This window comes from Pantherophis guttatus, chromosome 2, assembly GCF_059756535.1.
Source record: "Pantherophis guttatus breed Tessera chromosome 2, ASM5975653v1, whole genome shotgun sequence".
NCBI lineage: Eukaryota > Metazoa > Chordata > Lepidosauria > Squamata > Colubridae > Pantherophis > Pantherophis guttatus.
Genome location: NC_142064.1, coordinates 285946245 through 286018333, shown reverse-complemented (window position 1 = coordinate 286018333; position 72089 = coordinate 285946245).

Sequence of the window (72089 nt, the reverse complement as noted above, 5' to 3'; positions counted from 1 at the left end):
ACAAGAGGGGAAAATAATTTGGACTTTGGGGGCCGTGTCTGTTTCATCTTTGGATTTGGGTCTCTTAAAATAAGACGTAAGAGAGAATCCATTGAAATCTAAATGATTCAAGAAATTAAACAGGTCTTCCAATATAGGAGTAACTGAAAGAAAAGAAGAAGAGTGTTAGGACTGCAAATGGAATGATTGCAACTCCATCACACTGAATGACTTACGAGGGAGCTTGAGTATAAGGAGCTGTGTTGAAAGACAACATTATTTCGGATAGTATTGTGGCAATGGAGATTATACTAATAAGGTGGTCTCCTGGCCTGTAATAGCTCCGTAGTTTTCTTCCCTCATGTTCCTCCAAACTCAGCAGGCACTTCATTCTCGGCTTCCCAGAGACTGGCTGGGACATCAGCAGCAGCAGCAGAAGCAGAAGGAGGAGATCCATAATTCATGGGGCTGAATCAATCCCCTTCCTGTTTCTTAGGAAGAACAGGAGAGTTCAAAGAATTGAAAGCATCATTCAAAGATGGAAATGAGAGTGACTTTCTTGACCGAGAGAGAGATTAACAGAACTTCACCTGGAAAGGAGAGAAAGGAAAGGTACATTCAGGAAGCACAGTCCCTGAATGCTCTAAAATTTGTGCCACACAGAGTGTGACCTGAGACATTTATCCTTTTCTCAGGCAAGATCTCTTTCAAGTTGCTTCAGTCTGATGTTTACATTGAAGGCGATCACTGGAGAAATATCAGGAGAGATCTCACAGACCAGGATTTTAATAATTACCGTAAGAAGCAACATCTCCTCTGGGGATCCTGAACTACCTCTGGGCCTCCATGTGCAGAGGAGAAGCTGGAGAAAAGCATAGTGAAAAATCATAGATATACCCCTAGACGGCACTGGTTTGAAGTGGTTTTGGTCCTTCCTTTCTGAACATGTCTAGAAAGTGATGCTGAAGAAAGAAAGTTGACCCCCAGGAAATTGGGTGTTGTCCTTCAATGTACTCTATTGTCTCCAGAGACTCCTGGGGAAGGTCACCCAGAACTATAGAGTTTGGTTCCACTTTAGTGTCAGACATGGAAGCCATCTTTTACATTTGGGCCTTCAGGCCTGCCATATTTTTTACTATGGGAAAATGGGAGGGGGGACTACATAGAGTAGGGGTGATATGTAGTCAAAATAATATTCTTTTCTCATAGAGCCAATGGCCACTGTTGTAGCACGGGAATAATGAGAGGCACAAGCAAGCTAGTGACAACAGCTCTTTAATTCAGGGTGAGACTTCAGCAAAGGAACACAGGCAACAGCCCTCTTTATATACTTTTCAGAGGCAACCAAGAACCAATCAGAATTCACTGTACATTTGAATTTTCCGCACAAAATAGATACATACATAACAGCCACCTTGCCCTGAAGTGTGACGAGGTGACTGGGAGACGTCTCCAGTTTTGGATGGTGCCTGATTGGATCATGTGATGGAGATGTGGGTGCTGGGCAGGGACTTGAATTTTTTTGTGTGTGGGGAAAACCTGGGAACTTTCAGATTTGGGTTTTCCTAGATGTGCCATCTCCAATAAAATGGAACATTGAGGAAATTCAAACTTCAGACTCTTCTTTCGTAGGGGCTGTTACTTGGAACTCTGACACTTAGGTTGATGATGCTTAATTCTAATGCTGACTGTCTTTTAATGTTAAGGAAGAAATCTGTAACTGTGAACTCTGCCTAATGTTAAGAATAGGACCTGTTTGTAATTTACTTTTCTATTAGATCTCCATATATTAATCACAAATTGGAAGTGATTTTAAAATTTCTCATGCGATAGTGAAATTTCATTTGCCCTAGAAATATCAACTTTGGGGTGATATTTGAGACAAAGGGTCTGGAAATAGATAATTGGCCAACTGTATCATTGGATAAATATGGAATACGTTATGGGGATAGACTTTTTTTCTTTCTACTTGCCCTTCAGTATTCATGTAAGAAACCGAGAACATTTATAATTTGAAGTGTCTTTGTTTACTAAACAACCAGCAGGCAGTATGATGTCCCCCTTGGACCACACCCCAGATTCCTCCTCAGAAGTCAGCTCAAGGGAGGATGAGCTCATTCCTGGCACTTCAGGAACTGGGTTCATTAATGGCTCTGAACACCTGGCCAAAAGCGTTTTAGACTTTCCCCAGTTTCAGCTGGGGAACGTTTTCCAAAAGTGACTTTAAAATCATCTCTTTGCTGTACATTACAAAAGATTACAAAAAATAAAGATTTTGCAAAATGGGAAAGATGTTTTTTTTCTTTTTAAATGTACTGAAGAGGATCCCACCCACTGACTGGTAAATTGTTTCAAACATTTCTCTGTTTATTTATTCAGTCAGTCAGACGATAATAAAATCTCATTTCTTATCTTGTCCTTCACTAGTTTCATGACCATTTAAATTATTAATTAATTTATTTTACACTTTGATGATTATCTTAAGTTAGTCTTACATTCTTTGAATGTTTATTTCTTTTGATTTTAAATAATTTATTTATTTATTATTCAAATTTCTATACCGCCCTTCTCCTTTCGGACTCAGGGCGGTGAACAGCCAAAATAAAAACATTTATACATAAATACGATTAAAAATAGATTTAAAATAATTAAATTTGGCCCAAAGTTTAAAATTTATCAATTTAAAATCCATATCAAAATTTAAAACCAACCATAAAATCATAAAATCAAGAGAGACCGGCTAACTGAAAGAGATGAGTTTTTAGGGCCCCACGAAAGGTCCGGAGGTCGGAGATCACTCGTATCTCTGGGGGTAGATTGTTCCAAAGGGTAGGTGCCACCACAGAGAAGGCTCTCCTCCTGGGGGTCGCCAGCCGGCATTGTCTAGCCGACGGCACCCTGAGGAGGCCCTCTCTGTGTGAGCGAACTGGCCGGTGGGAGGCAATTGGTGGCAGAAGGCGGTCCCATAAGTACCCCGGCCCTAAGCCATGGAGCGCTTTAAAGGTGGTCACCAACACCTTGAAGCGCACCCGGAAGTCCACCGGAAGCCAATGCAGCTCGCGCAGGAGAGGAGTCACATGGGAGCGCCCAGTCGCTCCCATAATCCCCTGCACGGCCGCATTCTGCACCAGTTGGAGCCTCCGGGTGTACCCCAAGGGGAGCCCCATGTAGAGAGCATTACAATAGTCCAGACGAGAAGTGACGAGTGCTTGAGTGACTGTGCGTAGGGAGTCCCGATCCAGAAAGGGGCGCAACTGGCGTATCAGGCGAACCTGATAAAAAGCCCCCCTGGCCACGGCTGTCAGATGCCCTTCTAAGGACAGCCGTGCATCCAGGAGGACGCCCAAGTTGCGGACCCTTTCCGTGGGGGCCAATGATTCACCCGCAATAACCAGCGATGGCGTCAGCTGGCTAAACCGGGATGCCAGCAGCCACAGCCACTCGGTCTTGGAAGGGTTGAGTCGAAGCCTGTTTCTCCCCATCCAGACCCGCACGGCCTCCAGGCACTGGGACATCACTTCCAAGGCATCGTTGGGATGGTCTGGGGTGGAGATGTACAGCTGAGTATCATCAGCGTACTGATGGAACTCCACCCCAAAACCACGGATGATCTCACCATTATCACTTTTGATAATCTTAATTATCAAAAGAAACATACAAACTCAGTAATAACTGTAATAAATAATTAAGTGTTATGAGCCTAAGAAACTACTTCATGATCGGATACTGACTTTTATTATTAAATGTTCCTTAGTATTTAGATCTGGTCTCAGAATGATAATGTAGCACTTGGGGAAGAAGATGCAGCCCAGCAGGCCAGCCCCAGAAGCCAAGATGGAGAAAACCTGCACGGCCACCATGTATTTCCCTTTGGTGCTCAAGTAGGTGGGCAGGAAGGAGATCCAGACGTTGACTAGAGCTCTGGAATATGGAACTGGCCAGGCAGCTCATGGTGCGGCTGTAAATCTCCGTTGTAGATTTTGTAGCAACTTTGTAGCACAGCCCTTGCTGGCCGGAATGAGATAATGGTGCAAAGGGGGGGGGGGTTGGCCGTGCAGGTGGGCCGAAGCAATGGGTGGCGGGAACCCCGGACTGTTTCTTCCCCCTGCAGTAGCTTCCTGTCAGCTGAACCCACCAGTAGCTGTCCCCACCCCTCGCCCTCCCTTCCCAGTCACTCCTCGCCTGGTGAGGGAAGGGCAGCGGATGGAGATTTGCTCCATATTCCAGAGTAAGAGTGAAGTTTTGTCTCTTGTTGGATCTCACAGCCGTTTCTTCTGGCCCTTGTTGGTGCTCTGCGCACCTTGGTCTCTCGGGGAGATGCTTGACTTCCCCTCAGCCCCAAGACACTGGCTGGCCCATGAGATGAGAGAGAGAAAGAGAATCAGAGAGAGAGAGAATCAGAGAGAGAATGAAAGAGAAAGAATGAGAGAGAAAGAGAGAAAGAAAGAGACAGAGAAAATCAGAGAGAGAATGAAAGAGAGAGAGAATTAGAAAGAGTGGGAGAGAGAGAGAGAAAAAGAGGGAGAGAGGTAAGAGAGGTAAAGAGGGGGAAGAGAGATGAGACAGAGAGAAAGAGAGAGAAAGAGAGAGAGAGGCAGAATGAAAGAAAGAGAGAATGAGAGAGAGAGAAAGAAAGAGAGAGAATCAGAGAGAGAGAGAGAGAGAATGAAGGAGAGAATCAGAGAGAATCAGAATGAGACAGACAGAGACAGACAGAGAATGAAAGAGAAAGAGAGAGAGAAAGAGAGAGAATGAGAGAGAGAATGAGAGAGAGAGAAAAAAGCGACACAGAGAATAAGAGAGAAAGAGCGAAAAAGACAGAATGAAGGAAAGAGAGAATGAGAGAGAGACAGAAAGAGAGAGAATGAGAGCGAAAGAGAATGAGAGAGAGAGATAGAGACAGAATGAAAGAGAGAATGAGAGAGAGACAGACAGAGACAGAGAATGAAAGAGAGAGAAAGAGATGGAATGAAAGAGAGAGAGAATGAGAAAGAGAAAGAAAGAGACAGAGAGGGATTCAGAGAGAGAAAGAGAAGGGGAGAGGGAGAGAAAATGAGAGAATGAGAGAGAAAGAGTAGGAGAGAGAGAGAAAGAGAGAGGGGAGAGAGGGAGAAAGAGAAAGAGAGGAGGGAGAGTGCCTGAAGGACACCAAACCCTCACTGGGAGTCCAGGCGCTTCAGGAAGCGGCACACTGGATTCATATTAATGGTCTGCAGGATTTAAAATTATGAACGTGGTGGTCCTTGAGGTCCAAAAGGTTGGGGACCCCTGGCATAGAGTACATGTGATATGTAATCAAAATAACATTCTTTTCTCAGAGAGTCAAGGCCACCTTGCCCTGCAGCTTCAATGAGGTGACTGGGAGGCATCTCCAGTTTTGGATGGTGCCTGATTGGATCATGTGATGAACATGTGGGTGCAGGGGGAAAGGACTTGAACTTCTTTTTGGGTGGGGAAAACCGGGAAACTTTCAGATTTGGGCTTTCCCAGATGTGCCAATATGAGATCTCCAATAAAATGGAACTTTGAGGAAATTCAAGCTTTGGAGTCTTCTTTCTTTGGGGCTGTTACTTGGACACTTAGATTGATGACGCTTAAGTCTAATACTGCCTGTCTTCCAGTGGTGGGTTCCTCCCGGTTCGGCCCGGTTCTCCCGAGCCAGTAGCGGTGAAGATATGATGTCACTGAACCAGTTCTGGCCCTCCCCCCATGCCCCCCACGCACCCCCCACGCCCCCCGCATTATTCTTGCCTTTTATTTGGCCCCACCCCCAATCTATTGCTGCTTCCTGAGTCCCAGCTGATGGCTAGAGGAAAAAAAACTGTTTAAACTCTTGCCCCAGGGCTTCAAAGGGCCGCCCTACAGCTGATCAGTGTTAAAAGAAAACAAATGAGTAGTCCAGTGCCAGCAAAAAACCATGAGTAGATCAGTGCCTGCAAAAATAAATGGGTAGACCAGTGCCTGCAAAAAAATAAATGGGTAGTTAGGTACAGCTCTGCAAGCAGTTAAAAGCCTGGTAGACCAATAGCTCTGCTAAATCCTAAATAATTTTCACATGACCATCAAGCCACACCCACAAAATAAGCCACACCTACAGAACCGGTAGTAAAAAAATTTAGAACCCACACCTGCTGTCATCTAATGTTAAGGAAGAAATCTGTAACCGTGAACCCTGCCTAATGTTAAGAATAGGATCTCTTTGTAATTTACTTTTCTTTTAGATCTCCATGTATTAATCCCAAATTGGAAGTAATTTTAAAATTGCTCATGCGATAGTGAAATTTCATTTGCCCTAGAAATATTCTTTTAGATCTCCATGTATTAATCCCAAATTGGAAGTAATTTTAAAATTGCTCATGCGATAGTGAAATTTCATTTGCCCTAGAAATATCAACTTTGGGGTGATATTTGAGACAAAGGGTTTGGAAATAGATAATTGGCCAACTGTATCATTGGGTAAATATGGAATACATTATGGGGATAGATTTTTTTTTCTACTTGCTCTTCAGTATTCATGTAAGACAACGAGAACCTTTATACTTTGAAGTGTCTTTGTTTACTAAATAAACAGCAGGCAGTACGATGTCCCCCTTGGACAACTTGCCAGATTCCTCCTCAGAAGTCAGCTCAAGGGAGGATGAGTTCATTCCTGGCACGTCAGGAACTGGGTTCATTAATGGCTCTGAACACCTGGCCAAAAGAGTTTTAGACTTTCACAGTTTCAGCTGGGAAAAGTTTTCCAAAAACGACTCTAAAATCACCTCTTTGCTGTATATTACAAAAGATTGCAAAAAATAAAGATTTTACAAAGTTGAAAAGATGTAATGTTCTTTCTTTTTACCGTATTTTTCGGAGTATAAGACACACCTTAGTTTTTGGGGAGGAAAATAAGAAAAAAACTGATTGGCAGGTGGATCGGCCTACCAGAATACTCCCAATCAGCTGTTCCCAGAGGTGAATTTTAGCAACAGGTTCCTTGGTTGTGAGTTCTGTGCCTTGCTTTTTTTTCTGCTCTGAAAGCCTCTGAAACAGAGCTTCAGAATAAAAGCCTGAGAGAAGAAGAATTATTCCTGTAAAGAATATAGCCTAAGTGACTCCATATTTACCCTTTACATAACCTGAGCTAACCCTCAGCTATTAATCTGAGTAAGATATGTAGAAATGCCTGTTTTGAGGAAACAGATGTTTTGGTACATTCTAAGTTGGGTCAGGCTGACCCAAGCTCCATTGAAAAAGGAGGAAGAGACTAAGGGTCCAATTAATAAGAACAATAACAACCAATTATGAATACATATTTAGAGGGTATTTTTAGAGGGTAATATTGGAGTGGAACTCCAGGGCGGAACATGTGAAGAAAGCCAAAACATTATATAACAACTGAAAACAATATCTGGTGTTCTAATTGTTTTGCTGATTGTCTGAAACTGTATTTAAACCATGTAACCAAAGTGATAAGAGGTTCTCTCTCCTTCATGGGAGAATCCTTTCACAAAAGTTTATGGGATACATATATCCTTACAATAAATCTGCTTTTTACCTGTTCATGGTCTCTGTTTCACTTTTTATGAGGTTTGCTGTTTTTTTAAATCTCACAAAGCCTCTGAAGCTCTGTTTGGGGGCTTTTCTTTTCTGAAGCTTCTTTTCTGATTCTTTTTTCAGCCTCTGAAACCTCCATTTGAGAAGCTGGGCAGGGCTACATTCGGAGTATAAGATGCACCCAGATTTTCACCCTCTTTTTTTGGTGGGGAAAGGTGCATCTTATACTCCAAAAATGTGGTAAATGGACTGAAGGGGATTCCACCCACTGACTGGTAAACTTGTTTCAAATGTTAGTTAGTTAGTTAGTTAGTTAGTTAGTTAGTTAGTTAGTTAGTTTGTTTGTTCAGTTTATTTGCCACCCATCTTGTTTTGAATCAACTCTGGGAAACTTATACCATTAAAATCCTAAAAGAGAAATATTTCTAAAATAATTAAAATGGAAACTATAATCAAAATAGAATTATAGTTAAGCAATAGGGAGGGAAGGAGCTGGATATGTGGGGGGTGGGATTGCCTCTTAGTTCATCAACCATCTCCATTGTGACGCTCCATCATTGGGATCTGAAGCTATCTACAGAATCAGGACTTAAAGCTTAAGGAACAAAATATGGTATTTTATTTGATGCCCATTATATCCAAAATTTGAGGTAAAGTTCTGTCCCCAGTGAAATGGAAGTTCAACCCCTTGTAATGAAGGCCTCTCTACTCACCCTTTATTTTGTTTTCTTTTGTTCAATTTCACCATCATTTGAGACTACAGTTGAAGTGCAGTTTTCTAGTATGGTGATGTCCCAAAGGTGCTTTTTTCAAGAGGTAACTGGACTGTTTTGTTTTTCTTTGAAGACATTTCACTTCTCATCCAAGAAGCTTCTTCAGCTCTGACTGGATGGTGGGGAATGGAAGGATTTATACTCCTTGCAGACATCTGGTCATTTGCATCCTTTTAGAGCAGGGGTGTCAAACTCGTGTCAACACGGTGGCAACATGTGACGTATCAAGACTTTTTTCCCCTTCACTAAACCAGGTGGGAGCAAGACCAGCATTTGACGCATCTGACCCGCAGGCCACGAATTTGACACCCCTGTTTTGAGGCCACTTGGAGGTGTATCTGTGACCTCGGGGTCACTTAAGTAGGGCAAGAGGGTGTGTAGCCTTCTTGGAACTGCTGAGAGGACTGTGTTGAGGACTGGAGATAGATGGTGTCATATCCCTCCCCCTCACCCCAATCTGGGAAGTCTTGTCTCGTCTGCAGATGCATTATATTATCATAATTAACTCATTTGTTATCTTGTCCTTCCCTGGTTTCATGACAATTTAAATCATTAATTAATTCATTTTACACTTTAATAATTATCTTAATTTAGTTTTACATTCTTTGTATGTTTATTTCTTTTGATTTTAAATAACCTTAACTGTCAAAACAAGCATACAAACTCAATAATAACTGCAATAAATAATTAAGTGTTATGAGCTTAAGAAACTACTTAATGATCAGATACCGACTTTGATCATTAAATGTTCCTTAGTATTTAGATCTGGTCTCAGGATGATAATGTAGCACTTGGGGAAGAAGATGCAGCCCAGCAGGCCAGCACCAGAAGCCAAGATGGAGAAAACCTGCACGGCCACCATATATTTCCCTTTGGTGCTCAAGTAGGTGGGCAGGAAGGAGATCCAGACGCTGCAGAAGACCAGCATGCTGAAGGTGATCAGTTTGGCTTCGTTGAAGGCCCCAGGCAGGTTCCTGGCCAGGAAAGCCACTGTGAAGCAAATGGCAGCAAGGAAACTCATGTAGCAGAGAACCACATAAAACATGGTCACAGAGCCTTCATTGCACTGAAGGATGATCACTCCTGATTGGGAGTGCAGGTCAAAATCAGGAAACGGGGGAGAAACTCCCAGCCAGATTGCACAAATGACCATTTTTCCAGCAGAACCAGAAAGGATGATGGAGTTGGCCAAGCTCTTCCCCAACCATCTCCTCACCCTGTTCCCTGGTTTCGTGGCCAGGAAGGCCAGCACTACCATGATTGTTTTGGCTAACACACAAGACACAGCTACTGAGAAGATAATGCTGAACATTGTTTGTCGGAGAAGGCAGGTGGCTTTCCTTGGTCGGCCAATGAAGAAAAAGGAGGACAAGAAGCAAAGCAAGAGGGAAACCAGGAGGATGTAGGACAGGTCCCGGTTGTTAGCTTTGACAATGGGAGTTTCTAGGTATTTAACGAATATGACTAAAACAAGGCCTGTTGTTAGAAACAAGAGTACAGCAAAGGAAACCAGGATGATGCCCAGATGTTCTTCATAGGACAGGAAGGTTATTCTTTTGGGGATACATTGGATTCTATCATCAGTGGGATATTTATCATCTGGACACTTGGTGCATTTTTCAGTATCTGAGAAAACAGTAAGTATTATTATTATTTTAGTCTCTCCTTTCACATTCCAAGAAAGACCTTCTTTGGATGACAGCTGATACCGAGAGACAGGAAAGCCAGAGTTCCTGTGGTGTCACCCACCTTCCTGTGTGGAGATGGTCCCCTCCGGACAAGGAATACAATCATAGCAGCAAATTGGTTCTTCTTTCCGAGCCCATTTTACAAATCCAGCGTGACACTTCTCCACACATTTGGACTGAGGCAGAGACTAAGCAGAAAAACAACATTCATTCCAAAATATCTGCCAAATTTTTATTTATTAGATTGATTGATTAAAATAAAGTGAAACTGTGCTTAAGAATGACACTTCTGAGCAATAGATCAGGAAAAGGTAAAATATTGTAAAGCCCTTCCCCTTTGAAAATAATCCAAATCCATCTTAAGATATAAAGAATAAATTCCTCACAGACTAGGGCTGTCAACCTCAAATGAGGTATTATTTAGCTATATCTGTACACTTATATTTTAAATTCATACAGCTGCCACGCTGGTGAAATAAGACTAACAATTACTGCCTAGTTTCTAGAACTATAGTGAGGATGAGTGGAGATAAAATCATGAGAACATGTCACTTAAAAAGGGTAAGCCAGGCATGTTTTCCTGCAGCCCATGTGACATGAGTATGAACCCTGTGTGGGAAAGGGATATTTCTAAGGCCAAGTGAGGGATTTAAGACAAGGTCCTTTCCATTGAAGAATTACAGTTTTGTTGTTAGTTGCCACTTGTGTCCAACACTTTGAGCCCCCAAGAACCAAAGCACTCCAGGACTCCCTGTCCTCCACTGCCTCCCAAAATTAGAACTACAATTAGATGACATGGAAAGATAGATCCACATTTATTTACTATTTAAATTTGGAGAATTCTTTGTTTCAGTGGAAGACTTAAGGTAGCTGACAATCAAGATAAACAATTGCATTCAAGGGTTTTTAGATGGATTACAAGCCAAAGATCAAATCTAAGTAACATTTCATTACAAATTGATCCGCATTGTCTCATTATTTCAAGACTTAAGAAAGTTTTTCATTTTCAGTCCTTCATTATTCTTCTTTAAGGTATTACCTCATATCAGACCAGTCATAGTGGTTCCACATTGATTGAGCACCTTGGATGATCTTCCTAGCAGCAGGAGGTCTATCCCAGTGGGGTGAAACAGAGGCATGAATAACTGTGGTCAGATATGGGCTGTTAAAAAATATCTGAGCCTGCTCTTTCAGGGGACCCTAACACCAACCATATAGACAGAGAAAAATTGCCAATATTTTCAACCACCTTGTTGAGCAACTTTAGCCGTGAAAGAGCATCTTGGTTGATAATAAGCCTCTGTCTTTCAAAACTCCCCAGTTGCTCTTTGATGGCATCCTCCTTGGAGAAAAGTAACCAACTTATGATATTCAGATCTGCTGCTACATTTCCACTTTGGTCCAAGTATAGTTTCTCCCAAGAAAAATTGCAAAACTCATTCTTCTCCAGGAAGGGATGGAGCTAGAATTGAAACATCCAGGAATTTTCAAAGCAACTTGAAACATCCTAAAAGGAGGAGCAATTTTAAAGCTGAGCTTGTGAATAAGAGATGTTCAGTCCTCCAACTTCACTATTCGCCTAAATAGCAATAGCACTTGGACTAATATACCACTTCACAATGCTTTTACAGCCCTCTCTAAGTGGTTGATAGAATCAGTATATTGCCCCCAACAATGTGGGTACCCATTTTACCAACCTTGGAAGGATGGAAAGCTAAGTCAACCTTGATCTGGTCAGGATCGGACTCCTGGAAGTGAGTAGTGAGTTATGGGAAGAGTGAAGGTTAGGTTTAGGGTTAGGGTTAGGGTTAGGGTTAGGGTAAATGCCGCGGCTAAATGCCAAGACTGAGTAGCCATCAGACTGAAAAGCTTTAATTGGATTCCTGCAGTTAGGAGAGATTAGATTAAATGCTCCCAGGTTTAGCTGACAGTTATGAGTATAAAATTGTATCATACTAATTACAAACCCATAAGTACAGGAATCTATTTACAATGTATACATTTTAAATAATTTTATAATAACAGTGTTTAATATAAAAAAATAATTGTCACAGTGCCTGCTCTTTGGAACATAATCCTGTGAACTAAATCTGGCCTCCGCTTGGCCAAACCTTTTGGTTTTTTGGAGAACAATCATTCCCCTACATCAGCATTGGATTTTTTTCTAAATAGGAACTAAGTATGATGGATCCTTGTCATGACCCCATACCTGCCATGGCTCTAGCCTTGGAGCCCCCAATCTCTCGTTCTTCTCCGTTTTTCTCCTCCTAGATATTGAGGAATATGCAACATTCAAGACATGGGCGAGAGTCTTAGCAACAGTATAAAAACGGTGCTCATTTCTTATCTGAATTCTATTCTTTTTCTCTTGCATGTCCAGTGGTGCTATCTGGGTGCATCGTCTCCGGCCCTTGACAGAAAGGACGTGCTTTGAAAAAGAACAGCGAAAAGACTGGTCTTCAAATTCGGAATCTTTAAAAAGACTGGGTTGAAAGGCATCATCATTTGGCCATTTTCTTTCCTGAAATGCAAAGTTCCAAATGCTATGGATATGTTTGAAACGTGTATCCCTTCTCATTGTCATTTTCTGCACAATTGTGGCAATCCAGACTTTCCCTTCAATGGGTCCTGGCAAACCTTCAATTGCTAAATTGATGTGGTTTATTCTATCCACAAAGGAAGCAAATTCTATGAAGTGGACAAAGACATTGACTTTTCTCCATTTAGAGATGGCATTTCTGAGAGTTTCTGTACGTCTAGTCTTTGAGAATTGTTGTGAGATAACCACACAAATTCCATTTCTGACAAGCATAGGAGTGAAAGTTCTCATGAAATTCTCTCCCTCCTCTGAGTCTGGTGCAAAGAGACCAATCAAAATCCATCTGAAATGGAGGAGGAGTTGGACAATTCCTGGATACTGGATCCCATTTTTTGGAAGCATCTGATGAAAAAAAGGCATTTGACTTTTATCACTCTGTGCCTCTGAAACAATTCCATAACTGATCTGAAGAAGCAATGAAGAATGGTGTATTATGATTAGATCAGATCAAGTCCAAAATGTAAGCTTTTAACACATCCAGTGTGGTTCTCACAATCATATTAGAATAGTCCTGCAGTCACCAACTGGCAGTCCACGAACCACTGGTGGTCTGCGAGAAAATTTTGGTGGTCTGCAGAAAAATTATTTGCATTTTTTGTATTGCACTAAATACTATTTATCTTTTTTTTTAAATTCATATTAAAATTCAAATTAAATAAAATAAAATTCAAATTAAAAATTCATTAGTGGTCCACGAGATTTAAAATTTTGAATTTGGTAGTCCCTGACTTCAGAAAAGTTGGCGACCCCTGGAATAGTCTATTGTTATTAACCCTTAAGCCATATCAAGATAAAGAATACAAAATGCACAATATTAGCAAGATCTAATATAATTATTTGTCTAATCTGGGGTCTAAGATACTGCTCTTTCTCTTTTCTAATAAAATTGACATTCAGATAATAGACATGCTATGTCTTCTATCTCTAGAGCACTGCAAATGCAAATCAGTTCATTTTAGAGATTTACTGTTGCAATATTTTCAGGATCAGACTCAATAAAGATAATAGGAGTTAGAGTTTTAAATATATTTCTTTTTAATTATGATAGGCATTCTATATTCGCTGAATATTCAAGGTAGAAGCGACGAGAATGGTGAGGGTGGCTCCTTATATATACAAGGGGTGGAGCTAGGAATGGGAGTGGTAAGTTATGAATACATTAAAGTCCAAAGAATAAGTTAACCTCTGATGTTCCATATATACATTATTTACACATTGGAGAATAAGGCATTTACATCTGACAAATCCCCCTCTAAATGCCGGTTCGTTACACAACACCAATTACATTCTGATTCAGGACAATATAATACATATAATTTAGAAGTTAAATATTTGTGTTGTTTAGAAGGTAAGGGTTTTGTTAATATGTCAGCTAATTGTTCAGAAGTATCGCAATGTATTGCTTTAATGAATCCGTCTTGAGACAGTTGTCTCACATGCTTAAACTTTATATCAATATGCCTGGACCTTTGTCCAATTGCATCGGATCTGGATATTTCAATGGCCGCTTTATTGTCTTCATGCATAATAAATGGTAAGGTGGGTTTCTTCCAAACATCAGTGATCAGATCATTGAACCATACAAGGTTATTTGCAGCCTTGGACAAACAAACATATTCCGCTTCTGTAGTAGAAGTGGCTACTAGTTCTTGTTTACCAGTATACCAGTAAACTGGACAATCATTCAATAGAAAAACATAACCAGAAGTACTCTTTCTGCATGATGTATCACCAGCCCAATCTGCATCAGCATAACAAGTAATTTTTGGTTCTCTGTCATTATTGGGTTCCAATATTAAACAAAAATCTAATGTACCCTTCAGATATCTTAGAATTCTTTTGACAGCTTCCCAATGATACAAGGTTGGTTTACTAACATATCTTGACAATAGATTGAGAGGTAATGCAATATCTGGCCTAGTCCAATTAGATATATAAAGGAGTGAACCTATAACTGATCTGTAAAATGTGTTGTCTTTAAACTCAGGGGAAGATTCATCAGTGTTTCTAAGAAAATCAGTTTGCATAGGGGTGTCACAGGTTTTAGCATTATTTAAGTTACATTTGTTTAGGAGTTCGATGATTTTATCTTTCTGTGTAAGTTTGAATCCCCTTTTAGTTTTGTTAATTTGCACACCAAGGTATTTATTCACTTTACCCAGAGATTTCAGTGAGAAGTGTTCATTTAACTTATTTACAAAGATTTCCCTGCTCTCTTTATGCTTTCCAATGTATAAAATATCGTCCACGTAAATTAATACAAATTCAATATGATCATTACTCTTTTTTACAAAGAAACAGTTATCAGCAGTGGTGGCGTTGAAATCCATGGTCTTAAGTACTTTTACCAAGCAATCGTACCATCTTTTGCCGGATTGCTTTAATCCGTACAGACTCTTATTTAATAACCAAATTTCGTTCTTATTAGTGTATTGACTGTGTGGTGCTCTTACATATATTTCCTTATCTAATTTTGCATGTAAGTATGCGGTCTGTATGTCATATTGGAATACGTCCAGATTGAGTGCAGATGCTACTACAAGGGCTGTTTTGACACTCTCTGTTCTCACTGTGGGTGAATATGTATCAGTATAGTCTTCTGGATATTTTTGTGCATAGCCTTGTGCAACTAGTCTAGCCTTGTATAAGGTATTGCCTCCTTCTAAGTTCTTAATTTTATAAATCCACCTGGTACCTATAATTGTTTTATCCTTAGGTGCGATCGCAGGTGTGAATACATTTAATCCTTGTAAACTTTCCATCTCTTTTTCCATAGCTAGTTCCCATTTTTCTCTTTCTTCATGTGGAAGTTTCAATACTTCTTCATATGTATTAGGTGTTATTTGTTCTCCATTCATATGCATTATGTAATCTTTGTATTTATTTGGTATTTGGTTTCTATTGTTTCTAATAGTTCTTTCAGGCTTGCTATGGTTATCATGCAAATATCTAGCTTCCTTTTTTGTTAATGTGTCTGTCTTTATTTTATGCTGACTATTAGTCCAAGTTTTGGTTTTGTTCTTACTTTTGTTAATATTTTGATTTTCTGTTGTTCCTTCCTCGCAAGATATCGTATCTTTACATTTATTAGGAAATATTTCATTAAGGTGCAATTTTGACCAATTGGCCTGTTCATGGAACACAGCTGTTCTGGATACTATAAATTTGTTATTACTATCAATAAATCTGTACCCTTTGGTTCCAGTTTCGTATCCCATGAATCTTAATCTCCTGGATACGTTTTCTCCCTTTCTCCTCAATTGTTTAGGTATGTGTACGTCTGCAGTGACTCCAAATATGTGCATGTGTGATAATTTGGGTTTTCTATTGTACATCACCTCATATGGTGTCTTATTCACAATACTGGACCAGGTTCTATTTTGAGTGTAATTCGAATAATGTAATGCCTCTGACCAAAATTGTTTGCCTAAACCAGCATCCTCTAATGTGCACCTAATCATGGTTTGTAGTGTGGAATTTTTCCTCTCTGCAACTCCATTTTGAAATGCAGAAAAAGGATTGGACGTGAAATGTAACATTCCTCTATCCTTTAACCATTGGGAGAATTCTTTAGACATGAACTCACATCCCCTATCTGTCATAATTTGCTTTATTCTGATATTATGTTGTGTTTCTATACGTTTGTAGAATTCCTTAAATTTCTGAAATGTTTCATCCTTGTGCTTTAATGTGTAAACAAAACCATATCGGCTGTAGTCATCCACTATTGTTAGGAAGTAACGTTTTCTATAGGTAATTGAGGGACTTAATGGACCAACTAAGTCCATATGTACCAAATCAAAAATATTGTTAGTTGATCTGTTAGATTTTTTTGGTCTGGGACTGGTTTTTAGTTTGGTGGACTTACATACTGAGCATTCCAAATAATTTTCACAATTTTTTATTTTGACACCTTCTGCGTGTTCAGTCATTTTTTGTACTACAGGAAAGCTTGCATGTCCTAACTTCCTGTGTAAGATGTGAGCACACTCATCATGAATTGGTTTACCTATTTTTGGTTTCTTTTCCTTGTATGTATTTTTGTGATCATGAGTTATTCTACACTCATCATTGTCACTGTTACTGACATTTTCATCATCTGCTTCAATACAATCTTCCATATTTGAATCAATGTTATGTAAACATCTTTCTTTAGTTATCAGATAGGGTAGACCTCCTTTTATCATTACAGTACCTACATTTGTTTTGTTCTTTTCTATAGTTGCTTTCCCCTTTGAGAAAACTATATTGATATCAGATTCTCTGCTTAATTTTATGGCACTTAGTATGTTGTGAGGTATTTCTGGGATTAATAATACCCCCTCTATTTTCCCTAGACCAGGCAAGGTCACATTTCCTTTGCCTAGTACTTGAACCTTTTCTTGATTAGCTACCTTTATCACAAACTTATCTTCTATAAATGAAGATAATATACTTTTGTTGTTGGTGGTGTGATTTGTTGCACCAGAATCAATAAGCCAATTGTTATTCTTATCCTGCTGTGTTCTGGTGCTGTCTTGTTTATTTAGCCCATTCAGTGACCCAGATTTCCTCTCTTTTGAATTTTCTCTACCCCCTCTACCTTCTTTGTAATTTGGTGGGCTTCTATATTTGTGTCTATCTGTGGAAGATTGTCTGTAATTATATTTGCTCCTATATTCTGGTCTATGTCTCTCTCTTGAGACTTTGGGGCAGTCTCTTCTACTATGTTCCCTGGATCCACAATTGTAGCATCTAAAGGCCTCATTATGTTTATCTTGAAAGACTACTTTCCTAAAAGGTTTGTGGTCTGTTTGGTTACTGGATCGATTTTTTCTTGAATTGTCTTCTGCTATCAATTTGTTAGATAGACTTTCTATGGATAAATATCCCAAATTAATGGTATCTAAGTGTGACATAAAGCTATCCCATGATGGATCAAGTGAATTGATAATAACACTTTTCATTGTTTGATCTGAAATCACTTCCCCCCTCAATTGTAGCTCAGCTCTTATTTTGTTTAGATTTATCAAATGCTCACTTATAGAAACCCCTGGTTTTACTCTAGAGGAAAAGAAATCCTTAGACATTCTTGTGGTTGTAGCTACGCTATCGCTGTGAAATAGATTAAACATGCATTGAATTATTTCTGATACAGTTAGGTTTGGTTTGATGCTATGATACATTGCAGGAGACACGCTAGATATTATTATGAAAAATGCTCTATGATGTAAACAATCTATTTTTAAAGTCCAAGGTCTTCTTGGAGGGCTAGTTATAAAGAATAGTAAATTTTCTTTCATGAAAATAACCTGAAGCTGTTGATACCACTCTTGTAAATTAATGCCATCAATTCTAAGTTTTGGGAAGTCACTGGGTAAGTTACCTACATTATTCTGTCCATTACTTACAACCTGGGGCAGTCCGTGATCTCTCAAGTGCAGGAAATTACAGAACGGCATTGGGATGCTTGCAATGAGTCTGCGCGGTTCTCTGGCCAGTTCAAGTCCTTCTGGGTCGTCTACGTAGTTTCGCACATGCGCGTTGCTCATTTCTTCTTTGGTGGCGTCGTGGAAGGTTCTCTCCCTTTCAGCTCTCTCGATCCGCTCCTCCTCAGATGAGTCGGTCTCTGGCTCGGTTTTTGGGGTTCTGGTGGTGGTGACGGTTCTTTTCTTCTTTTTGTGTGCGTTGGTATTCGATTTTGTCTGTGGTGTAGGGCGAAATCGGCATGGCTCTCTGGGCTCGGGCGTCGTCGCTTTCGAAGTCAGGATGGGAGCGTGCAGGTTTTGAGTCGCCGGTTTGATTTCTTGCTTTTTCGTAGATGTCTTGGTAATTTTCAGTCTTGGCCCAAAAGCAGCAAAAAGCGTTTTCATTGCTGATTTTACTTGAGATTTTGTTAAATCGTCTTCACTTTCTGATTTTGGATCATCTGAAGAGTTTGAGACTTCTTTCTCACTTTCTTCGTCTGATAGTGTTTTTCGCGCCAGAAATTTTGAACTGAGCGTTTTGATTGGCTCTGCTCCATTCTCTTTTGAAGTTCGTTGAAACCAAGATGGCTGCCATTCAAAATTTCGCGCGGGATCACATCTTTTCTTTTTAACAACTATTTTCTCAGTAGTCATCTCACTTACGATTTTTTGATCTTTGGGTTTTTCTTTAATGACGTTTTTCTCTCTCGCTGCTCCGCTGTTCTTCAGCATCTCCTGGAGGTCCGCGATGAGACTTTCATCATTCTTTTGGCTTTTTAGTATCTTTAATATCTCTGACCTGAGTTCGTTATTTTCTATTTCGATTTCTTTCTGGTCATTATTTTCACTCATTAGTTCTTCTTCTTCAGTGGTGTATTCTTCGGATTCTCTCGAAATCGCATTGGTGGATTCGTTGATCATCTCTTGATCAGTTTCTATTTCTTTGCTGTAGGCCCTGGTGTTGGGCCTATCTTTCTTGGACATTTTTAATTACTTATTGAGTCAATTAACCATCCTCTGCTACCAGCTTGTTGCAATATTTTCAGGATCAGACTCAATAAAGATAATAGGAGTTAGAGTTTTAAATATATTTCTTTTTAATTATGATAGGCATTCTATATTCACTGAATATTCAAGGTAGAAGCGACGAGAATGGTGAGGGTGGCTCCTTATATATACAAGGGGTGGAGCTAGGAATGGGAGTGGTAAGTTATGAATACATTAAAGTCCAAAGAATAAGTTAACCTCTGATGTTCCATATATACATTATTTACACATTGGAGAATAAGGCATTTACATCTGACATTTACTTTACTTGTTCCATATTTAACATTGTGTCCATATTTAAGATTGTGTCCAGCTGCTCAAATCTTGCTTGAGTAACTGTTTAGACCTCCTCCCCACTCTGGATCCCAATCCCTACCCATGAAAAATGCCATGAGAAAAGCAGTTCATAATTTCCATAGAAAAGATATGATTGAATCTATTACCCACCCATCAACAACCTGCTCACTTTGCCAGATAGAGAAACAAAAAAAAAAACAAACCTGTGGGACTTTGTAGGTACCTACTAAAGTTGACATCTGAATGGAGATGTCATCAAGAGATCCATCAAGAACAGCCATCAGATTGTCCTTCTTGCCACAGCTGTAGTTGGGAACATTGGCTTCTCCAGTTGAGAGCATGTCCAGCAAGGCATCTGAAGTGCCAAGGGTGTTGAAATAATTGTCATGGATGTTGTAGCCAAGTGTGAGATTGTACAAAAGCTGAGAATTCTTGTTGACTTGTTGAATGGCCAAAATGAAGCATAGGATTCTTTCTGGGTAAAATGAACTACTGTAAAAAAAATGTTCATGATAGCATCATCTCTAACAACAACAACAAAATTCAGTCTTAAGCCAAAAGTGTCCAACATAAGAATAAAGTTATAGTCACCCATCACCATTTAATTGTTATGAGTATTGAGAAGGTGGGATGGATATTTAATATATAAAATATATCATTATTTGTAATAGTGCTCATTTTTAATTTGTGAAACGACCAAGATTCAAAATCATTCAATCATTAAAATGGAATCATCAGCAAGGAGGACTTATAAATGATCCAGAAAAGCAATTCTAAAAACAAGCCATCCTCTATTCTATACTAGGGTCAGGCACTGAATATCAATGAATGGTTATAAAAATAGGGAAATGGGTTCGGCAGAGGCAACTACAAACTTTGCAATAAGCTAGTTGTGATTAACTCAGGATTGTACGAGAGGGGAAAATAATTTGGACTTTGGGTAGTGGGTTTGTCCCGATTTGGGATTTTGGTCTCTTAAAATAAGACGTAAGAGAGAATCCATGGAAATCCAAATGATTCAAGAAATTAAACAGGTCCTGCAATATAGGAGCAACTGAAGGAAACGAAGAAGAGTGTTAGGACTGCAAATGGAAGGAATGCAACTCCATCACACTGAATGACTTACGAGGGAGCTTGAGTATAAGGAGCTGTGTTGAAAGACAACGTTATATGGGATATTATTGTGGCAAAGGAGACTATACCAATGAGGTGGTCTCCTGGCCTGTAATAGCTCCGTAATTTTCTTCCCTCATGTTCCTCCAAACTCAGCAGGCACTTCATTCTCAGCTTCCCAGAGACTGGATGGGACATCAGAAGCAGCAGAAGCAGAAGGAGGAGGTCCATAATTCATGGGGCTGAATCAATCCCCTTCCTGTTTCTAAGGAAGAACAAGAGCATTCAAAGAATTCAAAGCACCATTCAAAGATGGAAATGAGAATGACTTTCTTGACTGAGAGAGAGATAAACAGAACTGCACCTGGAAAGGAGAGAAAGGAAAGGTACATTCAAGAAGCACAGTCCCTGAATGTCCCAAAATTTGTGCCACACGGAGTGTGACCTGAGACATTTATCCTTTTCTCATGCAAGATCCCTTTCAAGTTGCTTCAGTCTGATGTTTAAATCAAAAGCAATCACTGGAGAAATGTCAGGAGAGATCTCATAGACCAGGATTTTAATAATTACTGTAAGAAGCAACATCTCCTCTGGGGATCCTGAACTACCTCTGGGCCTCCACGTGCGGAGGAGAAACTGGAGAAAAGTATAGTGAAAAATCATAGATATACCCCTAGAGGCCACTGGTCTGAAGTGGTTGTGGTCCTTCCTTTCTGGACATGTCTAGAAAGTGATGCTGAAGAAAGATAGTTCGACACCCAGGAAATTGGGTGTTGTCCTTCAATGTACTCTCTTGTCTCCAGAGACTCCTGGGGAAGGTCACCCAGAACTATAGAGTTTGGTTCCACCTTAGTGTCAGACTTGGAAGCCATCTTTTACATTTGGCCTTCAGGCCTGCCACATTTTCTACTGTGGGAAAATTGGAGTGGGGACTGCATAGAGTATGGATGATATGTAGTCAAAATAATATTCTTTTCTCAGAGAGCCAATGGCCACCTTGTCCTGAAGCTGCGATGAGGTGACTGGGAGGCATCTCCGGTTTTGGATGGTGCCTGATTGGATCACGTGATGGACATGCAGGTGCTTGGCAGGGACTTGAACTTCCTTTTGGGTGGGGAAAACCTGGAAACTTTCAGATTCGGGTTCTCCCAGATGTGCCAATATGACATCGCTAATAAAATGGAACTTTGAGGAAATTCAAGCTTCAGAGTCTTCTTTCGTTGGGGGTGTTACTTGGAACCCTGACACTTAGGTTGATGACGATTAATTCTAATACTGCCTGTCTTTTAATGTTAAGGAAGAAATCTGTAACCGTGAACCCTGCCTAATGTTAAGAATAGGAAGTTGTCGTCGTAGCGAGACGAGCAGGGTTTTTGGTGCTCCAGAAACTGTGCCGAAAACTCCGCTGCTGTACGTTCCAAATTGGACCCCACAGTCTCATTTTGACTGTGGCAGTGGAAGGCACATCCTGAGGATCCCAGGGACGTCGCTAAGTCTCTGGTTGATCCAGGAAAGCCCTTTTTTCCAGTAGTGGAATGTCAGCCATTAGGCTGCGGAGGCTGTGACAACTTCAGGAAGACAGAACGGAATGACAGTGAACAGATCGGTGAGAGACTTTCACTTTTTTTTAATAATACTGAGAACTCCCTAATTGAGGAATGAGATGGTGATGGTGAATGAATGAAGACAAGCGGTGGACCTAAGGTGGATTAATTTTATTTTACCCAAGTATGTGCTTTAAAAGACTTGAAATTGCTTAATTGTTTTTACTTTCACTTTGGATAACCGGACTGGATTGAAAGAAGGGGAAAAAAACAGTATTGGGACGCTTTTGAAACTTGTTGGCACTAGACTGTTCGATTGTCTGATTGCAACATTTGGAATGGGGTTTTGGCTTATTTTTGACAAGGCAACTTTTTGATTAAGTTTTAAAAGAAAGAAAGAATATTTTTCTCTTTAAAGAACAGGAGGAGAGTTAGGGGAGTGTGCAGTGCTGCCACCTACTGGAAGAGAAGCTTTGTTTCTATGCTTAGTTAAGTAACAGAAGAAGAAAGAAATACTGTAGCCAAAACAAATACAGAGAATCTGTTTGGATTGATAAAATTGAAGAGCTACTGTTGTTTGCACAGTTGCTCTTCCTTTTAAATTGACAAAGCCTGGAAATATACTGGAAGGCTTTGATTCTTTTTTTTTCTTTTTTTTTTTTTTTTGTAAATATTTTTTTATTTTTTTTTCCAAACATAAACATAAAATATAACTTTCAAGAACAGAGTTTCAATCCGGTCATAGATGGTTAACATGCTTACATTCTTTTAACACGCTCTATTACACTTTAAAAGTGTAAAACAGAAAAAAACAAAAACAAATTTAAACATAAAATTCTAACATTTTCATCTAAACAAATCTAATATATCAATACAGTTTTAGCTTCCAATTAAATTTTAACTCATTATCTCTGTATCTATATCTCATCAATATCCAATTAGTTGTTAACAATATTCTAGTCTCTTATTCTAATTATATACCTTACAATTTTATCACCAGAATTATCAATTTCAATTTCAATACAACTCCATTTTGTTAAAATTTAAAGCACAATTTTATCAACATCTTAATTATTTGACCCTTTTTATCAAATCAAAATATCTTAAACTTTCCAATTTAATATCCCACTTATTACACAGTTTTATCACAGGAACCTATTACTTATTCTTTCCCAGGTTATCAACTCTTTTGAGATTATTCCCAATATTATCTCCTCCATAGGCTGGTTTCCAGCATATTGTATTTGGCTAGTTTCTAGCCTAATCTTCTCCCAGACTCCCTCCATTGTTTGGCTGACTTCCAGCATATTTTATTTGGCTAATTTCTAGCTTAGTCTCCTCCAGAACTCCTTCCATTGTTTGGCTGATTTCCAGCATATTTTTCTCCAACTCTCCTCCTTTTGCTTGGCTGAATTCCAGCATTTTATTGGCTGATTTCCAGCATTTTGTGTTTGGCTGATTTCCAGCATAGTCTCCTCCAACTCTCTTGCCATTGTTTGGCTAATTTCCAGCATTTTAGTTATTTTCCCACTTATTTCCTCTGAGTCTCTAACTCTTATCTAGTTAGTATCCTTCACCTCATTATTTTAGCTTTCCCTTACATCATATTTATCTATTTGATCTTTATGTCCCAACATATTCATCAAAATTAATTCTCATTATATTTCATAGTAATCATCACTTCCAGTATTTGTTGAATTAAATCACAATTTATCTCTATCATCTGTGTATTTCATAGTTTCATTCAATAATATGTTAATCAATCATAGTCACCAGTCTAACTTTGTTTGCAGAGTATAGCGTATTACAACAAATAATAGGTTTTCTTAAAGTTATCTCACGTTAGTATACACTTCTCATTGTAATTTTTAACCACTTAGTATATAAATCCCTATTTTAATTGCCATTTATTATTTTCTTTCTTTATTATTCCAAAAACCTTCCTGTTCTAATCCAAAAAAAAAAAAACTTTTATTCCTTTAGGCTTTTAAACATTACATTACAATTTAATTACATTTAATTTAAATCTATTTTGTTTCTTCTTTTTCCTGCCTGTCCACCTGTTCCACTTCAAAGTTCAAAGTTCATCTATTCAAATTAAAAGTACTACATATTACTTTAATGCTCTTAAAATGTCTGCTCCAAGTGTGATGTATCCACTTCCTGTCTTGTATTCATGCGCCACACCTTCCTTTTGCTAAGCCTGTAAATTTCCATTATAGAAAGGGTCCAGGATCTTTCTTCTTTCTTCTTAAAATCACCCAAAACAGAATAAAAATTTCCAAAATCCATTAATCTAACGTTAATTCCAAAGTAATCGTAATAATCCAAAGTAGAAAGCCATTTAAGCTATTTCTTTTACAAGCAGAAAGTAAAGTCTCTTCAATCAAACCCCCCACACCTTTTTCTTGCTAGACCAGTTAGTTTCATTTCTAGTAAATCCAGAGTGTTTCTTCTTTCTTCTTTTTAAAATCACCCAGCGACAGAACAGGAATCTCCAAAATCCTTAAATCTAAAATCAATTTCAAAATAATCCAAAGTAAAATTCCATTCATAGTGTTTCTTTTCCAAATAGAAAGGAAATTTCTTTAATCCACATTCTGCCTAGTCACTGCAGACTCCATAGCTACAATGTAGCCGTTTATTTGCCTTTCTTCATTAACTTTCCAAAGTTGTTAACTCCCCAAAAAAAGGCACAAAAAAAAGTGTTTCTCCAATCCATTCCAATTAGAAAAATAGGGAAAATAAAATCCAAGTTTCTAATTCAGCAAAAGCCAATTCTTCCGAATCAATTATACTAAAAAATTCTAACATGGGTCATTTATTTCCAGTTAATTATTCCGTGTCAAGTTTTCAAGCCCCAAAGCTCTGTAGTCGCTTTTTAAATTTTGGGTTCTTATTTTTTCTTAAAAAAAAAAAATCCGTTGTTTCTTGCCTGGGTTGGTGACACTCACCCGGCTTCGAAAAACTCTTCCTTTCCTCTTCTCTCCTGCACATTCTTTTCACGGTCCGCTGCAGCTTTGCAGCAGCCGTCATGGCTGCCTACCCCCACTGCCGACTTCGAGGATTTCTTCTGGCTTCCAAAGAATTTGCCTGTTCCTCTAAGCCTTCCGAGGTGCTCCTCGTGTCCCCCATCCCTCCAAGACAAGGTCAGTCCGAAGACCGATTGATTGGTGGTTTGTCAGTTGGGGCTCGTTAGACCCCGCCATAGCCCCGACTGTAGCACCGCGGCGCCAGACCAGAAGTCTGATTCTTTTTGAGTAATTATTATATGCCCAGTGAGAGGCAAAAGGAAAAGTCACTCCCTGTAGGGTCTCCGGATATGAAAGGACTATTTAATTTTTTCCTTTCCCTTTCTTTTTTTTTCTTTCCTTTTTTCTTTCTTCTTTTTTTAATTTCCTTATTCTCATTGCCTTTTCTTATTTTTGATTCGGGACCCCCACACATTCATATTGGATTAAGGCACCCAAGAGCCTGAAGATTTATTGCCTAATATTTCCTTCCTTCCTTCCTTCCTTCCTTCCTTCCTTCCTTCCTTCCTTCCTTCCTTCCTTCCTTTCTTTCTTTCTTTCTTACTTTCTTTCTTTCTTTCTTTCTTTCTTTCTTTCTTTTTCTTTTTTTTGGAAGAGGATCTTAAATTTTTGTCTTTTTAAAAAAAAATTTGTTTTATCCCTTTGGATTAGGGTCTCAGAAGAACCTGAAGAACTTGAGGAATTTCCTCTTTTTTTTCTCTCTCTCTCTCTCCGCTTTTTTTTCTTTTCCCTTTTTCCCTTCTTTTTCTCTTTTTTCCTTTTTTCCCTCCCCCGTTTATCTAGCTGGATCTTCTAAATTCCTTCCTGACCTGAAAGTGAGTTTGGCTAAAGAGTGAATAAAATGAGTAGAAAAATAGCGACGGTGGGAGCTGCAGCGACTACACCATCTTCATCATAGAGTCCAGCTCTATGAAATTCTATGAAATTCCATGAAATCCATCTGTATCCTGAAGGGTCTCTCTGGACTATGAACCCTGGACTGGCCCTCTTTTCTACCTTGGACTCGGACGTACACTGACGTACAAGAAAGCCGACCTGCTAGCATTGCGAGACTCCCCCCTCTCGCAAGTTTGGCCCTCCACTTTATCAAGGGCCCACCTCGATAGCGGGCTTTTGAACCCCGAGAGGTGGCATGCAAAAACTAGAGGGTTGAGGGGTTTTATATCAAAAATTTCCGTAAATTTTTTAAGGGGTTCTAGGGAGGGGGAGGGTTTGATTGGAATGTGGGTCATGGGTATGGGGGATAGCCCACAAAGGGGAGGGGTGGGCCTGGCAAGGAAGCATGGAGTGGGAGGTGGGGATCTGGGGGTCGAGGAGGGAGTCATAGTTTGTCCAGATAGTGTTCTGAATATCATTACCGTGAGTGGGAGGGGTAGGTATGGCGGGAGCAGGGGGCCATATCAAGTCAAGGGAGCACGTACCTGCTGTTTACAAGCGGTGACATCCTCTGGCCCCCAAGGCTCCTTCCGTTCCCCAGGTTGCACAGACCCTCAGGACCCTACCCTTCGGCTGATGCTGTGCAATGCCAGGTCCATAGTAAATAAAGCCCCCCTCATTTGTGATCTTATTTGTTAGGGGGGAGCGGACCTGGAGGGTATTACGGAGACCTGGTTGGGCCAGGAGGGGGGCCCCCCTCATCGAGATGTGCCCACCAGGTTTCCTCGCATTCCATCGGCCGAGGTTACAGGGCAGGGGCGGGGGAGTAGCAGTTATTATTAAAGAAGGTCTGAGACCGAGGGAGGCCACTGTTCCTCAGACGGCTGGCTGTGAGTCCCTCCTTGTGAAGTGGGGTCATGGGGTTCAGATGGGTTTGCTGATCACATACCTGGCTCCCTGCCACGTGGCAACAGCCCTGCCCAAGCTACTCAATGTCATCACTGCGGTGGTGGTTGATACCCCCAGGCTTATGGTCATGGGGGATTTCAACCTGCTGTCCATGGGTGAGGCGTCTGAGGTGGCTCAGGAGTTCATGGCTTCCATGACAGCCATGGACCTGACCCAGTTAATTCATGGCCCTACCCACATGGGGGAAAACACGCTGGATCTGATTTTTGTCTCTGGACAGTGGCTGAGTGATCTTGAGATAGGGGACATAGTCACCAAGCCCCTGTCATGGTCAGATCACTCTCTCCTTCATCTCGACCTTCGAACCGCTGAACACCGCCACAGGGAGGCGGAGCCGGTAAAATGGTTCCGCCCCAGGTGCCTGATGGAACCTGATAGGTTCCAGATGGAGCTTGGGCCATTTCCCGAGGCTCTGGCACATGCCTCGACTGGAGACCTAGTGGTCACCTGGGACAGGGCGGCCGCTGGAGCTCTGGATCGGGTCATACCTTTGTGGCCTCTGACCTGGCGCCGATCTCATTTGGCTCCTTGGTTCACTGAGGAGCTGAGGGAGTTGAAGCGCCAGAAAAGATGCCTAGAGAGTAGTTGGAGGGCCAGTCTTTCTGAATCGGACAGGACACTGGTAAGGTCCCATATTAGGAATTACCTAGTGGCGATAAAAGCAGCGAAATGTAGTTATTTTGCTGCTCTTATTGCATCATCAGATAACTGCCCAGCCACCCTGTTTAGGGTGACCCGCTCCCTGCTCCACCAGGAAGCACGGGAGGACCCCTTGGAGGGTAGAGCCGAGGATTTTGTTCAGTATCTGTATGACAAAATCACTCAGATCCGGGAAGATTTGGACTCTGACTGGGTAGTCTCAGGGGGAGGGACTGGGGCAGGTCTTGAGAATGTTATCTGGGATGAGTTTGATCCTGTGACCCCTGAGGACGTGGACAGGATTCTGGGCAGACTGAATGCGACCACTTGTTTATTGGACCCGTGTCCTTCCTGGTTAGTGCTGGCTTCCCGGGAGGTGAGGCGAGGCTGGCTCCAGGAGATTATAAATGCTTCATTGGGTGAGAGTGACTTCCCCGCCGCCTTGAAAGAGGCAGTGGTGAGGCCTCTCCTCAAGAAGCCTTCCCTGGACCCGGCAATGTTGGTTAATTATTGTCCGGTCTCCAACCTTCGTTTTGTGGCGAAGGTTGTCGAGAGTGTGGTTGCGCAACAGCTTCCCCAGCACCTGGATGAGATGATGTATCTGGATCCGTTCCAGTCGGGTTTCAGACCCGGGTACAGCACGGAAACGGCATTGGTCGCATTGGTTGATGATCTCTGGAGGGCTCGGGACAGGGGGTGCTCCTCTGTCCTGGTCCTGTTAGACCTCTCAGCGGCTTTTGATACCATCGACCATGGTATCATGCTGCACCGGTTGGAAGAGTTGGGGGTGGGAGGCACTGTACTATGGTGGTTCTCCTCCTTTCTCTCCAGCCGGTTGCAGTCTGTGTTGGCAGGGGGACAGAGGTCGACCCTGAGGCCCCTCATATACGGGGTGCCACAAGGGTCGGTCCTCTTGCCCCTTTTGTTCAACATTTATGTAAAGCTGCTCGGTGAGATCATCCGTGGTTTCGGGGTGAAGTACCACCAATACGCTGATGACACCCAGCTGTACATCTCCACCCCGGACCACCCCAACGATGCCCTTGAAGTGATGTCTCGGTGTCTGGAGGCCGTGCGGATCTGGATGGGGAGGAACAGGCTCAGGCTCAACCCATCCAAGACTGAGTGGCTGTGGTTTCCAACATCCCGATATAATCAGTTGACGCCATCGCTGACTATTGGGGGCGAATCGCTGGCCCCCACGGAGAGGGTTTGCAACTTGGGCGTCCTCCTGGACTCACGGCTGTCTTTAGAAGAGCACTTGAAATATTTGGGCATAACACTTTCACTCAAAGTTAAAGAAATGAAAAAAACTAAATTATGATGTGGTGATGAATGAAATTGAGAAAAAGATAGATAAATATAAAATGATAAAGTTGTCTTGGTTTGGTAGAATTGTAATGTGTAAGATGATGTTGTTGCCAAAGTTCAATTTTTTATTTGAGATGTTACCGTTAAATTTGACAGAGAAAGATATTGAAAGATATCAGAAGAAATTGGATAAATTTTGCAATGGTGGGAAAAGACCTAGATTAGTGAAGAAAATGTGGTATCAAAATCAAAAGGAAGGTGGATTAGGAATCCCCAAACTACTCAATTATTATTGGGCTTATGCTATTCGGACTGTGGTAAAAATATTTAAAGGTGAAGATAGTCATTGGAGAGATTTAGAATTAAAAGACATCAAGAGATTTGGCTCAACATGGTTTTTAGATAAAGCAAAATCAAAATGTGTAATTAATAGCTATTGGTTAAAGGGACTGAGTAAAATTTGGAATAAATTTGTTAAAATTTTAATTCCAGATATAATTTTCTTAGGGAAGACAATTGAAAATTGGCCGATTAAAACTAATATAAGTCGTGATAGGGTAATGGAAGATGAAAATATACAAACTATAATAGATTGGTTAAAAACTTCAGAAAATGAAAGGAGGAAAAAAGAAATCATTGAAAAATTGGGTTTAGACTGGTTTGAAAAAATACAGATAGAAAAATGGACTAAGAAGGTAAGGGACAACTGTTCGATAAGTAGAAGTAAAACTGAATTTGAACATTTAGTATTCCAAATTATGAAAGATGAAATCGGGCTAAAGGGACTCGTTAGTAAGATATATAAGATTATAAATTTTGATGGAAAACCACAAAGGGTGATGAAGACGAATTGGGAAAAAGAACTTAATATTAAAATATCAGATTTAGATTGGAACATGAATTGGAAGAGTAGAATTATGAAGACTTTATCTGTAAGGATTAAAGAGCATAATTATAAGGTTGTTTGGAAATGGTATTTGACTCCATTAAGATTGTCATTAATGGATAACAAAATTAGTAAACAATGTTGGAGATGTGATATGGAATTAGGGATTTATGAACATATGTGGTACAAATGTGATAAAGTTAAAAAATTTTGGCAACAATTGGAGGAAATGATATTTGAAATGATGGGGAAAGCAATCATATTGAGACCAGAAACTATATTATTGTTGATAATTAAGGAAATAGAACCAACAAAATATGAGAAAGAATTGATTAGAATTATGATTATAATGGGTAGAATTATAATAGCCAGATATTGGAAATTAGATGTGAATTTTAGAATAGAAGAATGGTATTGTGCAATGTGGAAATTAGCTTTAAATGATAAAATGACATGTGATATTAAAATTAGAAATGGTGACTATAAAGAAGATAATTTCTGGAAAATTTGGAAACCATTTGTGGACTATGCGCTGGGAAAATTGGATGCTTCGGTACCTGTACCCCGAGAACGTGGATTTTGGCGATCATGAGGATATATCCGAAGAACCAAATCTTCCCTTCTTATGTATAGCACAGGGTGAAATATTGTATATGTTGCTTGTAATGTTAAAGTAATAAAAAATTATATAAAAAAAAAATAGAAGAGCACTTGACGGCCGTGACCGGGAGGATCTTTCATCAGGTCCGCCTGATTTGCCAGTTGCGTCCCTTTCTGGATCGGGACTCCCTACACACAGTCACTCATGCCCTTGTTACCTCCCGCCTGGACTATTGTAACGCTCTCTACATGGGGCTCCCCTTGAGGAGCACCCGGAGGCTCCAACTGGTGCAGAGTGCGGCCGCGCGGGTGGTTATGGGAGCAACATGGCGCTCCCGTGTGACACCTCTCCTGCACGAGCTGCACTGGCTCCCGGTGGTCTTCCGGGTGCGCTTCAAGGTTTTGGTTACCACCTTTAGATCGCTCCATGGCTTAGGACCTGGCTACTTACGGGACCGCCTACTACCACAAACAGCCCCCCACCGGCCGGTACGCTCTCAAAGAGAGGGGCTCCTCCAGGTGCCATCAGCCAAACAATGTCGACTGGTGGCCCCTAGGGGGAGGGCCTTCTCTGTGGGGGCACATGCACAAAAACTCTATGCTCTGCTTCATAACCATTCCTGGTTATCTCACAACTATATCCTTAACAATTGGGTAAATATAGAATACATTGTGGGGATAGACATTTTTTTCCTTATACTTGCCCTTCAGTATTCATGTAAGACACCGAGAACCTTTATACTTTGAAGTCTCTTTGTTTACTAGACAAACAGCAGGCAGTATGATGTCCCCCTTGGACAACTCCCCAGATTCCTCCTCAGAAGTCAGCTCAAGGGAGGATGAGCTCATTCCTGGCATGTCAGGAACTAGGAAGGAGTTAACTGGGACATTAATTAACTGGGCCATTAACTGGGTTAATTAATGGCTCTGAACACCTGGCCGAAAGAGTTTTAGACTTTCCCCAGTTTCAGCTGAGGAAAGTTTTCCAAAGATGACTCTAAAATCACCTCTTTGATGTATAATACAAAACATTACAAAAAATAAAGATTATCCAAATTTTGAAAGATGTGGTGTTCTTTCTTTTTAAATGGACTGAAGAGGATCCCACCCACTGATTGGTAAACTTGTTTCAAACATATGGCTGTTTGTTTATTTATTCAGTCAGTCAGTCCTGTATGGGGGGGAGACACACTCAGACTCAACCCCTCCAAGACTGAGTGGCTATGGCTCTCGGCATTCCGGTATAGCCAGCTGGTACCATCGCTGGCTATTGGGGGTGAAACTCTGGCCCCCTCACAGAGGGCTTGCAATCTGGGTGTCCTCCTGGATGCACGGCTGTCTTTAGACGACCATATGATGGCTGTGGCCAGGGGGGCTTTTTATCAGGTTCACCTGATCTACCAGTTGTGTCCCTTTCTTGACTGGGATGCCCTGTGTCACTCACATCCTCATCATGTCCCATCTGGACTACTGTAACACTCTCTACAAGGGGCTCCACTTGAAGAGCACTCGGAGGTTCCAGCTGGTCCAGAATGCGGCCGCGCGGGTGATTATGGATGCGACCCGACACACCCATGTGACACCTCTCCTGTGTGAGCTGCACTGGCACCCAGTGGTCTTCCGGGTGCAGTTCAAGGTGTTAGTGACCATCTTTAAAGCGCTCCATGGCTTAGGACCCGGCTATCTACGGGACCGCCTTCTGCCACCGATAGCCTCCTACCGACCAATACGCTCCCACAGAGAGGGACTCCTCAGGGTGCCATCAGTTAAACTGTAGACTGGCGACCCCCAAGGGGAGAGCTTTCTCTGTGGGGGCACCCGCCCTCTGGAATGAACTGCCGCCGGGATACGTACGATTCCCGACCTGCGTACCTTTCGCCGTTTCACCCTGCTATTTCAACAGGCTGGACTGGCGAAATGAAATTGGAATGGGGTGTTTTAAAATTGAGGGTTTAAATGTAACAGCCGAAATATTTAATCTATTTTTAAATTGTTTTAAATTTTGTATTTTTAAATTGTTTTATGATGGCTGTACACCGCCCTGAGTCCTTCGGGAAAAGGGCGGTATAGAAATGTAATAAATCTAAATCTAAATTTAAATCTAATAAAATCTCATTTCTTATCTTCTCCTTCTCTAGTTTCATGACAATTTAAATTATTAATTAATTTATTTTACACTTTGATAGTTAACTTAAGTTAGTTTTATTTTCTTTATATGCTTACTTCTTTTGATTTTTAAATAACCTTGTCAAAAGAAGCATACCAATTCAACAATAACTGCAATAAATAATTATGTGCTATGAGCCTAAGAAACTACTTCATGATCAGATACCGACTTTTATCATTAAATGTTCCTTAGTATTTAGATCTGGTCTCAGGATGATAATGTAGCACTTGGGGAAGAAGATGCAGCCCAGCAGGCCAGCACCAGAAGCCAAGATGGAGAAAACCTGCACGGCCACCATGTATTTCCCTTTGGTGCTCAAGTAGGTGGGCAGGAAGGAGATCCAGACGCTGCAGAAGACCAGCATGCTGAAGGTGATCAGTTTGGCTTCGTTGAAGGCCCCAGGCAGGTTCCTGGCCAGGAAAGCCACTGTGAAGCAAATGGCAGCAAGGAAACCCATGTAGCAGAGAACCACATAAAACATGGTCACAGAGCCTTCATTGCACTGAAGGATGATCGCTCCTGATTGGGAGTGCAGGTCAAAATCAGGAAATGGGGGAGAAACTCCCAGCCAGATTGCACAAATGACAATTGTTCCAGCAGAACCAGAAAGGATGATGGAGTTGGCCAAGCTCTTCCCCAACCATCTCCTCACCCTGTTCCCTGGTTTCGTGGCCAGGAAGGCCAGCACTACCATGATTGTTTTGGCTAACACACAAGACACAGCTACTGAGAAGATGATGCTGAACATTGTTTGTCGGAGAAGGCAGGTGGCTTTCCTTGGTTGGCCAATGAAGAAAAAGGAGGACAAGAAGCAAAGCAAGAGGGAAACCAGGAGGATGTAGGACAGGTCACGGTTGTTAGCTTTGACAATGGGAGTTTCTAGATATTTAAGGAATGTAACTAAAACAAGGCCTGTTGTTAGAAACAAGAGTACAGCAAAGGAGACCAGGATGATGCCCAGAAGTTCTTCATAGGACAGGAAGGTTATTCTTTTGGGGATACATTGGATTCTGTCCTCAGTGGGATATTTGTCATCTGGGCACCTGGTGCATTTTTCAGTATCTGAGAAAACATTAAGTAATATTATTTCTATAGTCACTCCATTCACATTCCAAGAAAGACCTTCTTTGAATGACAGCTGATACTGAGAGACAGGAAAGCCAGAGTTCCTCTGGTGTCACTCACCTTCCTGTGTGGAGATGGTCCCCTCCGGACAAGGAATACAATCGTAGCAGCAAATTGGTTCTTCTTTCCGAGCCCGTTTTACAAATCCAGGTTGACAATTGTCCACACATTTGGACTGAGGCAGAGACTAAGCATAAAAACAAAATCATTCCAAAATATCTGCCAAATTTTTATTTATTATAATGATTGATTAAAATAAAATGAAACTGCGCTTACGAATGACACTTCTGAGCAATAGATCAGGAAAAGATAAAATATTGTAAAGCCACTCCCCTTTGAAAATAATCCAAATCCTTCTTAAAATATAAAGAATAAATTCCTCACAGACGTTGATCTCGCCACTGCGATCTGGTGATCATGGTGCACATGGTTTTTTCTTAATGTCTTTTATTGCATATTGTTCATACTATTCTTGTTGTAAGCCACCCAGAGTCCTTGGGGAGTTGGGCGGCATAGAAATGCGAAAAATAAATAAATAAATAAATAAATAAATAAATAAATAAATAAATAAATAAATAAATAAATAAATAAATAATAGATTAGGGCTATCAACTTCAAATGAGGTATTATTTAGTTATATCCGTACATTTATATTTTCAATTCATACAGCTGCCAGGCTGGTGAAAGAAGACTAAACATTACTGCCTAGTTTCTAGAACTATAGAGAGGATGAATGGAGTTGAAAGCATGAGAACATGTCACTTAAAAAGGGTAAACCAGGCATGTTTTTCTGCAGCCCATGGGACATAAGTATGAGCCCTGTGTGGGAAAGGGATATTTCTAAGGCCAAGTGAGGGATTCAAGACAAGGTCATTTCCATTGAAGAATTACAGTTTTGTTGTTAGTCGCCACTTGTGTCCAACACTTTGAGCCCCCAAAAACCAAAGCACTCCAGGACTCCCTGTCCTCCACTGCCTCCCAAAATTAGAACTACAATTAGATGACATGGAAAGTCAGACCCAAGTTTATTTATTACTTAAATTTGGAGAATTATTTGTTTCAGTGGAAGACTTAAGGTAGCTGACAATCAAGATAAACAATTGCATTCAAGGGTTTTTAGATGGATTACAAGCTAAAGACCAAATCTAAGTAGCATTTCATTACAAATTGATCCACATTGTCTCATTATTTCAAGAGTCAAGAAAGTTTTTGGCAGGGAGTGAAAGTCATTTTCAGTCCATCATTTTTCTAGTTTCAGCCATTATCTCATATCGGACAAGTCATTCTGGTTCCACATTGATTGAACACCTTGGATGACCTTCCTAGCAGCAGGAGGCCTATCCCAGTGGGGTGAAACAAACGCATGAATAACTCTGGTCAGATATTGGCTCTTTAAAAATATATCTGAGCCTGCTCTTTCAGGGGATCCTAATACCAACCATATAGACAGAGAAAAATTGCCAATATTTTCAACCACCTTGTTGAGCAACTTTAGCCGTGAAAGAGCATCTTGGTTGATCATAAGTCTCTGTCTTTCAAAACTCCCCAGTTGCTCTTGGATGGGATCCTCCTTGGGGAAAAACAACCAACTTATGATATCCAGATCTGCGGCTACATTTCCACTTTGGTCCAAGTACAGTTTCTCCCAGGAAAAATTGCAAAACTCATTCTTCTCCAGAAAGGGATGGAACTAGAATTGAAACATCCAGGAATTTTGAAAGCAACTTGAAACATCCTAAAAAGAGGAGCAATTTTAAAGCTGAGCTTGTGAATAAGAGATGTTCAATCCTCCAACTTCACTATTCGCCTAAATAGCAATAGTACTTGGACTAATATACTACTTCACAATGCTTTTACAGCACTCTCTAAGTGGTTTATAGAATCAGCATATTGGCCCCAAAAATCTGGGTACCCATTTCACCAACCTTGGAAGGATAGAAATCTAAGTCAACTTTGATCTGATCAGGATCGGACTCCTGGAAGTGAGTAGTGAGTTATGGGAAGAGTGAAGGTTAGGTTTAGGGTTAGGGTAAAGTTAGGGTTAGGGTTAGGGTTAGGGTAAATGCTGCGGCTAAATGCCAAGACTGAGTAGCCATCAGACTGAAAAGCTTTAATTGGATTCCTGCAGTGAGGAGGGATTAGGTTAAATGCTCCCAGGTTTAGCTGACAGTTATGAGTATAAAATTCTATCATGCTAATTACAAACCCATAAGTACAGGAATTTATTTACAATGTATACATTTGAAATAATTTTATAATAGCCATGTTTAATATAAAAATATAATTGTCACTATGCCTGCTCTTTGGAACATAATCCTGTGAACTAAATCTGGCCTCTGCTTGGCCAAACCTGTTGGTTTTTTGGAGAACAATGGTTCCCCTACATCAGCATTGGATTTCTTTCTAAATAGGAACTAGGTATGATGGATCCCTGTCACGACCCCATACCTGCCATGGCTCTAGACTTGGAGCCCCCAATCTCTCGTTCTTCTCCGTTTTTCTCCTTGTAGATATTGAGGAATATGCAACATTCAAGACATGGGCCAGAGTCTTAGCAACAGTATAAAAACGGTGCTCATTTGTTATCTTAATTCTATTCTTTTTCTCTTGCATGTCCAGTAGTGCTATCTGGGTGCATCGTCTCCGGCCCTTGACAGAGAGGACATGCTTTGAAAAAGAACAGCGAAAAGACTGGTCTTCAAATTTGGAATCCTTAAAAAGACTGGGTTGAAAGGCTTCATCATTTGGCCATTTTCTTTCCTGAAAAGCAAAGTTCCAAATGCTATGGATATGTTTGAAAAGTGTATCCCTTCTCATTGTCATTTTCCGCACAACTGTGGTGATCCAGACTTTCCCTTCAATGGGTCCTGGCAAACCTTCAATTGCTAAATTGATGTGGTTTATTCTATCCACAAAGGAAGCAAATTCTATGAAGTGGACAAAGACATTGACTTTTCTCCACTTAGAGATGGCATTTCTGAGGGGTTCTTTATGTCTAGTCATTGAGAATTGTTGTGAAATAACCACACAAATTCCATTTCTGACAAGCATAGGAGTGAAAGTTCTCATGAAATTCTCTCCCTCCTCTGTGTCTGGTGCAAAAAGACCAATCAAAGTCCATCTGAAATGGAGGAGGAGTTGGACAATTCCTGGATACTGGATCCCATTTTTGGGAAGCATCTGATGGAAAAAGGGCATTTCACTTTTATCACTCAGAGCATCTGATACAATTCCATAACTGATCTGAAGAAGCAATGAAGAATGGTGTATTATATTTAGATCAGATCAAGTCCAAAATGTAAGCTTTTAACACATCCAGTGTGGTTCTCACAATCATATTAGAATAGTCCAGCAGTCACCAACTGGTGGTCCACGGACCACTGGTGGTCTATGAGAAAATTTTGGTGATCTGTAGAAAAATTATCTGCATTTTTATATTGCACTAAATACTATTTATCTTTTTTAAAAAATCATATTAAAATTCAAATTAAATTAAATAAAATTCAAATTAAAAATTCATTAGTGGTCCATGAGATTTTAAATTATGAATTTGGTAGTCCCTGACTTCAGAAAAGTTGGTGACCCCTGGAATAGTCTATTGTTCTTAACTCTTAAGCCATATCAACATAAAGAATTCAAAATGCAGAATATTAGGAAGATTGAATATAATCATTTGTCTAATCTGGGGTCTGAGATACTGCTCTTTCTCTTTTCTAAAAAAATTGACATTCAGATAATAGATGTGCTACGTCTTCTATCTCTAGAGCACTGCAAATGCAAATCAGTTCATTTTAGAGATTTACTTTACTTGTTTCATATTTAACCTTGTGTCCATATTTAACATTGTGTCCAGCTGCTCAAGTCTTGCTCGAGTAAATGTTTAGGCCTCCTGCCCACTCTGGATCCCAATCCCTACCCATGAAAAAGGCCATGAGAAAAGCAGTTCATAATTTCCATAGAAAAGATATGATTGAATCTATTACCCATCCACCAACAACCTGCTCACTTTGCCAGATAGAGAAACACACAAACACACCTGTGGGACTTTGTAGGTGCCTACTAATGTTGACATCTGAATGGAGATGTCATCAAAAGATCCATCAAGAACAGCCATCAGGTTGTCCTTCTTGCCACAGCTGTAGTTGGGAACATTGGCTTCTCCAGTTGAGAGCATGTCCAGCAAGGCATCTGAAGTCCCAAGGGTGTTGAAATAATTGTCATGGATGTTGTAGCCAAGTGTGAGATTGTACAAAAGCTGAGAATTCTTGTTGACTTGTTGAATGGCCAAAATGAAGCATAGGATTCTTTCTGGGTAAAATGAACTACTGTAAAAAAAATGTTCATGATAGCATCATCTCTAACAACAACAACAAAATTCAGTCTTAAGCCAAAAGTGTCCAACATAAGAATAAAATTATAGTCACCCATCACCGTTTAATTGTTATGAGTGTTGAGAAGGTGGGATGGAGATTTAATATTTAAAATATATCATTATTTGTAATACTGCTCATTTTTAATTTGTGCAATGACCAAGATTCAAAGTCTTTCAATCATTAAAATAGAATCATCAGCAAAGAGGACTTATAAATGATCCAGACAAGCAATTCGAAAAACAAGCCATCCTCTATTCCATACTAGGGTCAGGCACTGAATATCAATGAATGGTTATAAAAATAGGGAAATGGGTTCAGCAGAGGCAACTACAAAATTTTCAATAAATTAGTTGTGATTAACTCAGGATTATACTAGAGGGGTGTGGGGTTGTTCCATCTTTGAATTTGAATCTCTTAAAATAAGACTTAAGAGAGAATCCATGGAAATCCAAATGATTTAAGAAATTAAACAGGCCCTGCAATATAGGAGTAACCGAAAGAAACGAAGAAGAGTGTTAGGGCTGCAAATGGAATGAAGGCAACTCCATCACACTGAATGACTTACGAGGGAGCTTGAGTATAAGGAGCTGTGTTGAAAGACAGCATTATTTGCGATATTAATGTGGCAAAGGAGACGATACTAATGAGATGGTCTCCTGGCCTGTAATAGCTCCGTAGTTTTCTTCCCTCATGTTCCTCCAAACTCAGCAGGCACTTCATTCTCAGCTTCCCAGAGACTGGCTGGGACATCAGCAGCAGCAGAAGCAGAAGGAGGAGGTCCATAATTCATGGGGCTGAATCAATCCCCTTCCTGTTTCTAAGGAAGAACAAGAGCGTTCGAAGAATTCAAAGCACTGTCACAAGATGAAAATGAAATTAACTTTCTTGACTGAGAGAGAGATAAAGAAAACTGGACCTGGAAAGGAGAAAAAGGAAAGGTACATTCAAGAAGCACAGTCCCTGAATGTCCCAAAATTTGTGCCACATGGAGTTTGACCTGAGACATTTATCCTTTTCTCATGTAAGATTCCTTTCAAGTTGCTTCAGTCTGATGTTTACATCAAAGGCAATCACTGGAGGAATATCATGAGAGATCTCACAAACCAGGATGTTAATAATAATAATAAGTAAGAAGACATCTCCTCTGGGAATCCTGAACTACCTCTGGGCCTCCATGTGCAGAGGAGAAACTGGAGAAAAGTATAGTGAAAAATCATAGATAGTCACTGGTCTGATTCACAAATTGGAAGTGATTTTAAAATTGGTCATGCGATAGTGAAATTTCATTTGCTTAGAGATATTAACTTTGGGGTGATCTTTGAGACGTGTTGGATCTTCCACTTGGTGCAGAGTTTGTCTCCCAGTTAATGTCAGGGTAGTTAAAATCCCCCATTACTATTGTGCTGTGCTTCCTACATACCTTAGTTAGCTGACTAGCAAAAAGTTCATCTACTTCCTCTGTTTGGTTGGGTAGCCTATAGTATAGACCTATGGGAAGATCATCCCCCCTCCTTTAATATTGACCCAAATGCATTCAAGATAATGTTCATCATTGTTGTGCTCTATTTCTGTAGTGATGTAGTTATTTCTTATATCTAGTGCAACTCCACCTCCTCTTTTATTTGGTCTATTTCATTTAAATAGTTTGTATCCCTCTAGATGTATGTTCCATTTGTGGTTTCATCCCACCAAGTTTCCGTAATGGCAACAATATCATATCTGCCCTCATTTACTTGAATTTCTAATTCACCCTGTTTATTCCTCATACTCTGTGCATTGGTGAATAGACATTTGAGTCCATTTTGATTGACCCTTTGTTTACTGTCTACATAACCTGTGTCGTGCCTGACTGCCCCTACTTTCTTGCCACCTGTTTGATTAATGCATATGGTATGGCACTTGCTATTAAAGAGCCTTGGTAATCAGTGGACTAAAGCACACTGTTATTAACATCTGCTGCTTGCAATTACTGAAGGTTCAAATCTCACTAGGCTCAAGGTTGACTCAGCCTTCCATCCTTTCTAAGGTAGGTAAAATGAGGACCCAGATTGTGGGAGCAATAACCTGACTTTGTATAAATATACAAAAGCTTGAAGGCTTTTGCTTAACACATTGTAAGCCGCCCTGAGTCTCTGGAGAAGGGAGGCATATAAATTAAAGCCAAAAAAAATAAATAAAAAAATAATGCTTGGTTTTGGTTGACACCAGGGGTGATAATCTTACTCACACAGACATCTATGTTATATGCACTGATAGCCCTATTAATTTTGGATTGCTGGTTTCTCTATTTATTTAATTGGTTTCTACTTATATGCTGAATTGTATTATTTGGAATAGCTGATAAAAGAATCATTGATTAGAATAAGAGAATTTAAGGAAATAATTGGGGATTGTACTATGTTATGTGAATGTAAATTTAGGGGTTCAAATTTTAAGGAGGGAAAAGAAAAATTGAACTATAATAGGATGAGAAGTTATGATGAAGGGTAATATTGGTTTCTTAAAATTAGAGAGAATAAATGCTATGACAAAAATTGAACATATAAAATTATGTTAAAGATGAACAAAAATCTGTACAAATTTAAGACCAAGCCAATATTCTGTTCAGAAAAAATGTACTGTATGTTTGCTGGTATGTTTTAAAACTTAGAAAACTTTACCAAAAGAAAAAGCGGTCAGCTCAAGGGAGGATGAGCTCATTCCTGGCACGTCAGGAACTGGGTTCGTTAATGGCTCTGAACACCTGGCCAAAAGAGTTTTAGACTTTCCCCAGTTTCAGCTGGGGAAAGTTTTCCAAAAACGATTCTAAAATCACCTCTTTGCTGTATATTACAAAACATTACAAAAAATAAAGATTTTACAAAGTTGGAAAGATGTGGTGTTCTTTCTTTTTAAATGGACTGAAGAGGATCCCACCCACTGATTGGTAAACTTGCTTCAAACATTTCTTTCTTTCTTTCTTTCTTTCTTTCTTTCTTTCTTTCTTTCTTTCTTTCTTTCTTTCTTTCTTTCTTTCTCTTTCTTTCTTCATTCATTCATTCATTCATTCATTCATTCATTCATTCATTCATTCATTCATTCAGCTTATTTGCCACCCATCTTGTTGTGATGCTCCATCATTGGGATCTGAAGCTATCTACAGAATCAGGTCTTAAGGAACAAAAGATGGTATTTTATTTGATGCCCATAATATCCAAAATTTGAGGTAAAGTTCTGTCCCCAGTGAAATGGAAGTTTAACCCTTTGCAATGAAGGCCTGTCTACTCACCCATTATTTTGTTTTATTTTGTTCAATTTCACCATCATTTGAGACTACAGTTGAAGTGCAGTTTTCATATAATATATAACAATATACAGAATACAAACAAAGAACGAATGCTCCTCCACCCTTCGGGATCATTCCTGCTTTCAAAATCTTAAATCTTCTTCTGGTAGTGGTATCCCTCTTCCTCCAGAAAACACATGTATTAGGAACTGTTTCCTAATTCCATTGAATTTGTTTACCTTCATTATGCCCCTCCTTACTTTAATACTGCAAGTCAATTTATCATTTATGGCAATATCCCATACTTCCTTATACCAATCTTCTAAACTATAAACACCTTGTATCTTCCAGTTCCTAGAAATCATTAGCCTTGCTGCGGTCAACAAATTTATTATCAATTCTTTAGTCTCTTTTTTACATTTTATATCTTCCAATAGTGAGAGTAATGCTATCTTTGGTGCCTCTTCTACCTTTATTCCTACAATTTCTTCTATCTCCTTAAACACCATCTTCCACAATTTTTGCACAAATTTACAATCCCACCACATATGTAAATACGTTCCTTTTTCCACACAACCTCTCCAACACTTATCTGAATAGTGCTGATTCATATTGCTTAATCTAATCGGAGTTAAGTACCACCTCCATACCATTTTGTAGTAATTCTCTTTTATTCTTACTGACATATTTCTCAACACTCTTTGTTGCCAAATTCTGTCCCAACTCTGTTGCCCTATTTGTATCTTCAAATCGGTTTCCCATACCATCTTTCCTAAATTTTCCCTCTCCTCTTCCTCCAACAATATTTTATAGATTCCGCTCATTAAGCCTTTTATCCCTTTATTTTTTTCCTTTACAGTTTGATTTTTTTCAATTAATTCCTCAAACCTCATTAATTCTCTACACTCTCCATTTTCTCTTATCCAATTTTTAGTCCATTGTTCCACTTGGCTATAATTTAACCAAGACAACCGTTTTCCTCCTAGAACCTTTTCCAATTCCCCATGTGTCCTCATTCCTCCTAACCATTCCCTTAATTTCATTTTATTTTTCTCTTTTAAAGTTTCATTCACTTTATTCTTCAAATTCCCTGGGAACTTTTCCAAAATTACTACCGGTGATAATGGAGAGTTCTTCGGAAGCAACCTCCCTTTATATTTACTCCAAATTTCCCAATGAAACTTCAGGAGAGGATTGCTTATGCTCTCAGCCCATTTCTTTCCACCTTCCATAAAAAATATATTTTCCAACTTCCATTCTAATTTGGTTTTAATTTTAGATTTATCTTCCAACCATTCCAATTCCCCTATTCCTAAAATTGCCTCCATAACATGTCTAAGCCTGTTAGCAACATAATATAATTTGATATTTGGGAGTCCTAAACCCCCTTTTTTTTTGGCTTAGATACCACTTATTTTATTTATCTTCACTTTCTTATTCCTGTTACAATAGTTGTTCAGTATATTCTGCCAACTCTTTAACTCTAATTCTGATATTTTTATTGGTAGCATCCTAAAAGCAAAATTGATCTTTGCTAAAATCTTCATTTTTACTAAGGCAATTCTTCCAAACCATGATAAATTCAACCTTTTATATTTATTCAAACTTTCCAAAATCTCCTTCTTTAAGCTACCTAGATTTTCCTTTTCTAACTTCTCCAGATTTTTTGTAATTCTAACTCCCAGGTTTTTAATATGATCTTTATTTCTCATTTCGCTTTGCTTCCCTTCCCAATCCTTCTCTTCCCTTTTAGTGTAATTAAACAGCATCACCTCAGTTTTTGACCAATTTATTCTTAATCCAGTTATTTCTTCAAATTCTTTTAGATGCCATCCAATTCTTTCCATCTTATCCACTATATTCTTAACTGTTAAAAATGTATCATCAGCAAACATATTTAGTTTTATTTTACCTATCCCTTCTATCTCCCCATCATCTCTTAATGCATTGGCCAATAGTTCCATAACCAATACAAATAGGACAGATGAGAGTGGGCACCCTTGCCTTGTTCCTCTGGCGAGTTGTATCTTGTTTGTGACTCCATCATTCACTACCACTAAGGCAGAGTTCCGAGAATATAATTGATCTATTACACCTTTAAATTTATCTCCAAACCCCATTCTGTCTATTACCATCTTTAATGCTTGCCAGCTCACACAATCGAAGGCCTTAAAGATATCTAACGCTAATATCCCTGCTTTAAGCTTTAGATTTTTGATCTCGTGAATTACATTTAGCACCCTTCCAACCAAATTATGCATTTGACGGCCCATTACAAATCCACATTGATCTTCCCTTATATAATTACCTATAAAATTATTCATTCTTCTTGCTAAAATAGTTGAAAAAATTTTTGCATCTTGATTTATTAATGATATTGGTCTGTACGAGTCAGGGAGTGTCGGATCCTTAATATTATTAACGACTGCTCCCATGATTCTAGAATCTTTTCCCCTTCTAATATTGCATTATACAGCTTTAATAATTTCGGTACTAATAATGTTTTATATGTTTTATAGAATTCTGTTCCTAATCCGTCTACCCCAAGTGATTTAGCCACCTTTAAACTTTCAATTACTTCTGCAATTTCCCTTTGCGATATACTCCTTCCATTAATTCTTTATGCTCCGTTTCCACACCCCTTTTTATATATTTCCCAATATAAGCTTCCATTCTATCCTTCTTAACTTCCTTACCTTTGTACAACTCTTGATAAAATTCCTGGAATATTTTAAATTTTCCTTTCATTGTACTACAATAATTCCCCAATTTATCTTTCACTATACCTATTGAATTTTTAGCTTTCTCCTTTTGTGTGAGCCTGGCAAGCATCTTAGAATTTTTATTGCTATTTTCAAAAAATTCTCTTTTCATATATATTAAATTATTCTGAACTTCCTCTAAGTTTTTATTCTCTAATTCTTTTTTTTTTTAGCTTGTAATTCTATTAATTTCTGTTTATTTCTTGTATGCCAGTACTCTTTTTCCAATTTCTTAATCTGTTCCTCTAATTTTTCCCGTAATGCAGTTTCTTGCCTTTTAACACTACAGGCTTCCCTAATACATATTCCCCGTGTCACCACCTTCATGGTGTCCCACACCATTCTCGTTGCTATCTCTCCTTTTTCATTAATTTCCCACAATTCTGATATCTCCTTTTGCATTTTCTCAACCACTTTCTCATTTTTAAGAATCCTTGTAGTCACCTTCCATCTAACCGCTTCTCTATATCCCCACCTTTAAGAAAATGCCACCCATCCACATAATCTTTTTCTTTTATTAATTTATTTAAAATGGTGATATTATTCCTCCTTTCAGCACTTGTGGGATTGGCCTGGTCCAATCTATTATTCATAACCATATTAAAATCTCCACCTAAAATGACATGTCCTTCTTTAAATTCTTCTATTACTTTAAGCAATTCTAAAAAAAAATCTCTATTATATATTATGATTCATGTATGTTATGTATGTTATTTTCTCTTTTTATATGTTAATAATAATAATAAAATTGAAGTGCAGTTTTCTAGTATGCTGATGTCCCAAAGGTGCTTTTTTTCAAGAGGTAACTGGACTGTTTTGTTTTTCTTTGAAAACATTTCACTTCTCATCCAAGAAGCTTCTGCAGCTCTGACTGGATGGTGGGGAATGGAAGGATTTATACTCCTTGAAGACATCTGGTCATTTTCATCCTTTTAGAGCAGGAGTGTCAAACTCATGCCATCACAGTGGCAACATGTGACGTATCGAGACTTTTTCCCCCTTCACTAAACCAGGTGGGAGCAAGACCAGCAGTTGATGCATCTGGCCCGCAGGCCACGAGTTTGACATCCCTGTTTTAGAGAGTCATCGAGGCCACTTGGAGGTTGATCTGTGTTCTCAGGATCACCTAAGTAGAGCAAATGGGTGAGGAGCCTTCTTGGAACTGCTGAGAGGACTGTGTTGAGGACTGGAGATAGATGATGTCATATCCCTCCCCCTCACCCCAATCTGGGAATTTATTTACACTTTGATGATTATCTTAAGTTAGTCTTATATTCTTTGTATGTTTATTTCTTTTGATTTTAAATAATCTTAACTGTCAAAAGAAGCATACAAATTCAATAATAAATAATTAAGTGTTATGAGCTTAAGAAACTACTTCATGATCAGATACCAACTTTGATCATTAAATGTTCCTTAATATTTAGATCTGGTCTCAGGATGATAATGTAGCACTTGGGGAAGAAGATGCAGCCCAGCAGGCCAGCACCAGAAGCCAAGATGGAGAAAACCTGCACGGCCACCATGTATTTCCCTTTGGTGCTCAAGTAGGTGGGGAGGAAGGAGATCCAGACGCTGCAGAAGACCAGCATGCTGAAGGTGATCAGTTTGGCTTCGTTGAAGGCCCCAGGAAGGTTCCTGGCCAGGAAAGCCACTGTGAAGCAAATGGCAGCAAGGAAACCCATGTAGCAGAGAACCACATAAAACATGGTCACAGAGCCTTCATTGCACTGAAGGATGATCACTCCTGATTGGGAGTGCAGGTCAAAATCAGGAAACGGAGGAGAAACTCCCAGCCAGATTGCACAAATGACAATTGTTCCAGCAGAACCAGAAAGGATGATGGAGTTGGCCAAGCTCTTCCCCAACCATCTCCTCACCCTGTTCCCTGGTTTCGTGGCCAGGAAGGCCAGCACTACCATGATTGTTTTGGCTAACACACAAGACACAGCTACTGAGAAGATGATGCTGAACATTGTTTGTCGGAGAAGGCAGGTGGCTTTCCTTGGTTGGCCAATGAAGAAAAAGGAGGACAAGAAGCAAAGCAAGAGGGAAACCAGGAGGATGTAGGACAGGTCACGGTTGTTAGCTTTGACAATGGGAGTTTCTAGGTATTTAAGGAATATGACTAAAACAAGGCCTGTTGTTAGAAAGAAGAGTACAGCAAAGGAGACCAGGATGATGCCCAGAAGTTCTTCATAGGACAGGAAGGTTATTCTTTTGGAGATACATTGGATTCTGTCATCAGTTGGATATTTGTCATCTGGGCACTTGGTGCATTTTTCAGTATCTGAAAAAACAGTAAGTAACATTATTTCTATAGTCCCTCTTTTCACATTCCAAGAAAGACCTTCTTTCAATGACAGCTGATACCAAGAGACAGGAAAGCCAGAGTTCCTCTGGTGTTACTCACCTTCCTGTGTGGAGATGGTCCCCTCCGGACAAGGAATACAATCATAGCAGCAAATTGGTTCTTCTTTCCGTTTTACAAATCCAGGGTGACACTTCTCCACACATTTGGACTGAGGCAGAGACTAAGCAGAAAAACAAAATTCATTCCAATATATCTGCCAAATTTTTATTTATTAGATTGATTGATGATTAAAATAAAATGAAACGGTGCTTAAGAAAGAAACTTCTGAGCAGTAGATCAGGAAAACATAAAAGATTGTAAAGCCCCTCCCCTTTGAAAATAATCCAAATCCTTCCTCCAGTTAAGATATGAAGAAAAAATTCCTCACAGACTAGGGTGTCAACTTCAAATGAAGTCTTATTTAGTTATATCTGTACACTTATATTTTCATTATATACAGCTGCCATGCTGGTGAAATAAGATTAACAATTACTGCCTAGTTTCTAGAATTATAGTGAGGATGAATGGAGTTGAAATCATGAGAACATGTCACTTAAAAAAAGCGTGAGCCAGGCATGTTTTTCTGCAGCACATGGGACATGAGTATGAACCCTGTGTGGGAAAGAGATATTTCTAAGGCCAAGTGAGCAGGGGTGGATTGTAAAATTTTTTTACTACCGGTTCTGTGGGTGTGACTTATTTTGTGGACATGGCTTGATGGTCATGTGACACTGGGTGTGGCTTGATGGTCATGTGACTGGGTGGGTGTGGCCAACTCAATGTCACTCACATCAATGGGTGCCTCGCTTGGCCCCTCCCCTCCCAGCCATTCTTGTCACACCCAGCCTCAGCGTATCTATAATTCTGTAAAAATGTTGTTCACCTTTTTCCAACTTTATTACCTACATACTATAGATATACTTTCATGGGCCACTGAAGGGAGGAAATGGCTCCCATGTTTTGCCCAAGAGTGTGAGAGGCAACAGGCTTTTAAGGGGCTGCCAGAAAGAAGGAGGGGCGATGTATTTTCCAAAGCACCAGAAGGCAGAACAAGAAGCAATGGATGGAAACTGAACAAAGAGAGAAGCAACCTAAAACTAAGGAGAATCTTCCCGACAGTGAGAACCAATATAGGTGCAGAAATAGTTCAGTCATAATTTCACATATAAAATAGGCATTTGCGCATATTGTTCAAAACAGTCATTAGTATTATGGCTGATGTTTATGTCTGAAGCCTAAAAGTCAAAGATCACAAGAGTGCTTCTTTCTCTGTATGTATACAAAGCATCACATACCAGGAATAGCATATTAAGATGGACTTATGCAACCTGATGTACAAAATAAACACACACATATTTATGCTCTGGACTATAGATATTGAATGCATGGTTCGCTCGCACAGAGAGGGCCTCCTCAGGGTGCCGTTGGCCAGGCAGTGCCGGCTGGCGACTCACAGGGGGGAGAGCCTTCTCTGTGGCGGCACCAGCCCTCTGGAACGACCTACCCCCTGAGATACGCACGATATCAGACCTCCGGACTTTTCGTCGGGCCCTAAAAGCACACTTATTCCATCTAGCTGGGCTGGCTTGATCCCGTCCTCTCAGTTTTAATTGATTCGGTTTTAATTTGGGTTGTTTTAAATTATTTGGGCCAAAATTATTTAATTGTTTTTAAATTGTTTTTTAAATTTTGTATACAATGTTTTATTTTTGGCTATGCACCGCCCTGAGTCCTGCGGGAGAAGGGCAGTATAGAAATAAAAATAAATAAATAAATAAAATAAATAAATCCCTGAAAACTATGTGGTAGCCCTGGGCAAAAGAAAGGCAATAAAATTACTCTAGGTGTAGGGAAAGTGTAAAATATTAACACATGATAAATAATAGAACAATTAAAAATAATAGCACAGAGTGTACTCTCTCTCTCTCTCCCTTCCTTCCTCTTTCTTTCTTTCTTTCATTTTTTTTTTTTATTTATTTATTTATTTATTTATTTATTTATTTATTTATTTATTTATTTATTTATTTATTTGTTAGTTCGATTTATATGCCGCCCTTCTCTGGAGACTCAGGGCGGCTTATAATGCGTTAAGCAATAGCCTTCATATTTTTGTATATACCTGCTTAGTAGGGCTTTCGGTCCCACCAAGCGGTGTTCTTTTTTATACAAAGTCAGTTTATTGCCCCTACAATCCATCTCTCTCATACACACAAACATGCACTCTCCCTTCCTTTCTTTTTCTTCCTCTTCCTCTTTCTTTCTTGTATCTCTCCCCCTCCTTCCTCTTTCTTTCTTTCTCTTTCTTTTTTTCTTTCTTTGACTCTTTTTCTTTCTTGTCTCTCTCTCTCCCCTCTTCCCCTTTCTTTCTTTTTTTCTTTCTTATCTCTTTCTCCCTTCCTCTCTGTCTTTCTTGGTCTCTCCCTCTTCTCTCTCTCTCTCACACACTTTCTCTTTCTTTCTTTTTCTTTCTTTCTCTTTCTTTGTCTCTTTCTTTCTTCTCTCCCTCTCTCTCTCTCCCTCCCTTCCTCTCTGTCTCTCTGTCTCTGTCTCTGTCTCTCTCTCTCTGTCTCTGTCTCTCTCTCTCTCACACACACTCACACACACACGTGATCTGGGCACAAAATATTTGTTGTTATAGAAGTTCTCATTTCTCTCTATAATACACCTGATACTAATCGATACCCTATCTCTCAACTACGTAAAGCCTATGCATGTTTAATTGGCAGTAAGGCTACTCCCTTTCAGTGGGATTTACTCCTAATAGATACACATGATTGCGGGCAGACAGCTAGCTCCGTTGTTTAATAGGCTGTAAGTAAAATTTCTACATCAACAAAATTTATACCTAAACAACAGAATATAGGAGCAAAAAATCATAGCAATTGTCTGAGCTATGCTTTTCTTCTTTCAATGGAAGTACTACCCATTTTAACCAGACATTAAGACTCGTTAGTTTGGAATACCTGCACTGAACCTTGACAGTAGTTGGTTGTTATAGAACCAACAACTAAGTAGAAATTGCTATGGAATTAAAACAATGAAAAAATTGTCTTCCCCTGTTCCTACCCCTCCCTCTTTTTCTCCCCTCCAGTTTCTTTTAGCTTTGGCTCTGGTGCCGAAAGAGAAGAATTCTCTTTTGTTTGTGAAGTCCTCCTCCATTTTTTCTCACACAGCTGGAGAAAGACAGGAGAGGGCTCCTGCTGCCCCTATCAGTCCCAGCACAACAGCTGCATGCAACACTGGCGGCTTCAGGAAGCACTGGCCGGCAGAGAGATGGGAGCCGGCCGGGCATCCTTTGTAACCATGCAGCTGCAAAACTTGCAGAGCTCCCCCCCATCCCCCACCCCACCTGCCACCCCAAATTGCGACCTACTGCGAGACGTGGATTTTACAAGAGAGTGACAGCTCCAGGTCATCTCTCAGCCATTGCGTGCAGGGAAACACTTTGCCACAGTAAAGAAAAACTTCTTGTGATTGCGAGGCAATTAACTTCTCACACTCAAGAGAAATTTCTCTTTAATTTGCAAGGTTTTGCCCTGCACACAATGGTTGAGAGACAACCCGGAGCTGCCAGTCTGCGCTCTGCCAGGTGAGCAGCAGAGCAAGGAATCTGCCGGCTTCCTGTAATCTGCAGTTTACTTGAGAGCATCATGTTCATGAGTAAACTTGCTCACAAGTAAACTACAGAATAGAGGCAAACAGCAGATCGCTGTCTTACTCAATCTGCTGCTCGGAGCCAGCAGTTCGCAGACAGTGAAAGAAACTGCCGCCTCCTGCCTCTGTGCATCGAGGAGGCCGAGAAGCAGCGGGAAGAGCACAGGATGGGAGGTGCAGGAAGTGGCTGCCAGCAATGCCCTCAGGTGAACATCTTGTGGGTGGGGAGGCTCAAACCCCCCCTTATGAGCCTCAATTTATTCGTGAGCACCATTGACCTTTCTCCCTTCCTCTCCCAGCCAATATTGCTCACGAGTAAACTTCAGCTAGGATCTCCCACATGCTTCCCTCACAGGCCAGACCAGCTGTTGGAAACACACAGGAAGAACTCCGGTGCCATGATCTCCCGCATGCTCCCCTCCCTCCCCACGTGCATCGGTCCACCACCCACTGCTGATATCACCCCTCCACCAGCTCTCCCTCCCCTGCCCACCCACCGGCCAATGCCCTTCGGCCTTACCTTTGCCAGCAGCGGTGAGCAGAAGTACGTGCCTAGATTCTGCAAGTAGTGGTTGGGCAGAGCGGGTGGGCAGGAAGGGTGAGCGAGCATCAGGTGGGCGGGGTGAGCAAGCAGGGACCGGTTCAGGGGTGTGGCCAGTCAGAGGTCACTATCTGTTTGGGGAACCACACCAAATTTCCACTAACAGTTCTCCCAAACTGGTATAAACTGGTAGCAACCCACCTCTGCAAGTCAGGTATTTGAGACAAGGTCCTTCCATTGAAGAATTACAGTTTTGTTGTTAGTTGCTACTTGTGTCCAACTCTTTGAGCCCCCAAGAACCAAAGCACTCCAGGACCCCCTGTCCTCCACTGCCTCCAAATATTAGAGCTATAGTTAGATGACATGGAAAGACAGACCCACATTTATTTATTCCTTAAATTTGGAGAAATCTTTGTTGCAATGGAAGACTTAAGGTAGCTGACAATCAAGATAAGCAATTGCATTTAAAGGATTTGTAGATGGATTACAAGCCAAAGATCAAATCTATGTAGCATTTTATTAAAAATTGATCCTCATTATTACAAGTGTCAAGAAAGACTTGGGCGGAAGCAGTCAAGATAATTTTTAGTCCTTCATTTTTCTAGTTTAAGACATTATCTCATATCGGACAAGTCATAGATGTTCCATTTTGATTGAACACCCTGGATGACCTTCCTAGCAGCAGGAGGCCAATCCCAGTGGGGTGAAACAGAGGCATGAATAACTGTGGTCAGATATGGGCTCTTTAAAAATATCTGAGCCTGCTCTTTCAGGGGACCCTATCTACAACCATACAGACAGAGAAAAATTGCCAATATTTTCAACCACCTTGTTGAGCAACTTTAGCCGTGAAAGAGCATCTTGGTTGATAATAAGCCTCTGTCTTTCAAAACTCCCCAGTTGCTCTTCAATAGGATCCTCCTTGGGGAAAAGCAACCAACTTATGATATTCAGATCTGCTGCTACATTTCCACTTTGGTCCAAGTACAGTTTCTCCGAGGAAAAATTGCAAAACTCATTCTTCTCCAAAAAGGGATGGAACTAGAATTGAAACATCCAGGAATTTTGAAAGCAACTTGAAACATCCTAAAAGGAGGAGCAATTTTAAAGCTGAGCTTGTGAATAAGAGAAATTCAATCCCCTCTTCACTATTTGCCTGAATAGCAATAACACCTAGACTTATATAACACTTAACAGTGCTTTTACAGCGCTCATAAGTGGTTTATAGAATCAGCATATTGCCCCCAACAATCTAGGTACCCATTTTGCTAAACTTGGAAGGATGGAAGGCTAAGTCAACCTTGATCTGGTCAGGATCGGACTCCTGGAAGTGAGTAGTGAGTTACGGGTAGAGTGAGGGTTAGAGCTAGGGCAAGGGCAAGGGCTAGGGTTAGGGTTAGGGTAAATGCCGCGGCTAAATGCCAAGACTGAGTAGCCATTAGTCTGAAAAGCTTTAATTGGATTCCTGCAGTGAGCAGGGATTAGGCTATATGCTCCCAGGTTTAGCTGACAGTTATGAGTATAAAATTATATCATGCTAATAACAAACCCATAAGTACAGGAATTTATTTACAATGTATACATTTTAAATAATTTTATAATAGCAGTGTTTAATATAAAAATATAATTGTCACTATGCCTGCTCTTTGGAACATAATCCTGTGAACTAAATCTGGCCTCTGCTTGGCCACACCTGTTGGTTTTTTGGAGAACAATGGTTCCCCTACATCAGCATTGGATTTTTTCTAAATAGGAACTATGTATGATGGATCCTTGTCACAACCCCATACCTGCCATGGCTCTAGCCTTAGAGTCCCCAAACTCTCTTTCTTCTCCACTTTTCTCCTTCTAGATATTGAGGAATATGCAACATTCAAGACATGAGCCAGAGTCTTAGCAACACTATAAAAACGGCCGTCATTTTTTATCTGAATTCTATTCTTTTTCTCTTGCATGTCCAGTGGTGCTATCTGGGTGCATCGTCTCCGGCCCTTGACAGAGAGGACATGCTTTGAAAAAGAACAGCGAAAAGACTGGTCTTCAAATTTGGAATCCTTGAAAAGATTGGGTTGAAAGGTGTTATCATTTGACCATTTTCTTTCCTGAAAAGCAAAGTTCCAAATGCTATGAATATATGTGAAAAGTGTATGCCTTCTCATTGGCAATTTCTCCACAATTGTGGTGATCCAGACTTTCCCTTCAATGGGTCCTGGCAAACCTTCAATTGCTAAATGGATGTGGCGAATTCTATCCACAAGGGAAGCAAATTCTCTGAAGTGAACAAAGACATTGACTCTTCTCCACTTAGAGATGGCATTTCTGAGAGGTTCTGTATGTCTAGTCATTGAGATAACCACACAAATTCCATTTCTGACAAGCATAGGAGTGAAAGTTCTCATGAACTTCTCTCCCTCCTCTGTGTCTGGTGCAAAGAGACCAATCAAAGTCCATCTGAAATGGAGGAGGAGTTGGACAATTCCTGGATACTGGATCCCATTTTGGGGGAGCATTTGATGGAAAAAAGGCATTTGACTTTTATCACTCAGAGCCTCTGAAACAATTCCATAACTGATCTGAAGAAGCAATGAAGAATCGTGTATTATGGTTAGATCAGATCAAGTGCAAAATGTAAGCATTTAACACATCCAATGTGGTTCTCACAAACATATTAGAATAATCCAGGAGTCACCAACTGGTGGTCCAAGAACCACTGGTGGTCTGCGAGAAAATTTTGGTGGTCTGTAGAAAAATTATTTGCATTTTTATATTGCACTAAATACTATTTATCTTTTGAAAAAAAATCATTTTAGTGGTCCACAGGATTTAAAATAATGAATTTGGTGGTCCCTGAGTTCTGAAAGATTGGTGATCCCTGGAATAGTCTTTTGTTATTAACCCTTAAGCCATATCAACATAAAGAATACAAAATGCAGAATATTAACAAGATCGAATATAATCATTTGTCTAATCTGGGGTCTAAGATACTGGTCTTTCTCTTTTCTAATAAAATTGACATTCAGATAATAGATGTGCTATGTCTTCTATCTCTAGAGCACTGCAAATGCAACTCAGTTCATTTTAGAGATTTGCTTAAATGTTCCATATTTAAAATATTTAAAGTCTTGCTCAATTAAATGTTTAGGCCTGCTGTGGATCCCAATCCCTAGCCATGACAATGGCCATGAGAAAAGCAGTTCATGATTTCCATAGAAAAGGTATGATTGAATCTATTACCCACCCACCAAATACCTGCTCACTTTGCCAGGTAGAGAAACACACAAACACACCTGTGGGACTTTGTAGGTGCCTACTAATGTTGACATCTGAATGGAAATGTCATCAACAGATCCATCAAGAACTGCCATCAGGTTGTCCTTCCTTCCACAGCTGTAGTTGGGAACATTGGCTTCTCCAGTTGATAGAATGTCCAGCAAGGCATCTGAAGTGCCAAGGGTGTTGAAATAATTGTCATGGATGTTGTAGCCAAGTGTGAGATTGTACAAAAGCTGAGGTTTCTTATTGACTTGCTGAATGGCAAAAATGAAGCTTAGGAGTCTTCCTGGACCAGTAAATAACCTACTGTAAAAAAATGTTCATCATAGCATCATCTCTAACAACAACAACAAAACATATTTTCATTTGTTCCTCTTTCTCTCCACAAGACCATTCAGTCTTAAGCCAAAAGTGTCCAAAACAAGAATCAAATGATCGTCACCCATCACCGTTTAATTGTTATGAGTGTTGAGAACGTAGGATGGAGTTTTAATATTTAAAATATATCATTATTTGTAATTATTTTTTGTACAAGAGGGGAAAATAATTTGGACTTGTGGGGGGCAGGGTTGTTCCATCTTTGGATTTTGGTCTCTTAAAATAAGGCATAAAAGAGAATCCATGGAAATCTAAATGATTCAAGAAATTAAACAGGTCTTCCAATATAGGAGTAACTGAAAGAAAAGAAGAAGAGTGTTAGGACTGCAAATGGAAGGAATGCAACTCCATCACACTGAATGACTTACGAGGCAGCTTGAGTATAAGGAGCTGTGTTGAAAGACAGCATTATATGGGATATTAATGTGCCAAAGGAGACGATACCAATGAGGTGGTCTCCTGGCCTGTAATAGCTCCGTAGGTTTTTTCCTTCATGTTCCTCCAAACTCAGCAGGCACTTCATTCTCAGCCTCCCACAGACTGGCTGGGACATCAGCAGCAGCAGCAGAAGCAGAAGGAGGATGTCCATAATTCATGGGGCTGAATCAATCCCTTTCCTATTTCTAAGGAAGAACGAGAGAGTTCGAAGAATTCAAAGCACTGTCACAAGATGAAAATGAGATTAACTTTCTTGACTGAGAGAGAGATAAACAGAACTGCACCTGGAAAGGAGAAAAAGGAAAGTACATTCAAGAAGCACAGTCCCTGAATGTCCCAAAATTTGTGCCACATGGAGTTTGACCTGAGAAATTTATCCTTATTTCATGTAAGATTCCTTTCAAGTTGCTTCTGTCTGATGTTTACATCAAAGGCAATCACTGGAGGAATATCATGAGAGATCTCACAAACCACGATGTTAATAATAATAAGTAAGAAGCAACATCTCCTCTGGGGATCCTGTACTACCTCTGGACCTCCACATGCAGAGGAGAAACTGGAGAAAAGTATAGTGAAAAATCATAGATAGTCACTCGTCTATAGGGCACTGGTCTGAATCACAAATTGGAAGTGATTTTAAAATTGCTCAGGGGATAGTGAAATTTCATTTGCCTTAGAGATATCAACTTTGGGGTGGTCTTTGAGACCTGTTGGATCTTCCACTTGGTGCAGAGTTTGTCTCCCAGTTGATGTCAGGGTCATTAAAATCCCCCATTATTATTGTGATGTGCTTCCTACATACCTTAGTTAGCTGACGAGCAAAAAGTTCATCTCCTTCCTCTGTTTGGTTGGGTGGCCTATAGTATAGACCTATGGCAAGGTCATTCCCCCCCCTTTAATATTGACCCAAATGCATTCAAGATAATTTTCATCATTGTTGTGCTCTATTTCTGTAGAGATGTAGTTATTTCTTATATATAGTGCAACTCCACCTCCTCTTTTATTTGGTCTATTTCTTTTAAATAGTTTGTATCCCTCTAGCTGTATGTTCCATTTGTGGGTTTCATCCCACCAAGTTTCCGTAATGGCAACAATATCATATCTGCCCTCATTTACCTGAATTTCTAATTCACCCGGTTTATTCCTCATACTCTGTGCATTGGTGTATAGACATTTGAGTCCATTTTGATCGACCCTGTGTTTACTGTCTACATAACCTGTGTTGTGCATGACTGCCCCTACTTTCTTGCCACCTGTTTGATTAATGCATATGGTATGGCACTCACTATTAAATGCTTGGTTTTGGTTGACACTAGGAGCGATAATCTCACTCGCAGAGACATCTATGTTACATGCACTGATAGCCCTATTAATTTTGGATTGCTGGTTTGTCTATTTATTTAATTGGTTTCTACTAATATGTTGAATTGTATTATTTGGAATAGCTGATAAAAGAATCATTGATGATTAGAATAAGAGAATTTAAGGAAATAATTGGGGATTGTACAATGTTATATAGATATAAATTTAGGGGTGTATTGTATGTTTGTTTGTGTGTTTAAAAAATAAAAAAACTTTACCAAAAGAAAAAGAGGTCAGCTCAAGGGAGGATGAGCTCATTCCTAGCACATCAGGAACTGAGTTCATTAATGGCTCTCAACACCTGGCCAAAAGAGTTTTAGACTTTCTGTTATGGGGTTGTGTTGCTTTTAATCTTTATCTCTATGTGCCTCTATTAGGTGTTTCCGGTTCCTGGGTGTTCCCTTTGAAGATGCTTTATAAGCGTTGTTTGTTAGTTTATCTTCGTTAATAAAAGCTTATCCGAAACATGGTGTCAGAAGTGGTTCGGCCCTGAAAGTGCAGTGTTTGAAGTAAGAAATATAGCACCATGGCAGATAATATACCACTGCCGCAACCCATGCGAGTAAGTGAGGACTCTAACACTAATTGGGAAAACTTTAGGGCAGAGTTTGAAGATTACTCTTTGGCGACAGGCTTAAATGATAAGCCGGCAGCAGTACAAGCTGCCACATTAAGAAGATTGATGGGTGCAGAATGTCTTCATGTTTATAAGCATAGTTTAACTCTTATAGAAGAGCAGAGGACTGATACTAAGGCTATTTTGGATGCTTTGGAAGTTTTCTTCAGACCGCATAAGAATGTTATATATGAAAGATATCTTTTTGGCAGCTGCACGCAGGAAGAAGGGGAGACGATAGACGCCTTTGTAACACGCTTAAAGGAACGAGCGGCAAGCTGTGATTACGGTTCCCTCAGAGACGAACTCATCTGAGACAAAATAGTTTTGGGTGTGGTCAAGGAAAGTACACGCCACCGTTTATTAAGGGAACATGGTTTAACTTTGCAATTAGCCATAGAAATATGTCGGACTACTGAACTTACAGATAAACGGCTGATGGCGTTGGAGCGAGATAAACAGACCAACTGTGTTAATGTAGCTTCCAGGCACCAGCCAAATGTGAGGAATCGTCAGCAACAGCAGCAGTTTAAACAGAAGCCTCGCAATTTGTCAGCAGACAACCACACACCGTGTAAATACTGTGACAATGTGCATGCACGTGGGAAAGATCGGTGTCCAGCGTATGGTAAAATCTGTAGGGTGTGTGGGAGGCTGAACCACTTTGCTGGGGTGTGTCTGGCAGCAAGGAAGTTGTATATGGTCGAGCAAATGCCGGACTTAGAGGATGTATCGCTGTTTACCACAGATGCAATCTATACGAAAGAATGCATTGGTGCAGTACATTCAAAAGGCAAAAAGTGGTTTGTTAATCTTCAATTTAATGATATAACTCAATCTTGTCAGTTGGACTCGGGGGCAACATGCAATGTGATGAGCCTAACGGATAAAAGGAAATTGGCACCTGAGACACCCCTTCAGCCTAGTAGTGCCACATTAAAGTTCTATTTGGGGGAACTGATGGAGTCACTAGGCTTATTTTATACAGAGTGTAACATACGTGGGGTTACCCACAAATTGGAATTTGAAATTGTGGATGTAGATCAAAAGCCATTACTGTCAGGCTCAACGTGTGAGCGTTTAGGACTGATGCGATTTACCATTCCGAGGGAGTTGCATAATGTTGAAACCTATTCCACCAAAGCCTTGGGGAGACCATTGATAAAGCATCAAGTCCGCCAAGTTTATAGGGAGGCGTTTGAGGGCCCTATTGCATCCATTCCAGGAGAGGTTCACTTTCAACTTGATTCCGCTGTCCCTCCAGTACAAAGTGCCCCACGCAATGTCCCTATAGCCATTAAGGCACAGGTCAAAGCACAGTTGGATAAATATGAAGCAGAGGGACATATTGTTTCAGTAGCCGAGCCAACCGACTGGAGAAGTAATATGGTGGTGATTAGGAAGTCGGAAAAGATCCGAATTTGCATCGATCCCAAGTTTTTGAATATGGCTTTGAAATGATCGCATTACCCAATGCCAACGTTAGAGGATGTTTTGCACAAGCTGCCTAAGGCACGGGTTTTTACACTTGTTGATGCCAGGGATGCCTTCCTACAGTGTAAACTGGATGAAGAGAGCAGTTATATGACTACATTTTGGACTCCTTGGGGCAGAAAGAGGTGGCTTAAACTGCCCTTTGGTGTCTCCGTAGCACCAGAGACGTATCAAAGGAAGCAGCAGGAATTATTGAGTTGCCTCAGTGGAATTGAGCCTATAGCTGACGATATCCTTATAGTTGGGTGTGGTGACACTGATGATGAAGCAGAGCATGATCATGATGGGAAATTGATGGCACTATTGGAGCGGTGTAAGCAGGTGAAGCTGAGGCTCAGTATAAAGAAGCTGCAGTTTAAGGTGCGAGAAGTCCGCTTTCATGGACATATTTTAACATCACAGGGGTTAAAAGCGGACCCAGACAAGATCAGAGCCATTGTGAACATGCCACCGCCTACTGATGCTAAAGCAGTGCAGAGATTCATTGGCTTTGTTACATATCTAGCAAAATTCTTGCCACATTTATCTGAGGTGTGCCAGCCATTGAGATGTCTGTTGGATAAAGACAGTTTGGCACTGGCTCCCTAAGCATGACCAGGCAGTGCAAGAGATAAAACGCTTGGTTACTACTGCTCCAGTATTAAAATACTATGATGTTACAAAGACGGTCACTATTCAAAGCGACTCAAGTAAGAACGGTCTGGGATGCTGTCTGTTACAAGAAGGTCAGCCAGTTGCATACGCGTCCAGAGCGCTTTCGCCAGCAGAGTTAAACTATGCTCAGATTGAGAAAGAATGTTTAAGTATCATATTTGCTTGCCAGCGTTTCCATTATTACCTTTATGGTAGAGATATAATTACAGTTGAAACTGATCACAAACCGTTAATAACTATATTCAAAAAGCCTCTTCTGTGTGCCCCGAAGCGTTTGCAAAGCATGATGCTCAGTTTACAGCATTATAATCTTGATGTGGTTTTTAAGCCAGGACGTGAAATGTATATCAGCGATACCCTGAGTAGAGCCATAGTAGATCAGACAGCTACGGGAGGAGAACATGAATATCAGACGGTTTGTTGGCTGTGGCAGGAACAAATATGTTTTGCTGAAATTAACCAAGCAGATTATCTTAATGTTACGAATCAGCAGTTACAGCAGTTGAGGCAACATACGGACGCTGACGTGGCCCTACAGACACTAAAGAATATCGTGCTGAGTGGGTGGCCGGATGTGAAAGAGGCAGTTCCCATGATTGTAAGGGAATACTGGTCCTTCAGAGATGAGATCGCTGTACAAGATGGCATTCTGTATAAGGGTCCAAGAGTTATAGTGCCAAAGTTATTGAGATCGGAGATGTTACTGCACATCCATTCAAGCCATATTGGTGGGGTGGATGCTATAGACAAGCCCGTGACACATTGTACTGGCCGAATATGTGAGGCGAAATTGAGGATTTTGTCAGTAATTGTACCATCTGTAATGAATATGCATATCGGCAACAGAAAGAAACTATGATGTCACACGAGATACCATCCCGACCCTGGCAGATCATTAGTATGGACTTGTTTAATTATGCAGGGAAAGAGCACTTGATAATAGTGGTCCATTACTTGGATTATTGGGAAATTGACCTCCTTCCAGACCTGTCAGCTGAGACCACCATCAAGAGGTGTAAGTCTCAGTTTGCACGTTACGGGCAACCAAATGTAGTGATTACTGATAACAGTCCTCAATTTGTAAGTCTGCAATTCAAGAAATTTGCTGCTGAGTGGGAGTTTGATCATATTACTTCATCGCCACGTTATCCGCAAGCGAATGAAAAAGCTGAATCAGCTGTAAAGATTGCTAAGAACTTATGTAGGAAAGCACATGGCGAATGTAGCGATCCGTGGAAGCCTATTTTTACATTGGAGGAATACTCCAACTGAAGGTATGGACAGTAGCCCAGCACAAAGATTAATGTCACGGAGGTTAAAGATGTCCTTACCCGTGGCAAATAAGTTGCTTGAGCCCGTGGTGATACAAGGGGTCCCAGAAAGGCTACGGCAGAGGAGGCAAGTGGCGAAGGCCAAATATGATAGATCTGCAAGAGACTTGCCAGAGTTAAAGGTGGGAGAACGAATTCGGATGAGACCACTGCCTGGAGATCAGACTGGCCGTTGGGAAAGGGGTACCTGTTTACAACAAGTGGCACCTCGCTCCTATTTGGTGGAGGTTGGAGGAACTCGATATCGGCAGAACCGTGTGGACTTGTGTGTGGCTGAGCAACCAGACTTGCGTGTGGCTGAGCAACCAGACTTGCGTGTGGCTGAGCAACCAGACTCCTCATATCCAGTGGATGGGTCAGAGCCAGTTGCCAAGCCAAACCTACTTAAGGATAATAATGAATGCTCGTCTGACATTGATGACAGTCCTGAGCAAGTTGGTGTGCCTGGTGATAGCCAAACATCCGAGGCTTCAGAAAATGGCGAGTGAAGAGATCCGGCCTGCGTGATCGAGTCAGGTGTGAGAGAGCCGGTCGTTACTCGGACTGGTAGATGCTCATGCCCCCCTGATAGACTCAAGTTGTAGAAAGTGTTGCTGTTATTAGAAAAGGGGTGATGTTATGGGATCTTTATCTCTATGTGCCTCTATGAGGTGTTTCCAGTTCTTGGGTGTTCCCTTTGAAGACGCTTTATAAGCGTTGTTTGTTAGTTTAACTTCATTAATAAAAACTTATCTGAAACACTTTCCCCAGTTTTAGCTGGGGAAAGTTTTCCAAAAACGACTCTAAAATCACCTCTTCGCAGTATATTACAAAAGATTGCAAAAAATAAAGATTTTATAAAGTTGGAAAGATGTGATATTCTTTCTTTTTAAATGAACTGAAGAGGATCCCACCCACTGACTGGTAAACTTGCTTCAAACATTTGTTTGTTTGCTTGTTTGTTTGTTTGTTTGTTTGTTTGTTCATTCGGCTTATTTGCCACCCATCTTGTTTCGAAACAACTCTGGGAAACTTATACCATTAAAATCATAAAAGAAAAATAAAATAATTAAAATGGAAACTACAATCAAAATAGAATTATAGTTAAAAAATAGGGAGGAAAGGAGCTGGATATATGGGAGGCAGGATTGCCTCTTCATCAACCATCTCCATTGTGATGCTCCATCATTGGGATCTGAAGCTATCTACTGAATCAGGTCTTAAAGCTTAAGGAACAAAATATGGTATTTTATTTAATACCCATAATATCCAAAATTTGAGGTAAAGTTCTGTCCCCAGTGAAATGGAAGTTCCACACCTTGCAATGAAGGCCTCTCTACTCACCCTTTATTTTGTTTTCTTTTGTTCAGTTTCACCATCATTTGAGACTACAGTTGAAGTGTAGATTTGTAGTATGGTGATGTCCCAAAGGTGCTTTTTTCAAGAGGTAACTGGACTGTTTTATTTTTCTTTGAAGACATTTCACTACTCATCCAAGAAGCTTCTTCAGCTCTGACTGGAGGGTGGGAAATGGAAGGATTTATACTCCTTGCAGACAGCTGGTCATTTGCATCCTTTTAGAGAGTCATGAAAGTCACCTGGAGGTTTATCTGTGTCATCAGGGTCACCTGAGTGGTGCAGATGGGGGTGGAGCCTTTTTGGAACTGCTGAGAGGACTGTGTTGAGGACTGGAGATAGATGATGTTGTATCCCTCCCCCTCACCCCAATCTGGGAAGCCTTTTTTTTTTTGAAATATTTTTTATTATTTTTTAAAAGATGAACTTAAAACACATTTTTTCAAAACAAAGCTTTTGATCTGGTCAAAAATTACTACAAATCACTAACAAATCTTAATTTTCAATGAATACAAATTTATATTTTACTCAATTAATTCCCTCTAATTTGTCTATTTAATTATGGCATTATCCCCAAAAACCCATTACTTAAATCTTAAATCCTAACCAATTATAATTCCATTTTTCTCTTTCATTTTCTTAGATGGATATACACTGCTCAAAAAAATAAAGGGAACACAAACAGAAAACATCCAAGATCTGAATGAATGAAATAGCTTTATTAAATACTTTGTTCATTACATACAGTAGTTTTGTGTTCCCTTTAGTTGTTTGAGCAGTGTATAAACTACTGTATGTAAAGAACAAAGTATTTAATAAGGCTATTTCATTCATTCAGATCTCGGATGTCTTCTGCTTGTGTTCCCTTTATTTTTTTGAGCAGTATATTTTAACAATATAAATCCTCACATTTATTATAAACATTCAAAAATAATTAATTTCAACATAGTCATTTTATTTTTGCTATTAAATTCAACATTTATCATCTTTGTTTCTATTGTTTAAACCTTTTATTCATTTCATTTTGACTATTAATCTCAACATACTCCTCCTTATTTAGCTAGCCCCTCTCATTTGGCTTTTACTATAATACCCAACTTCTTTATCTTTGTTGTTAAACCAATCATTTTTATTTCTTGGCTGTTAAACACAGCATAATCATTTATTTGGCTGTTGAACACAGCATATCCTTCTTTGTTTTTTGGCTGATACACAGCATGCTCTTTCTTGTTTGGCTGTTAAACACAGCATATTAGTGTAACAGCCAAAATTAAAGTGCTGTCTTGAACAGCCAAGCAAACTGATTATGCTGTGTAACAGCCAAACAAAACTGAATATGCCGTGTTCGGCCAATCTGGGAAGTCTTGTCTCCTCTTGCAGATGCATTATGTTAATATAACTATCTCATTTCTTATCTTGTCCTTCCCTAGTTTCATCACAATTTAAATTATTAATTAATTTATTTTACATTTTGAGAATTATCTTTAGTTAGTCTCACATTCTTTGTATGTTGATTTCTTTTGCTTTTAAATAACCTTAATTGTCAAAAGAAGTATACAAACTCAATAATAACTGTAATAAATAATTAAGTATTATGAGCCTAAGATACTACTTCATGATCAGATACCGACTTTTATCATTAAATGTTCCTTAGTATTTAGATCTGGTCTCAGGATGATAATGTAGCACTTGGGGAAGAAGATGCAGCCCAGCAGGCCAGCACCAGAAGCCAAGATGGAGAAAACCTGCACGGCCACCATGTATTTCCCTTTGGTGCTCAAGTAGGTGGGCAGGAAGGAGATCCAGACGCTGCAGAAGACCAGCATGCTGAAGGTGATCAGTTTGGCTTCGTTGAAGGCCCCAGGCAGGTTCCTGGCCAGGAAAGCCACTGTGAAGCAAATGGCAGCAAGGAAACCCATGTAGCAGAGAACCACATAAAACATGGTCACAGAGCCTTCATTGCACTGAAGGATGATCACTCCTGATTGGGAGTGCAGGTCAAAATCAGGAAACGGAGGAGAAACTCCCAGCCAGATTGCACAAATTACCATTTTTCCGGCAGAACCAGAAAGGATGATGGAGTTGGCCAAGCTCTTCCCCAACCATCTCCTCACCCTGTTCCCTGGTTTGGTGGCCAGGAAGGCCAGCACTACCATGATTGTTTTGGCTAACACACAAGACACAGCTACTGAGAAGATGATGCTGAACATTGTTTGTCGGAGAAGGCAGGTGGCTTTCCTTGGTCGGCCAATGAAGAAAAAGGAGGACAAGAAGCAAAGCAAGAGGGAAACCAGGAGGATGTAGGACAGGTCACGGTTGTTAGCTTTGACAATGGGAGTTTCTAGGTATTTAAGGAATGTGACTAAAACAAAGCCTGTTGTTAGAAACAAGAGTACAGCAAAGGAGACCAGGATGATGCCCAGATGTTCTTCATAGGACAGGAAGGTTATTCTTTTGGGGATACATTGGATTCTATCATCAGTGGGATATTTATCATCTGGGCACTTGGTGCATTTTTCAGTATCTGAGAAAACAATAAGTAATATTATTTTTTTAGTCTCTCCTTTCACATTCCAAGAAAGACCTTCTTTCAATGGCAGCTGATACCGAGAGACAGGAAAGCCAGAGTTTCTCTGATGTCACCCACCTTCCTGTGTGGAGATGGTCCCCTTCGGACAAGGAAAACAATCGTAGCAGCAAATGGGTTCTTCTTTCCGAGCCCGTTTTACAAATCCAGGGTGACATTTCTCCACACATTTGGACTGAGGCAGAGACTAAGCAGAAAAACAAAATTCATTCCAAAATATCTGCCAAATTTTTATTTCTTACATTGATTGATGATTAAAATAAAATGTTGTTCACCTTTTTTCAACTTTATTATCTACATAGTATAGATGTACTTTCATGGGCCACTGAAAGGAGGAAATGGCTCCCATGCTTTGCCCAAGAGTGTGATAGGCAACAGGCTTTTAAGGGGCTGCCAGAAAGAAGGGGTTGCAATGTATTTTCCAAAGCCCCAGAAGGCAGAACAAGAAGCCATGGATGGAAACTGAACAAAGAGAGAAGCAACCTAAAACTAAGGAATACCAGGAATACCATATACCAGGAATAGCATATTAAGATGGACTTATGCAACCTGATGTACAAAATAAACACACATATTTATGCTCTGGACTATAGACATTGAATGCATGTAAATCCCTGAAAAATATGTGGTAGCCCTGGGCAAAAGAAAGGCAATAAAATCACTCTAGGTGTAGGGACAGTGTAAAATATTAACACATGATAAATAATGGAACAATTAAAAATAATAGCACAGAGTGTACTCTCTCTCTTCCTTCCTTCTTCTTTCTTTCTTTCTTTCTTTCTTTCTTTCTTTCTTTCTTTCTTTCTTGTCTCTCTCTCATATACACACACACTCTCTCTCTCCCTTCCTTTCTTTTTCTTTTTCTTTCTCTTTCTTTCTTGTCTCTCTCTCCCTTCCCTCCTCTTTCTTTCTTTTTCTTTTTCTTTCTCTGTCTCATCTCTCTATCTCCTTCCTCTTTCTCTTTCTTTCTTTCTTTCTTTCTTTCTTTCTTTCTTTCTTTCTTTCTTTCTTGTCTCTCTCTCATATACAAACACACACTCTCTCTCCCTTCCTTTCTTTTTCTTTTTCTTTCTCTTTCTTTCTTGTCTCTCTCTCCCTTCCGTCCTCTTCTTTCTTTCTTTCTTTCTTTCTTTCTTTCTTTCTTTCTTTCTTTCTTTCTTGTCTCTTTCTTCCTTCCTCTCTGTCTTTCTTTGTCTCTCTCCTCTCTCTCTTCTCTCTCTCACACTCACATTTTCTCTTTCTTTCTTTCTCTTTCTTTGTCTCTTTCTTTCTTTCTTCTCTCTCTCCCTCCCTCCCTCCCTCTCCCCCCTCTCTTTCTCTCTCTCTCACACACACACACCTATTCTGGGCATTAAGTATCTGTTGTTACAGAAGTTCTCATTTCTCTCTATAATACACCTGATACTAATCGATACCCTATGTCTCAACTACATAAAGCCTATGCATGTTTAATTGGCAGTAAGGCTACTCCCTTTCAGTGGATTTACTCCTAATAGATACACATGATTTCAGGCAGACAGCTGGCTCCATTGTTTATTAGGCTGTAAGTAAAATTTCTACATTAACAAAATTTATACCTAAACAACAGAATATAGGAGCAAAAAATCATAGCAATTGTCTGAGCTATGCTTTTCTTCTTTCAATGGAAGTACTACCCATTTTAACCAGACATTAAGACTCGTTAGTTTGGAATACCTGCACTGAACCTTGACAGTAGTTGGTTTCCTTACAAACTAGCTCAACTTTGTTTCCTTTAAATCTTGCTTTCGTTACACACCACCTGCTTCGGACCAAGAGCTCCATTTTTTAGGGAAAGGAAGTGGACTGGGGGGGGGGCTTTGGAAATAAAAGTGCAGCAATGGAAAAGGGGACTCGGATTCCAGACTCTGAGCCTTCCCTGAGCCTACAAGGAAAACATTTATAAAATGGTCTATCGTTGGCATATCCCTCCGGCAAGAATGGCAAGAATGTTTCCGGGAGCCTTCCCGGCATGTTGGAAGTGCGGGAATGGTACCGGGACATACTATCACCAATTTATTTATTTATTTATTTATTTATTTATTTATTTATTTATTTATTTATTTATTTAAATTTCTATACCGCCCTTCTCCCGAAGGACTCAGGGCGGTGAACAGCCACAGGATAAAACACATAAATACAAAAATTTGAAATAAAATAAAAATGAATTAAATAATTTGGCTGAACAAATTTAAAATACCCCATAATTTAAAAACAAATTAAAATTTACATTTAAAAAGGGGAGAAGATTTAGGCCACGCCAGCTTGATGAAATAAAAAAGTCTTAAGGACACCAATGGTGGATGTGTCCCAAAGCAGGCAAATATTGGTCCAAGATTCGGAATTGGATAGTGGAAATTACAGGATATAAAATAGAGCTGAAACCAGAGACTTTTTTATTGGGAATGAAACCAGATAAAATATCTAAGGAAAAATGGTACTTGATCTTCCACATTATTACGGCAGCTAGGATATTATACACGCAAGAATGGAAAAACGAATTAATACCCACAGAGAATAAATTGATTTGGAAAATTACAGAATGTGCAGAGGCAGATTGGTTAACGAAATTACTTAGGAACCAAAAAGATTCTGATTATTATGAATTTTGGAATTTATGGTATATTTGGGTGAAAAGAAAGGGAGGGAAATGAAACGGATTTTATTAGTGTTATAGGCCCATATTTATATACATTAGTTGCAATAATTTTGTATGTATATATGTAAAGCATTGTTTTTAAAAATAGAAATAAACTTTATTTAAAAAAAAAAAGAAGAACGCAGTAGCTGGGAAGGAAGTTGCTACAGAGTTAAAACAGTGAAAAAATTGACCTTCCCCTGTTCCTATCCTCCCTCTTTTTCTCCCCTCCAGTTTCTTTTAGCTTTGGCTCTGGTACCAAAAGAGAGAATTCTCTTTTGTTTGTGAAGTCCTCCTCCATTTTTTTCCCACCCAGCTGGAGAAAGACAGGAGAGGGCTGCTGCTGCCCCGATCAGTCCCAGGACAGCAGCTGCATGCAACGCTGGTGGTTTCGGGAGGTGCTGGATGGCAGGGAGATGGGAGTTGGCCCAACAACCTTTGTAACCATACAGCTGCAAAGCTTGCCGAGCTCCCCCCATCCCCTACCCCACCTGCCACCCCAAATTGCGCCCCACTGAAAGATGTGCATTTTATCGGAGAGTGACAGCTCCAAGTCATCTCTCAGCCGTTGTGTGCAGGGAAAAACTTTGCCACAGTAAAGAAAAACTTCTTGCGACTGCGAGGCAATTAACTTCTCACACTCAAGAGAAGTTTTTCTTTACTTTGCAAGGTTTTTCCCTGCACACAACGACTGAGAGACAACCCGGAGCTGCCAGTCTGCGCTCTGCCAGGCAAGCAGCAGAGCGAGTAAACCAGGGACCTGCCAGCTTCCTGTAATCTGCAGTTTACTTGAGAGCACCATGTTCACGAGTAAACTTGCTCACAAGTAAACTGTAGAATATCGGCAGCCGGCAGATCTCTGGTTTACTCAATCTGCTGCTCCCAGCCAGCAGCTCGCAGGCAGTGAAAGAAACTGCCTCCTCCTGCCTCTGTGCATCAAGGAGGCCGAGCAGCAGCAGGAAGAGCACAGGACGGGAGGTGTAGGAAGTGGCTGCCAGCAATGCCCTCAGGTGAACATGTTGTAGGTGGGAAGGCTCAAACCCCCCCTTATGAGCCTCAATTTATTCGTGAGCACCATTGGCCTTTCTCCCTTCCTCTCCCGGCCAATATTGCTCAGGAGTAAACTTCACTAGGATCTCCCGCATGCTCCCCTCCCTCCCCACACACATTGGTCCACCACCCATTGCTGATATTACCCCACCACCAGCTCTCCCTTCTCTGCCCACCCACTGGCCAATGCCCTTCAGCTTACCTTTGCCAGAAGCAGTGAGCAGAAGTACGTGCCTAGATTCTGCAAGTAGTGGTTGGGCAGAGCAGGTGGACAGGCAGGGCAAGCGAGCATCGGGTAGGCAAGGAGAACAAGAGGAACTGGTTCGGGGGCATGGCCAGTCAGAGGTCACTACCTGTTTAGGGAACCATGCCAAATTTCCACTAACAGTTCTCCTGAACTGGTCCAAACTGGTAGCAACCCACTTCTGCAGGTGAGGTGTTTAAGATAAGGTTGTTTCCATTGAAGAATTACAGTTTTGTTGTTAGTCGCTACTTGTGTCCAACAACTTCAGCCCCCAAGAACCATAGCACTCCAGGACCCCCTGTTCTCCACTGCCTCCAAATATTAGAGCTATAGTTAGATGACATGGAAAGACAGACCCACATTTATTTATTCCTTAAATTTGGAGAAATCTTTGTTTCAATGGAAGACTTAAGGTAGCTGACAATCAAGATAAATAAATTCCATTCAAGGGGTTTTTAGATGGCTTACAAGCCAAAGATCAAATATAAGTATCATTATATTACAAATTCACCCTCATTATTACAAGTGTCAATAAAGACTTGGGAGGGAACAGTCAAGGAAACTTTCAGTCCTTTATTTTTCTAGTTTAAGGCATTATCTCATATTGAACAAGTCATAGTTGTTCCATTTTGATTAAACACCTTGGATGACCTTCTTAGGAGCAGGAGGCCTACCACAGTGGGGTAAAACAAAGACATGAATAACTGTGGTCAGATATGGACTGTTACAAAAATATTTGAGCCTGCTCTTTCAGGGGACCCTAACACCAACCATACAGAGAGAAAAACTGCCAATATTTTCAACCACCTTGTTGAGCAACTTTAGCCGTGAAAGAGCATCTTGGTTGATAATAAGCCTCTGTCTTTCAAAACTCCCCAGTTGCTTTTTGATGGGATCCTCCTTGGAGAAAAGTAACCAACTTATGATATTCAGATCTGCTGCTACATTTCCACTTTGGTCCAAGTATAGTTTCTCCCAGGAAAAATTGCAAAACTCATTCTTCTCCAAAAAGGGATGGAACTAGAATTGAAACATCCAGGAATTTTGAAAGCAAGTTGAAATATCCTAAAAGGAGGAGCAATTTTAAAGCTGAGCTAGTGAATAAGAGATGTTCAGTCCCCTCTTCACTATTTGCCTGAATAGCAATAACACTAGGATTTATATACCACTTCACACTGCTTTTACAGCCATCTCTAAGTAGTTTATAGAATCAGCATATTGCCGCCAACAATCTGGGTACCCATTTTACCATCCTTGGAAGGATGGAAGGCTGAGTCAACCTTGAGCTAGTCAGGATCGGACTCCTGGAAGTGAGTTGTGAGTTACAGTTAGGGTTAGAGTAAATGCCACGGCTAAATGCAAAGACTGAGTAGCCATCAGTCTGAAAAAGATTAATTGGATTCCTGCAGTGAGGAGGGGTTAAGCTAAATGCTCCCAGTTTAGCTGAAATTATGAATATAAAATTCTATCATGCTAATTACAAACCCATAAGTACAGGAATTTATTTACAATGTATACATTTTAAATATTTTTATAATAGCAGTGTTTAATATCAAAATATAATTGTCACAGTGCCTGCTCTTTGGAACATAATCTTGTGAACTAAATCTGGCCTCATCTTGGCGAAACCTTTGATGTTTGGAAGAACAAGGAAGTTGAAATGGTTCCACCACATCAACTGGATTTTTTTCTAAATATTAACTAGATTTGATGGATCTTTGTCAGGACCCCATACCTGCCATGGCTCTAGCCTTGCAGCCCCCAATATCTCTTTCTTCTCCGTTTTTCTCCTCCTAGATAGTGAAGAATATGCAACATTCAAGAGATGGGCCAGAGTCTTAGCAACAGTATAAAAACGGTGCTCATTTTTAATCTGAATTCTATTCTTTTTCTCTTGCATGTCCAGTGGTGCTATCTGGGTGCATCGTCTCCGGCCCTTGACAGAAAGGACATGCTTTGAAAAAGAACAGTGAAAAGACTGGTCTTCAAATTTGGAATCCTTAAAAAGACTGGGTTGAAAGGCATCATCATTTGGCCATTTTCTTTCCTGAAAAGCAAAGCTCCAAATGCTATGGATATTTTTGAAATGTGTATCCCTTATCATTGTCAATTTCTCCATGATTGTGGTGATCCAGACTTTCCCTTCAATGGGTCCTGACAAACCTTCAATTGCTAAATGGATGTGGCGGATTCTATCTATAAGGGAAACAAATTCTATGAAGTGAACAAAGACATTGACTTTTCTCCACTTAGAGATGGCATGTCTAAGAGGTTCTGTAGGTCTACTCTTTGAGAATTGTTGTGAGATAACCACACAAATTCCATTTCTGACAATCATAGGAGTGAAAGTTCTCATAAAATTCTCTCCCTCCTCTGTGTCTGGTGCAAAGATACCAATTAAAATCCATCTGAAATGGAGGAGGAGTTGGACAATTCCTGGATACTGGATACCATTTTTTGGAAGCATCTGATGGAAAAAAGGCATTTGACTTTTATCACTCTGAGCCTCTGAAACAATTCCATAACTGATCTGAAGAAGCAATGAAGAATGGTGTATTATGGTTAGATCAGATGTAATCCAAAATGTAAGCTTTTAACACATCGAGTGTGTTTCTCACGAACATAGTAGTCCAGTGGTCACCAACTGGTGGTCTACAGACCACTGGTGATCTGCGAGAAAATGTTGGTGGTCTACAGAAAAATTATTTGCATTTTTCATATTCCACTAAATACTATTTATCTTTTGAAAAAAATCATATTGGTCCACACTATTTAAAATTACGAATTTTGTGGTCCCTGAGGAATAAAAGGTTGATGACCCCTCAAACAGTCTATTGTTATTAACTCTTAAGCCATATCAAGATAAAGAACACAAAATGCAGAATATTAGCAAGATTGAATATAATCATTCGTCTAATCTCGGGTCTAAAATACTGCTCTTTCTCTTTTCTAATAAAATTGACATTCAGATAATAGACTTGCTATGTCTTCTATCTCTAGAGCACTGCAAATGGAAATCAGTTCATTTTAGAGATTTGCTTAAATGTTCCATATTTAACATTGTGTCCAGCTACTCAAGTCTTACTCGAGTAAATGTTTATGCCTCCTGTGTATCCCAATCCCTAGCCATGACAAAGGCCATGGTGAAAAGCAGCTCATGAATTCCATGGAAAAGATATCACTGAATCTATTACCCACCCATCACTAGTCTGCTCATTTTACCAGATAAAGAAACACACAAAAAACCTGTGGGACTTTGTAGGTGCCTACTAATGTTGACATCTGAATGGAGATGTCATCAAGAGATCCATCAAGAACAGCCATCAGGTTGTCCTTCTTTCCACAGCTGTAGTTGGGAATATTGGCTTTTCCAGTTGAGAGTATGTCTAGCAAGGCATCTGAAGTGCCAAGGGTGTTCAAATAATTGTCATGGATGTTGTAGCCAAGTGTGAGATTGTACAAATGCTGAGATTTCTTGTTGACTTGTTGAATGGCAAAAATGAAGCGAAGGATTCTTGCTGGATCAGTAAATGAACGACTGTAAAAAATGTTCATGATAACATCATCTCTAACAACAACAACAAAATATATTTTCGTTTATTCCTTTTTCTCTCCACAAGCCCATTCAGTCTTAAGCCAAAAGTGTCCAACATAAGAATAAAATTATAGTCACACATCACCGTTTAATTGTTATGAGTGTTGAGAAGGTGGGATGCAGATTTAATATTTAAAATATATCATTATTTGTAATAGTGCTCATTTTTAATTTGTGAAATGACCAAGATTCAAAATTATTCAATCATTAAAATAGAATCATCAGCAAAGAGGAGTTATAAATGATCCAGAAAAGCAATTCTAAAAACAAGCCATCCTCTATTCCATATTAGGGTCAGGCACTGAATATCAATGAATGGTTATATAAATATAGAAATGGGTGGGGCAGAGGCAACTACAAACTTTTCAATAAGATAGTTGTGATTAACTCAGGATTGTAGGAGAGGGGGAAATAATTTGGACTTCGAGGGGTGGGGTTGTTCCATTTTTGGATTTGGGTCTCTTAAAATAAGACATAAGAGAGAAGCCATGGAAATCCAA